We start from the raw sequence: 72089 nt of genomic DNA on the forward strand, positions 1-72089 counted from the left end.
AGCTAAGTTTTTAGCTAAGAGGGAAGAAATAGTACTTCCCAGAAGAGCAAATGGTCAGTTCTGAAAGCATACAGGCGAATGGCATTATACATACCAAGCAGGTTGTATTTAGGCACTGTGCTAATCAGGTCTTGTGTGTTTACTATGCTCTGTCACTGGTTAGTCGCTGGTTATATACCAGTCTTAAAAAAATGGCTTAGTTTAACAACTGATGCATATCATATTATTCCATATCTAGAGACTTAATATTAATCACTGTGCTATGTATGTATATGTGTATATATGTATATACATACATGTATGCATGCACTAACAATTAATGAAAAAGAGGCCATGAATTAAAGACACCAAGTTATGTGAGAGATGAGAGGAAATAGGATGGAGAAAGGTGGCAATTATATGATAGTCTAAAAAACAAATAAAATAATTAGTTAGGGAAAATAACTAAGCTTAATGGCACCCCAGAAGATTTCAAAATTTATGTTCCTATTTGTAATAAAAGAGAGTTTTTATGATGCCAAATACTGAGCAATGGACCATTAGACTTTTAAATTGTATTTATTTATTTATTTATTTATTTATTTATTTATTTATTTATTTATGGTGCCAAGGATGGAATTCATGCATTGTAAACAAATAGGCTGCCATTGTGCTACATCCAGCTCCTCATCCACTGGGTCTCTCATGCTGTTTTAAATTAATATTCCTTTGCAAAATATTGAATTTGAACATCTTATATGTCATAGGGCTAGTTAGATATCTCTTTGTGTAAATTAGATATTCAAATTATTATCTTGTTTTGCTGCATTTTTCTTAATTTTCCATTAATTTGAAATGTATTTATATATTCCAATTTGATTTCTGGGGTAGATGATAGACAGACACATAGGCAGATAGATAGGTATATCTAGATGATTTCTAGATGGATAGATAGAATTTTTTGTGAGATGCCTTTTTACTATCTGTATAGTTAGATAAATAATAATTCTTATGGTTTTATTATTCCAGTTTTGGGTTTTCTGTAGGTTGTCTGCACACACTAAAAAACTTTTTTCCATCTATCTATCTATCTATCTATCTATCTATCTATCTATCTATCTATCTATCATCTATTCATTTATTTTACATCCTGATCACATCTCACTCCCCATCCCTCCTCATACACTCCTTCCACTATCCCTCAGCTCCTTCTCTTCTGAGAAGGATGAAGCCCCTGACTATTAGCCAACTGTTGCACATCAAGTCACTGCAGGACTAGGTGCAGCCTCTCCCACAAAACCCAGACAAGGTAGCCCAGTTAGATCCACAGTCAGGCAACAGATTCAGGGACATTCCCTGCTCTAGATGTTGGGGGACCCATGTGAAGACCAAGATGCACATATATGCAGGAGACCTGGGTCCAGTCCATACTTGCTCTTTGGTTGATGGTTCAGTCTCTGGGATCCCCCTAAGGATTCCCATTAGTACTCTGTTGGTCTTTTTGTGGAGTCTCTATTCCCTCCAGGTTCCTAACTTTTCCATAAGACTCCCCGAGCTTTGTTTGATGTTTGGCTGAGTCTTTCTGCATTTGTCGATTGGCTGCTTGGTGGAGCCTCTTAAGGACAGTTATTTCAGGCTCCTGTCTGTAAGCATACCAGAGTATCATTAATAGTGTTATTGATTTGTTCTTGCCCACATGGGTCTTAAGTTGGGCCAGTCATTGGTTGGTCATTCTCTCCAGCTCTGCTCCATATTTGTCCCTGAATATCTTGTAAGCAGAACACATTTGGGGTTGAAAGTTTTGTTGTAGTTTGCTGTCCTTATCCCTCCGCTGGGAGTACTGCCTGGGAGTACAGAAGGTGGACACTTCAAGATCCCTATCCTCGACTTCTAGTAGTCTCAGCTAGAGACACCCCATAGATTCCCCCGTCATAGGTGTCTGGTACATTCTAGAGATGCTCCCTTCACCTGCTGTCAATTTCCATTCTCTTTCCCCATTCTCCGTACTCCTGATCATTTACCCTGTTCCCCTCTCCATCCCCTCTTCTACCCAGTTTCTTCACTTCATACCATCCAATGTCTATTTTATTTTCCCTTCTACGTAAGATTCAAGCATCCCATCTTGGGCCCTCCTTGTTATTTGCAGCTTCATTTGTAATAGCCAGAAACTGATAACAATCCAGATGTCCCTCAGCTGCAGAATGGATAAAGAAAATGTGGTTTATTTACACAATGGAGTATTACTCAGCCATTAAAAACAAAAACATCATGAAACATGCAGGCAAATAGATAGAACTAGAATATATTATCCTGAGTGAAATAACTCAGACATAAAAGGACACACATAGTATGCACTTACTTATAAGTAGATATTAGCCATATAATACAGGATAATCATGCCATAATGAACAGACTCAAAGAAGTCAAGTAACAATAACAACAACAAAAAAACCCATTTTATAGCATCTTATACAATACAAAACAAAACAAAACAGAATCCAAGCCAGCCCATATAAGACTGTCTCAAACCAGCCCATATAAAACTGGTTCAAACCAGACAAAATCCCAGCATGGAGAAGACAGAGTACACACAAAGTTCCAGCCCTAACCAAGAAACTATTTGCAACTAATATGTGTTAAAAAGGGAAAAATCATTTTTTTTTGAAGTGGAGTATCACTGCATTTAACAACTGTACTCCAGGGCAGGTTCCAGTTAGTCAAAATAACACAAACTCTTTCCCTTTTTTTTTTTTTTTTAGTTTGTTTTGTTAGTTTATTTTGAGCTTTCTGTGTTGGTTTTAGCTTTTTAGTTTATATTTAATTTTTTAATTTTTATTTCTGAGAGAAAAAAGGAGCATGAAGTTGAGTAGGTAGGGAGTTGTGAAAGATCTGGAAGGAGTCAGGGGAGGGGAAAGACTATATTCTAAATATATCACATACAAGAGAAGAGAAAGGAAAGGAAAGGTCTGTCTAGAAAAATGTGGACATGTTTCTCCTACATTTTCTTCTGGAATTTTTATATCTTCCATTTGTGTTGTTGATCCATTTGAACATTTTTTTAAATGAAAGATAAGTATATAGTTTTTTTCCTTCTGCTTATGAATATCCAAGCTTTTACTTGACAACTTTTCCTAATATATGCTTCTTCTCTGTTTGTTGAGATGAATTACCAGTTACACAATGGAGTATTACTCAGCCATTAAAAACAAGAACATCATGAAATATGCATCCTAGACTGTCCTGAGACTCACAATCTTCCTGTGTCAGCCTCCTGGCTCTTGAGATTATAGATGTGTGTTATCATGCCTGGCACATTATGAAATAGAAAAACCTATTCACTATGAGTACATACCTTTAATCCTAACTTCTCTATTAAGTGGATCAGAAGGTCAAGTGTAAGATACATAATTATAGAACTCATAGAAGATGAAAGCAGTGCTGGGGATGTGGTAGAGGAGTAATAGGACAATGTGACATGAATGTGAAAAGGAGACTCTGAGGGCTGGTAGAATATGAGGGGAAGCAGGGTTTGGAGAATCAACAAATTTTGTTTATTGATTAGCATAATGAAACCTAATATTCTATGAGCTAATTAAAATATTCTTTAATTTGTAAATGCTAACAAGAAAATAAAAACATAAGGCAAAGACTGAGGGGATATTTATATAATATTGTTATATAGGACTATTATCCAAAATATATAAAGAATTCTTAAACTCAGCAATAAGAAAATAAACCCAAATGAAAACTGAGCCAAACATCTTGGCAGATGTTTTCACCAATGAAGATATACAAATAGTAAAAATATAAAAAGATGGTCTAGTTCAGATGTCATCAGAAATATGCATATTAGAGAAATAAATCACACAACTGTTAAAACAACTAAACAGAAAGTTGATCTAGGAGAAGGGGTACAGTGATCAAAATACATTGTAGAATATTCTCAAAGGATTAATAAAAAAGAAGTAAATCTCTAAACATAAAATAGCCACTCACATACATTTATATCATTAATTATCATTGTTTGGAGGTGTGGCCTTGGAATACTGAAATCAAGTTGAAATATTCTGAGATTAGTCTCAACATCTGAAGGAAGTCTCAGGGGTTCCCTGTCCCCTTGGAGTCAGCTCTTCCAATTAAGAGTCAAATTCTTTTTATGCTAGAGCAATCATAGAACAAATATCCCTGAGAGGCAATCACACTGCAGCTGTTACCCTAAGAAGGATTCTAGAACCAGATTTAGCAAAGATATGAAAAGGACTTCTACAATCAAGAGCCCTTGCCTCTGGAGTCAGGGCATCTCTGTATTTTGATATGAGAGCTGAGAAAGTAGCATTATACTGGGACCCAGAGGTTAGCAGGAAAGCAGGGTGTTGAGGTCAGAGAAGAGAGATACATTACCCCTTTGAGCAGCTTGTTAATCCTGTCTTCATTCTCTGTTCCTTTTCTAGCTAACCAGCCACAGTCAGGGAAAGAGAGTGAACCTGAATACTGGTAGAGAGGCTGACTTGGAGATAATTTGCAGATGTGAAGAATGTCAACTTCTGGAGAAAGCTAGAAGAAAAGACTTTGGGTATGAAGGTGAGCTAGAAGAATCATCCAGAGAAAGCTAGAAGCAAAGATTTTACATATGGAGGTGAGCTGGAAGAATTTGCCTATTCACTTGGCCACTTCAGAGACTCTTGCACTTCTTTATTTTCTCTTATAATTTTAAATATTTCTTTAATTAGAAACTCCCAAAATCCATCTGGAACCTGAATCTGACTTTTGGTTTTAGGACCATCTACTTTGACCTTGCAGTCATCGACAACACAGGTTTTGGAGAGAGCAAAATCCCCAGCATTACGAAAAGAACCATTGTATTCTCATCATCATACCCCAGAAATAAGGACTAAAGCCTTGCTGGAGTCTCATGATTTGAATTATTGAACTAGAATGTATTAAGTAACAAAGCTTCTTGTATATAACTGGATCCAAATCAATGGAAGGAGTTAACCAAACCAAATTTGTCTCTGAGTTCATACTCCTGGGACTGTCCCCTCGGCCTGAGGACCAAAAACCACTATTTATCCTCTTCCTCACAATTTACCTGGTTACTCTAGCAGGGAACTTGCTCATCATTCTGGTCATCCGTTCTGACTCTCATCTCCATACTCCCATGTATTTTTTCTTGAGTTTTCTGTCTTTAACTGACATTTGTTTCACTACAACTATTGTCCCCAAGATGCTAGTGAATTTTCTGTCAGAAAAAAAGACCATCTCCTATGCAGGGTGTCTGACACAAATGTATTTTCTCTATGCCTTGGGTAACAGTGATAGCTGTCTTCTGGCAGTAATGGCCTTTGACCGGTATGTAGCCATCTGCAACCCCTTCCACTATGTCACTATCATGAACCATAATCGATGTGCCCTACTGGTGACCTTCTCTTGCTCCTTTCCCCACTTCCATTCACTTTTGCACACACTTTTACTTAATCTTTTGACCTTTTGTGACTCAAATGTTATTCACCACTTTCTCTGTGACCTCAGTCCTCTGATAAAATTATCCTGCTCCTCCACATTTGTCAATGAGATTGTGATAGTGACAGAAGGAGCTCTTGTTTTAGTGACACCCTTCCTATGCATTGCTTTCTCCTACATCAGAATCCTTGTTACAGTTCTCAAGATCCCTTCTGCTGCTGGGAAACGCAAAGCCTTTTCCACTTGTGGTTCACACCTCACGGTGGTAACCCTCTTTTATGGAAGCATCTTCTATGTGTATTTACAGCCTGTGTCTACTTATACTGTCAAAGACCATATAGCAACAATTGTTTACACAGTTTTGTCATCTATGCTAAACCCTTTCATCTACAGCTTGAGAAACAAAGACCTGAAGCAGGGTCTGAGAAAGCTCATGAGCAGAAGAAGCATCTAAGTAGCATCTCTTGACAAACTCACAAGTCTGCCCCACTTAGGCCTGGCTTGTTTCTGCTGTTCTTAGTTAACAGTGTCAGAGGTTCGCATTTGTAATGAATGCATGAAAAGGCTGTGGGCAACATTTATATCCAATAAGGTAATCCATGATGGCTATCAGCTATTCATGTATGTCTGTAAGTAGGATGTCCTTATTCTCTATTTCTCCCCCTTTCACTACCTGTATTCACACCTTCCAAAAACTGTTTCAATTAATCATTTTATTTTCAAATATTTTCTGAGTCAAATTCTCACTGTTTATTAAACTAGTCCTCCAAAATTTCACATAATTCAAAATATCACTTAAAAATTACATAATTTGTAGCAGTTGAATACATTTGAAACTGAACATAAGGACCAGGAAAGAACAGGATTGGATGAAGAGAATAACTATTACATTTTGGCTACTTTTTTTTTTTTTGCATTGGGGAAATTTTGTATTATTTCTCACTAAAATGCTTCTTGCTTAAATTTGATTATTCTGTCTGTAATTTCTTTTTATTTTCTCAAAATTATATTATTTAGATATGTTACTAGGTATTTTCTTCATTTACATTTCCAGTGCTATCCCAAAAGTTCCCTATACCCTACCCCCCACTACCCCCCCGCCACTCCCACTTCTTGGCCCTGGGCATTCCCCTGTATTGAGGCATATAAAGTTTGCATGACCAATGGGCCTCTCTTCCCACTGATGGCCGACTAGGCCATCTTCTAATACATATGCAGCTAGAGACATGAGCTACAGGGGGTACTGGTTAGTTCATATTGTTGTTCCACCCATAGGGTTGCAGATCCCTTTAGCTCCTTGGGTACTTTCTCTAGCTCCTTCATTGGGAGCCCTGTGATCCATCCAATAGGTAACTGTGAGCATCCACTTCTGTATTTGCTAGGCCCCAGCATAGTCTCACAAGAGACAGCTATATCAGAGTCCTTTCAGCAAAATCTTGCTAGTGAATGCAATGGTGTCAGTGTTTGGAAGCTGATTATGGGATGGATCCCCAGATATGGCAGTCTCTAGATGGTCCAGCCTTTCTTCTCAGGTCCAAACTTTGTCTCTGTAACTCCTTCAATGGGGGTTTTGTTCCCAATTCTAAGAAGGGGCAAAGTGTCCACACTTTGGTCTTCGTTCTTGAGTTTCATGTGTTTCGCAAATTGTATCTTATATCTTCTTTATTATAAGTTTCTGGGCTAATATCCACTTATCAGTGAGTACATATCATTTGAGTTCTTTTGTGATTGGCTTACCTCACTCAGGATGATGCAATCCAGGCCCATCCATTTGCTTAGGAATTTCATAAATTCATTCTTTTTAATAGCTGAGTAGTACTCCATTGTGTAAATGTACCACATTGTCTGTATCCATTCCTCTGTTGAGGGGCATCTGGGTTCTTTCCAGCTTCTGGCTATTATAAATAAGGCTGCTATGAACATAGTGAAGAATGTGTCCTTCTTACCGGTTGGGACATCTTCTGGATATATGCCTATGAGAGGTATTGTAGGATACTCAGGTAGTACTATGTCCAATTTTCTGAGGAACTGCCAGACTGATTTCCAGAGTGGTTGTACAAGCTTGCCATCCTACCAACAATGTAGGAGTGTTCCTCTTTCTCCACATCCTCGCCAGCATATGCTGTCACCTGAATTTTTGATTTTAGCCATTCTGACTGGTATGAGGTGGCATCTCAGGGTTATTTTGATTTGCATTTCACTGATGATTAAGGGTGCTGAATATTTTTTCAGGTGCTTCTCAGCCATTCAGTCTTCCTAAGGTGAGAATTCTTTGTTTAGCTCTGAGCCCCATTTTTAATGGGGTTATTTGATTTTCTGGAGTCCACCTTCCTGAGTTCTTTACATATATTGGATAATAGTCCACTAACTGATTTAGGATAGGTAAAGATCCTTTCCCAATCTGTTGGTGACCTTTTTGTCTTATTGACGGTGTCTTTTGCCTTACAGAAGCTTTGCAATTTTATGAGGTCCCATTTGTTGATTCTCTATCTTACAGCACAAGCGATAGCTCTTTTATTCAGGAATTTTCCCACTTTGCCTATATCTCCTTGGCTTTTCCCCACTTTCATCTCTATAAGTTTCACTGTCTCTGGTTTTATGTGGAGTTCCTTAATCCACTTAGATTTGACATTTATACGAGAGATAGGAATGGATCAATTAGCATTCTTCTACATGTTAACTGCCAGTTGTGCCAGCACCATTTGTTGAAAATGCTGTCTTTTTTCCACTGGATGGTTTTAGCTCCCTTGTCATAGATCAAGTGACCGTAGGTGTGTCAGCTTATTTCTGGGTCTTCAATTCTATTCCATTGTTCTACTTGTCTGTCGTTATACCAGTACCATGCAGTTTTTATCACTATTGCTCTGCAGTATAGCTTTAGGTCAGGCATGGTGATTCCACGAGAGGTTCTTTTATCCTTGAGAAGAGTTTTTGCTTTCCTAGGTTTTTTTGTTATTCCAGATGAATTTGCAGATTGCTCTTTCTAATTCGTTGAAGAATTGAGTTGGAATTTTGATGGGGATTGCATTGAATCTGTAGATTGCTTTTGGAAAGATAGCCATTTTTACTATATTGATCCTGCCAATCCATGAGCACGGGAGATCTTTCCATCTTCTGAGATCTTCTTTAATTTCTTTCTTCAGAGACTTGAAGTTCTTATCATACAGATCTTTCACTTCCTTAGTTAGAGTCATGCCAAGGTATTTTATATTATTTGTGATTATTGAGGAGGGTGTTGTTTCCCTAATTTCTTTCTCAGCCTGTTTATCCTTTGTGTAGAGAAAGGTCATTGACTTGTTTGAGTTAATTTTATATCCAGCTACTTCACTGAAGCTGTTTATCAGGTTTAGGTGGAATTTTGGGGGTCACTTATATATACTATATCATCTGTAAAAAGTGATATTGTGACTTCTTCCTTTCCAATTTGTATCCCCCTGATCTCCTTTTGTTGTTGAATTGCTCTGGCTAGGACTTCAAATAAAATGTTGAATAGATAGAAAGAAAATGGGTAACCTTGTCTAGTTCCTTATTTTAGTGGAAATGCTTCCAGCATTCGCCATTTACTTTGATGTTGGCTACTTGTTTGTTGTAGATTGCTTTTATCATGTTTAGGTATGGGCCTTGAATTCCTGATCTTTCCAAGACTTTTATCACGAATAGGTGTTGGATTTTGTCAAATGCTTTTTCTGTATCTAATTAGATGATCATGTGGCTTTTCTCTTTGAGTTTGTTTATATAGAAGATTATGTTGATGGATTTCCATATATTAAACCATCCCTGCATCCCCCGAATGAAACCGACTTAGTCAGGATGGATGATTGTTTTGATGTGTTCTTGGATTCGGTTATTGAGAATTTTATTGATTATTTTTGCATCGATATTCATAAGGAAAATGGTCTGAAGTTCTCTATCTTTGTTGCATCTTTCTGTGATTTAGGTATCAGAGTAATTTGGCTTCATCAAATGAATTGGGTAGAGTACCTTCTGCTTCTATTTTGTGGAATAGTTTGTGAAGAACTGGAATTAAATCTTCTTTGAACGTCTGATAATACTCTGCACTAAATCCATCTGGTTGTGGGCTTTTTTGATTGGGAGACTGTTAATGACTATTTCCATTTCTTTATGGGATATAGGACTGTTTAGATCATTAACTGAATACTGATTTAACTTTGGTACCTGGTATCTGTCTAGAAATTTGTCCATTTCATCCAGGTTTTCCAGTTTTGTTGAGTATAGCCTTTTGTAGAAGGATCTGATGGTATTTTAGATTTCTTCAGGATCTGTTGTTATGTGTAAGTGGTTTTGTTTTTTTTGAGACAGGATTTCTCTGTGTAGTCCTGGCTGTGCTGGCACTCACTCTGTAGACTAGGCTGGCCTTGAACTCAGAAATCCGCATGCCTCTGCTTCCCAGGTGCTGGGATTAAAGGCGTGTGCCACCACACCCAGTTGTCTAAGTTTTCATTTCTGATGTTGTAAACTAGGATGCTGTCCCTTTGCCCTCTAGTGAGTCTGGCTAAGGGTTTATCTATCTTGTTGATTTTCTCAAAGAACCAACTCCTGGTTTGGTTGATTCGTTGAATAGTTCTTCTTGTTTCCACTTGGTTTACTTCACCTATGAGTTTGATTATTTCCTGCTGTCTACTCCCCTTGGGTGAATTTGCTTCCTTTTGTTGTAGAGCTTTTAGGTGTGTTATCAAGCTGCTAGTGTGTGTTCTCTCTAGTTTCTTTTTGGAGGCACTCAGAGCTATGAGTTTCCCTCTTAGAAATGCTTTCATTGTGTCCCATAAGTTTGGGTATGTTGTGGCTTCATTTTCATTAAACTCTAAAAAGTCTTTAATTTCTTTCTTTATTCCTTCCTTGACTAAGGTGTCATTGAGTAGAGTGTTGTTCAGTTTTTACGTGAATGTTGGCTTTCTATTTTATATGTTGTTATTGAAGATCAGCCTTAGTCCATGGTGATCTGATAGGATGCATGGGACAATTTCAATATTTTTGTATCTGTTGAGGTCTGTTTTGTGACCAATTATACGGTCAATTTTAGAGAAGGTACCATGAGGTGCTGAGAAGAAGGTATATCCTTTTGTTTTAGGATAAAATGTTCTGTAGATATCTGTTAAATCCATTTGTTTCATAACTTCTGTTAGTTTCAATGTGTCCCTGATTGGTTTCTGTTTCCACGATCTGTCCATTGATGAAAGTGGTGTGTTGAAGTCTCCCACTATTATTGTGTGAGGTGCAATGTGTGCTTTGAGCTCTACTAAAGTTTCTTTAATGAATGATGCTGCCCTTTCATTTGGAGCACAGATATTCAGAATTGAGAGTTCCTCTTGGAGGATTTTATCTTTGATGAGTATGAGGTGTCTCTCCTTGTCTTTTTGATAACTTTGGGTTGGAAGTCGATCTTATTCAATATTAGAATGGCTGCTCCAGCTTGTTTCTTTGGACCATTTGCTTGGAAAATTGTTTTCCAGCCTTTCATTCTGAGGTCGTGTCTTTTTTCCTGAGATGGGTTTTCTGTCAGCAGCAAAATGTTGGGTCCTGTTTGTGTAGCCAGTCTGTTAGTCTATGTCTTTTTATTGGGGAGTTGAGTCCATTGATATTAAGAGATATTAAGGAAAAGTAATTGTTGCTTCCTATTAATTTTTTTAAGAGTTGGCATTCTGTTCTTGTGGCTGTCTTCTTTTAGGTTTGTTGAAGGATTACTCTTTCTTGCTTTTTCTAGGGCATTGTTTCCCTCCTTGTATTTTTTTTTTTCTGTTATTATCCTTTGAAGGGCTGGATTCATGGAAAGATAATGTGTGAATTAGGTTTTGTAGTGGAATATTTTTGTTTCTCCATCTATGGTAATTGAAAGTTTGGCTGGGTACAGTAGCGTGGGCTAGCATTTGTGTTCTCTTGGGGTCTGTATTACATCTGTCCAGGATCTTCTGGCTTTCATAATCTCTGGTGAAAAGTCTAGTGTAATTCTGATAGGCCTGCCTTTATCTGTTACTTGACCTTTTTCTCTTACTGCTTTTAATATTCTATCTTTATTTAGTGTATTTGTTGTTCTGATTATTATGTGTCGGAAGGAATTTCTTTTCAGGTCCAGTCTGTTTGGAGTTCTGTAGGCTTCTTGTATGTTCATGGGCATCTCTTTCTTTAGGTCTGGGAAGTTTTCTTCTATAATTTTGTTGAAGATATTTGCTGGCCCTTTAAGTTCAAAATCTTCATTCTCATCTACTCCTATTATCTGTAGGTTTGGTCTTCTCATTGTGTCCTGGATTTCCTGGATGTTTTGAGTTTGGACCTTTTTGCATTTTGCATATTCTTTGATTGTTATGCTGATGTTCTCTATGGAATCTTCTGCACCTGAGATTCTCTTTTCCATCTCTTGTATTCAGTTGTTGATGCTGGCATCTATGTTTCCAGATTTCTTTCCTAGGGTTTCTATCTCCAGTGTTGCCTCAGTTTGGGTTTCCTTCATTGTGTCTACTTCCCTTTTTACGTCTACTATGGTTCTATTCATTTTCATCACTGGTTTTGGTGTGTTTTCCTGTTTTTCTTTAAGGACTTCTACCTGTTTGGTTGTGTTTTCCTGGTTTTCTTTAAGAACTTGTAGTTCTTTAGCAATGCTCTCCTATATTCCTTTAAGTGAGTTATTAAAGTCCTTCTTGATGTCCTCTACCATCATCATGAGATATGCTTTTAAATCCGGGTCTAGGTTTTTGAGTGTTTTGGGGTTCCCAGGACTGGGTGAAGTGGGAGTGCTGCATTCTGATGATGGTGAGTGGTCTTGGTTTCTGTTAGTTAGATTCTTACATTTGCCTTTCGCCATCTGGTAATCTCTGGAGTTAGTTGTTATAGTTGTCTCTGGTTAGAGCTTGTTCCTCCCATGATTCTGTTAGCCTCTATCAGCATACCTGGGAGACTAGCTCTCTTGAGCTTCAGTGGTCAGAGCACTCTCTGCAGGCAAGCTCTCCTCTTGCAGGGATAGGTGCACAGATATCTGGTGTTTGGACCTGCCTCATGGCAGAAGATGAAGACCTGAAACAGGGCCTGACCCAGAAACTGTTAGCTTCTGTAATCCACATTCTCATCTGCTCAGACTAATCTTGGAGGGATCCCGGAACCAAGATGGCTTCTCCAGGTACTCCAGCAAAGCCCTTCCGGGTGGGAGGACACCTGTCCTCTGGCATGGAAGGTGCCCAGATGTCTGGAGCCCGAAACTGAGTCTGCCTCAGAAGCTGTCCTCTAGGGACCTTGGGGGTGTCCTCTGACTCCTCACCCAGGTGACCTGGTGCTGAAGCCGACCAGAAGGGACTTGTGACTCTGGTCAGATTGGGTTTTCTGCTTCCCTAATGCTGGTTTCACGCGATTGGAATGGAACAGAAGTTGAATTCCACTCATCGGTGGTCCTAAGATCACGTGGAGAGTCCTGTAGGGACCTTGAGGGAGTAGGTGTCCACCGACTCCTCGATCAAGGTGAGCTGGTGCTGGTGCCGAGCAGAAGGGACTTGTGACCCTGATCAGGCAGGTTTTTTGGTTCCCTAATGCTGGTCCCGTGTGATTGGAATGGAACAGAAGTTGAGTTCCACTCACTGGTGGTCCTAAGCTTTTATCATTATCAGTTGGCTCTGATATTATTGTATTGGCATCTTGTAAATTGTGATATTATTGATACATAAATCTGATTGGTTAATTAAGTATTGGGAGTCATGATTCTGCTGGGGTACTGTGTTGGAGATCATACCGTAAGAAAGTAGGCCTTTCACAGCTTCCCACCCTAATAAGCCAAATGGCCTTGTGTTAAGGAGCTGGTCACCCCCTCCCCCCTATTCCCTTCCTGGCACCTGAGGCCATAAAAAGCTGAATTATAGTCTCCTCTTCCTTATCTCTTCCTGGCTCCCAGGACTTCTAAGAACATGAGTTATGTACTTAGCCCAGCCTGACACCCGGGACTGTTAAGGAGGGAGCTACATTCAGGAGATAAGACTCAGAGTGCCTCTCACCTGAAGTCTGAATTTGGCGTTCATGTCCCCAGATGCCCACTTCTTTGTTCTTTGTTAATTCCCCCTCAACCCCTCCCTATTTCCCTTTGCTGTGTGCTTATAACCTGGCGTTTCAGCCTAATAAACTGAAACCTTAACAACTCTGCTTGGTCTCTTTCTCGCTCATTTCTCTTTCAGGTTTGTGGTCCCCCTCGCACCCACCAATAACTGGGTCCTGTTGAACAGGATGGTACTGGGTGATGTGAGATGCAACTGCGAAGTAGGTGGTTCTGTTTATTAACTGGAGTGTGGGACCACCAGTTACAGGGGATTATAGCAGAACGGGACCTAGTGACTCGCAGAACAAATGAGCCAGGTGCTGCAGGGCTGGCTGCCTGGAGCATGGAAGCCTGGTCTGACACTGTAGAGAACTGGGGGGTTCCTTTTTTAATATTTCCCGCAAGAGATGTATACTCTAGATACTAGTCCTTTGTCAAATATGTGGTCACAAATATTTTGGGGTTTGTGGAAGGTGTCAGTTCTTTCCTTCCACCTTGTAGATTGTGGATATCCAACTAAAATGTTAAGCGTGGTGACAAGAGTTACCCAATGTGTTACCTCAAGAAATAACTTTTGGGTATTTTAAGTATACCTGTATCATCCTACTGCATAAGACAAGAAGGATGAGTCATTATACTCTATGTTAATTTGTAATGGTCTGTTCTATCTTTGTCCCAAATATGGATTTGTTTACATTGCCTAGGCCTTGGGAGGCAGGTCCCAACTCTGTTTTACTTTACGCCTGAGTTGGAAGACTAGTTATTGCTCTTGACTGTGCCCTTTTACGTGAGTGGCAACGTTTAATTAAGGGTCAGTAATACACTAGAGAAACAATTTTTAGATGTATCAGCAAAAGAAAATTGAGTGATCTAGAAAATGAAACTCTGATAAATTGAACTTCATCAAAAAAAAAAGTTTTAAATGTTTTCTGTAGAGGATTCTGCTAAAAGGACAAAAAGGGAACTAAACAGTGTGGGAAAATATTGTCAGATCACATATATAACAAATGGTTTGCATGTAAAGGTCACACAGATTGCTTAGCAATGAATATTGAAATGATTCAGTGAGAACACAAGCAAAAGGCATGAAGAGATATTTCACCTAAGGTGTGGATGCAGATGAGACCCCCAAAAGATAAATACTATTAGCCATCTGGGAAATACAAATGAAAACAGTGAAGTTTGACTGCATACCCACAAGAATGTCCACAATTTTTTTTAAAAAGTGACAATAACAAGTGCTTATGAGGATTCAGAGACACAGGCTACTCCTGGTTTCCTTGAAGGAATGACAAAGTAACAAACCACACTGAAAACCTCAAAAGCCAAGCATGCAATTACTCTACAGTTCACAAATTACATTTATCGGGCCGGGCGTGGTGGCGCACGCCTTTAATCCCAGCACTTGGGAGGCAGAGGCAGGCGGATTTCTGAGCTCGAGGCCAGCCTGGTCTACAGAGTGAGTTCCAGGACAGCCACGACTACACAGAGAAACCCTGTCTCGAAAAACCAAAAAAAAAAAGAAAAAAAATTACATTTATCACAACAGAATTTAAATTATATTTTCATATAAATATACATTTTTTGCCTAAATTTTTCTGGGATAAAACCTAGGGCCTTGTGTTTGCTAGACAAGTGTTCTACCACAGAGTTAAGGTCCTAACTCAAAATATGCATATTTTCATTCAATATATATATATATATATATATATATATATATATATATATATATATATATATATATATATATATGAGACTAGGATATATAGATACTCTCTGACAGCTTAGAGAGAAGTTTGAGAAACCAAGAGTCCAGTATATTTACATTTAAATGTCCTGGACAAGTATATTAGCTTCTTCTTTTGCTGATAGTATTAGTTCAATATTTGAATAGTATTTCAATAAAAGTGGATCCTCAAATGTTTGAAAGCATTATTCTCTATACAGTTCACTTTTTTTGTTTGTTTGTTTTTTTGTTTTTCGAGGCAGGGTTTCTCTGTATAGTCCTGCCTGTCCTGGAACTCACTTTGTAGACCAGGCTGGCCTCGAACTCAGAAAGCCTCCTGCCTCTGCCTCCTGAGTGCTGGGATTAAAGGCGTGCGCCACCATACCTGGCCTACAGTTCACTTTAAATGAAAGGTTTTCAGAACCATCACTTTCTTTGGTAAGAAATTAAGATATCACCCATACATACATGAAAGGCAAAATAAATGAAAAAAAAATACAATCCTTAATTCATAACACAGATGTCTTGTGTATTTTAACGGGGAGGGGAGGGGATAGGGGGTTTTCAGAGGGGAAACAGGACAGGGAACAACATTTGAAATGTAAATAAAGTAAATATCTAATTAAAAAAACAAATAGGGGTCTCTGAAACGAATGAGGAAGTAAACATCTAGGAAGTCCACTGTGGGGGAAGTGAACTGTGTCCTCAGACAGAAACTGGTAAGGCTGAGTGAACCCCAACTCTGTGAAACTCAAAATTTAATATGGTAGGCATGGGGCCGGTTCCCTGCCAAACTATGTGTTGTGGAACACATAACCTTGACATTCCACTGAGGGAACCATGGCAACCAGTCACATAGCATATGGAGTTTTCCATACTAAGGAGGTATGTAAATAGGCCCTGAGTGTTCAGCAACCTAAAGAGCAGGAGAAGGCCTTTTCTCTTCCAGCACCCCATGCTCTCAGCACTCACTTGGAACCAAACCAGATTCTACCTGTCCCGAACTCTGCCTTCTTCCCCTTCTTGCTTGGTGTGTGGGCACCTTGCCTGAAACTGTGGACTGAGGATCCTGGTTCCTGACTCCCAGCAGTACTTGGGAACACAGGAGACTGGGAACCACATCTTCCCAAACTCTTCTGTTTTCCACTCTAGGAAACACAGACTGAGGACCCCCATTATGAACTGTGTTCTGACTACCCTGAGCAGCATTTGCGCATTCCTGACACCTTAGCATTTGAGGCAGACACACATCCCAGCAGATCACTTTTTAGAGTTCACTAGAGGACATGCTCAGATATTCATTTTTCTTCATTGATAATTTTGCACACATATAGACTGAAATATAATAATATACACTCAATTATCAATTATATCTCTCCACTAATAACATTTAAAAAATTATGTCTATAAATATTTGGCTTGCATGTATGTTTCTGCACCACATGCATGCCTGGAAACCAAGAGACTAGGAGAAAATATTCAATAGCATGGAACTGGAGTTACAGAGGGTTGTAAGCACCAGGTAGGTGCTGATAATTGAACCTGGGTCTTCTGAAAAGAGCAGAAAATACTCATAACCACCAAGCTCTTAATATGTTCAAAGCTTTAAATGTATATATATATATATATATATATATATATATATATATATATATATATATATATATGTGTGTGTGTGTGTGTGTGTGTGTGTGTGTGTGAGTGTCAGCAAAAGAAAATTGCGTGATCTAGAAAATGAAACTCTGATAAATTGGACTTTATCAAAAAAAGTTTTAAGTGTTTTCTGTAGAAGATTCTACTAAAAGGACAAAAAGGGAACTACACAGTATGGGAAAATATTGTGTGTGTGTGTGTGTGTGTATAATATATATATATAATACTGTATATATTGTGTGTATATATATATATACTACATATATACACAATATTGTATATATTGTATATATATATAAAATATATATGTGCAATATTGTATACACACATATAAATATACATACATACATACATACACACACACACACACACACACACACACATATATATATATATATATATATATATATATATATATATATATATATATATGCACATACACAAATTAAACTGTTGGGTGAACTGCTGATGCAAATAACATAGCCAAATCTCTAGAGAATGACAGTAAGTGGAAAAAGTCATCTCTCTAAAGTGTTCACACTATATGATTTCATTTATAGCACATTCTTGAAATTAGAAGTTTACATAAGTGTGTGTGGGGTGTTTCAGTGACAAGGGTTGAAGAAGAGGGTTGAGGGTGAAAGCAGGAAAGAAATGGATGTGGATATTAAGTGGGCAATGTAAGAGAACTGAAAGGCTGCATAATCTGTGTCTTGATTGTGTAAATGTTAGATAAATAGTTGTGATAATTATTTTGAAAGGTTATCTTTCGAGTGAAACACCCTAATCACTAAATGATATCTCTCTATATTTTTCTTACAATTGCACTTATATGCAAATATATGTAAATTTTTATTAATTAAGCTTTCTGCCACCAGCATTTCAGTTTTCTCTCCCTGACCTTATCATTACTTGAATCTTTCCACTCTCAGTATCCTCCATGTCTAGTTTCATTTTATCTGATTTTTGTTTACTGTTTCCTAAAGGCATCAACCAGCAGGGATCCATTTATAGTTTTCCAGCTTTCACATATAGTACAGGCTATACATACAGAATAAAAATTCAAAGCTAGAATCTTCTCGTGAGAAAAAACATACATAGTGTATATCTTTCTGAGCCTGGGTGACCTCACTCAGCTAATTTTTTCTGGTTCTTCCCATTTACTTGTAGATTTTAATTTTAATATTTATAGCTAAGTAATATTACATTGTGTATATGTAGCAAATTTCCTTATCCATTCATTAGTTGATGGCTATTTTGGTTGATTGCACTTCCAAATTATTAATTGAGCTTCAATGAACTTGGATCTCTATAGTATTTATATAAAATCTCTTTTTTATATGCCCAAGAATGACACAGCCAAATCAAAGGAAATTTCTACTTTTAGTTTTTTTGAGAAACATCCAGAGTGATTTCCTCAGTGGCTTCACTAGTCTACATTCCAACCAGCAGTGTATGAATCCCTCCTTTTTTCACATGTATGCCAGCATTTACGGTCATATGTATTCCTCATTTTGGTCTCTCTGATTGGGATGATATGGATGCATAAAATGACAAGTGGAAACTTATGGTTTTCCAAGCCAAGAAAAATTCTATTAGAGGGCACTATAGAACAGAGGTGACAGGAAAAAAAGAAGGATGCTATACTTGTTATTGAAGGTTTAATTGGGAATAGGGAGCTTGAGAAGAGAAGAGAGTAGGAGGATTACAGAAAGCAAGAATGTGCAAAGAAGCCTTATAAAAACTCCACTGGTTTATAAACCAATTAAAAGTATACACACACACACACACACACACACATCTTAAGGAAAATGTGAATAAAAGTAACCCACATGAATGGACAATTAAAACATTAGTTATTAAATGAAAATCTCAGGTATAAAATATCTTCCTATGAATTACTGATCAAGGAGCTTGGAGGCACACCAAAGCAGCACAGGCTATTGTAATTACTCTCAGTAAAGCACTTTAACTGGATGGTAAGCTTCTGTTGTTAAAGACAATTCTCAGTTTATTTGTAAAGATATAAATTCACCAGCCTCAACTGATCAGGAAACTCTGTTTTTGCTTGCTAGTTCACATTATGCCCAAAGGTGATATGCAAGCTGTAAGAGGAGAAAAAGCACCAATGGTCTTTTATAGCTTTGAATCCTCTATACAACAGTGACATGCTGGTAAGAGTTACCCACTGATACAATAGTGGCGTGGTGATTATGGGGGAAACCAACAACTTTCTGATCGGGTATAAGGCCTGCTCCACAGAAAGAGTTTCATGAGTGGTAGTGCAATCCTGGCCAAAAGCCTAAAGGTGGGGAGATCACAGGCCTTGGGTAGGGATTGGAGTTACTGTTTTGCTAAATGATCATAAGTTAAACTTCCTTATCAATATTTATGTTTATGCTTATAGATTTGTGCTGCTTTCAACTTTAGTCATAGAAGTTTCTTGTAATCAGTAGTTTTGTAATAGTTAAATGCATCTAATCAATGCAGATGTATAAGTGGTTAAAGTAGTGAATATAAATAACTCTGAGTGCTCATATATATTTGGGTCAACTTAATCAACCTCCCACTATAAGAAGCTCAGGGAACTTCATGGACAAGGACACAGAAAAAAAAGTGGAGAGTCAGTGAATGAAAGAAAAGCAATAAAATATTGATCTCTTGACATGACAGAGCTGTTACATGCATCAAGTTGCAGCATCCATGCTTAGTTGCACATGATCAAGCCAGTTAATATTCCAGTGCAGATGAAGGAGACCACAAGCCCCTTGGTCCCTAAAGGAGATACGTTTGGTAGCTAGCAGAAGTTGAAGAAAGAAATATTGCTCTTTATGAACACTGGTAAGCTGCTCATTCATTCCACAGTGGATATCCAAACAGTAAGTGAAACTGGCAATATTAATTGGACTATTGGATTTTCTAGTAACAAAAAGTGAAAAGGACATGAACTTGGGAGTGATATGGGAACAGGTACTAGGAGAGATTGGTGAGAGGTAATGATGGGTGGATGTGCCAACATACATTGTATGAATTCATGGAATTTTCAAATCATAGAGTATCACATTTTTCATTAATATTGTACTCATATTTTCTCAATAAAATATCACTAATGGTTATAAAATGTACATTAAGTTTTTAATAGCTGAACAGTATTCCATTGTGTAGATACATCACATTTGGTTGAAGGATATCTAGGTTGTTTCTGTTTCTGGTTATTATGAATAAAGCTGCTATGAACATAGTTGAGCAAATGTCTTTGTGGAATGTTGGAGCATCTTTTGGGGATATGTCCAGGAGTTGTGCTATCTAGGTCTTAAGGTAGGAATAGTCCCAGTTTTCTGAGAAACCACCAAATTTTCACAGTGGTTTTATAAGTTTGCTCTCCCAACAGCAATGAAGAAGTGTTCCCCTTGCTTCACATCCTCTCCTGCACATGCTATCTCTTGAGTTTTTGATCTTAGCTATTGTGATGGGTGTAAGACGGAACCTCAAAGTTGTTATGATTTGCATTACCCCGATGATTAATGACTTTGAACATTTCTTTACATGCTTGGATATTAGATATTCCTCTGTTGAAAACTCTCTGTTTAGCTCTGTACCCCACTTTAAAATTTGGTTATTTGGGTTGTTGGTGTCTGACTTCTTGAGTTCTTTGTGAATTTTGGATACTAGCCTCTGTCAGATTCATGAAGATCCTTTCCTAATCCATAAACTGCTGTTTTGTCCTATTGATAGTATCCTTTGCCTTACTAAAGCTTTGTAGTTTCATGAGGCCTTATTAATTGTTGATCTTAGAGCCTGAGCCATTAGTGTTCTGTTCAGGAAATTGTCTCCTGAACCAATGTGTTCAAGATTATTTCCCAAGAGATTTAGTGTATCTGGTTTTATGTTGAGGCCATTGACCCAAAACAAAGACATTATGAATTTTGCAGGCCAATGGATGGAATGTGAGAATATCATTGTGAATGAGATATCCTAGTGCCAAAAGGATATGCATAGTATGTTTTCACCTATAAACAGATATTAGCCATAAAATAAATGTACCATGCTACACTCCACAGACCCAAAGGAGCTAAACAAGAAGGAAAGCCCAAATAAGGAAGCTTGGATTTCACTTACAAAGGGGAATAAAATAGTAATAAGAGGCAGATGGAGGGAACAGGAAAGGGATGGGAAGGCAAATGGGGTGGGGGTTCAGGATGAGGTCTGGGGAAGGACAGGAGAGATGGCTAAATGGCCATGAAAATGAGTAGAAATCTGTAATTGATGGGGATGAAGAGGTGGGGGGCATCTCCAGGATGAGACAGACCTGGAATAGGGGAGGCCCCCAAGAATCAATGTGGGTAACCTTAGCTGTGACTCACAACATTGGGGATATGGCACCTGAAAAGGCCACCTCCTCTCACCAGGTAGGAACTCCAGTGGAGCAATAGAGACAGCAACTTGCTCACAAAATGTTAAACTCAAATTTTAGCCCAAAATTTATCCTGTCTACAAGAAATGCAGGCATGAGGAATAGAGCAGAGTCTGGGGAATGGATAACTAATAACTGGCCCAACTTGAGAACTATCCCTAGGGTAAGTACCAGTCCCTGACACTATTAATGATACTCTGTTATGCTTGCAGACAGGAGCATATCCTTTAAGAGGCTCCACCAAGCATCTGACTCAGGCAGATACAAATGTCCACAGCCAAACAATGGATGGAGCTTGAGGACTCTTATAGAAGAATAGGAGGAAGAATTGTGGGTCCAAAGGGGATAAAAACTCCACAGGAAGTCCAACAGAGTCAACTAACTGGGACCCTTGGGGCTCTCAGAGTCACAACTACCAACCAAAGAATATAAGATTCCCTGTTCATATGTAGCACATCTTCAGCTTGGTTTTCATGTGGGTCTCAAACAACTAGAGTGAGAGCTATTCCAAAAGCTGTAGCCTGTATGTGGGATATGTTCTTCTAACTAGGCTGCCTTGTCTGGCCTCACTGAGAGAGGAAATGCCTAACCTGACAGAGACTTGACCCCCAGGGAGTCTCCCACCTGCTCAGAGAAGAAGGGAGAGGTGGAATGAGGGAAAAATTGTGTGTGTGTGTGTGGGGGGGGTAACTGGGATGGGGCAGTGAGTAGGATGTTTGGTGAATAAGTAAAAAGAAAAATTAAAAATATGTGCACTAAGGGGAAAACTTAAATGGAGAGAGAAAGGAACAAAGGAAGAAAAAGGAAAATAAAGGTCAAGCATGCCATGTGGGCAGAAAGACATGAAAAGGATAAAATCAATGATTGGTACACACCACGAATACAAAAGTCTTTAAAATTACACTAGAGAGACATGCTTATACAATACAGATTTGCTGAACTGAATCCAGACAATTGGACTAGTTTTCTGAATGAGGATAAATAAAATATTGGAATGAAATACTTTACAAATACTCTTGAGAGAAGTGTAATAACTAAATAACGAGTGATCATAAATACAGTGGAAAGTGTGAAATCTAAACCCAAGTCCAGATTTTGATGTTACTCTAGCCAGTAAGGTAGTTTTTAAATCTTGAAAATTGAGCCTTTGGTTTCTTAAGTAAAAACTCCAACTCCATCCAGATGAGTTAGAAAGAAGCACCTTTTGATTTTAAGCATACATTGAAAAATGTAAGTTCACTACACCAAGCTTTTACCTAAGAAGACTGGAGAAAAGGGAAAATCAAATCTAGTGGAAGAGAGTAGCAGTAGTTAGAGCAGACATCTATTAGACTGGAAAAAGACATCATAAGAGGTTCAATGACACCAAGAGCTAATGCATGGCAAAGGTCAGCAAAGCCACATTGTTTGAAGGGAATGTTTTGTTATGCAAGATAGGCTGCTTTTAAACTCAGGATTCTGCAGCTTCTATGGGATGGAATTTTAGTTATGTACCACTACAACTCAATCCAAAAATCAATAAAACAGTGTTTAGTAGAAGAGATAAACATAGAGAAGACAGATGAAAAAGAGAAGCAGGAAGAGAAAGACCTAAGGGAAGATAGACAGAAACTGAAATAAGAAGTGATTAAGAGGCCTGCAGTACAGAACAGCGAATAATGAAACATGACAAAGTAATATTAAAGAAAACCCTATGCCTACAAGTTTGCTAGCTTAAATGAACTAGACAAATTTCTTGCAGTCACAATCTGCTTAAACCCACACAAGAAGGAATTAACAAAATCAATAGATACATACCTATTATTAAAATTAACAATTAATCACTTTCCCAAACAGGAGGCACCAGACCACAACAATTTCACTGATATATACCAGTTCTCTATAATCTCTTCTAATAAATAGAAGCAGAGGGAGTGTGAAGTTACCATCACAACAATACAATTTACTTGAAAAAGATGGTATAAGGTAGGAAAACTGCTAACCAATATCTCTCATTAAATTTTGTGCAAAATCCTCCATAAAATAGTGAAAAAATTAAATACAAGACTGAAACAGAATTATACATCATGACAAAGTGGTATTCTATCTCAGCTATTAAAGCTACTTAAAATTAGAAGAACAATTATTGGAAATTATCACATCAGCAAGGTAAAGAAGAAAAAGTCACACAATATATATGAAAAGTATTAGATACAATTCAACTCTCATTTATATGTCATCAATAAAAACTCAACAAATTGGAAACAGAGAGTAACTCCCTACATTGAATAAACAATATCTCTGTCAACCTTAAGAAAACATCATGTTTAATGGCCAGCAACTAGCTGCATTTCCATTAATACTAGAAACAGGCATAAAGGGTGTTTTGTTTTGTTTTGTTTTGTTTTGTTTTGTTTTGTTTTGTTTTGTTTTGTTTTGTTTTGTTTTTACCACTATTGTTCAACACTATTCTGGAAACTTTAGCTAATGGAATATGAGAGAAGGAATGTAAAACATGTCCAGATTGGGAAGGAAAACACAAACTGTCTTTGTTTGCAGGTAACATGATAGTGCAGAAAACTTAAGAAACTGCTGAAGAAACCCTCATGGAACCAGTAAGAAATCACAACAAGATTTATAAAAGGCAAGATACAGAAGTTAAGTTTTTCTTTTACTATTTTTTTTAACTAGGCAAAGAATTTTATTAACCCTTTCCAAACTTTATTCCCAGGCTTCTTCAGCTTAACATTCTGTAAAGAATGAATTAGGTACAAACAAAAAATGAAAACAGCTGCAGTATCCAGGGGGATTGGGCTTAAAAATACTAGAGATCTAGATTTTATCAGATCTATAAACAAAAGAACTTAAGAGGCAGTCATGATGTAAAACAGCAGCTCTTGAAAGTTCTGCAAGTGTAACCTTTTCAGAAGTTGCCTCCATTCAGTGTGCCACATTCTTAGAAGCCTCATCAAAATTCTCCCCATATCTGGAACTTTATCTTCATCTTCATCTCCAGAAACAAGTGGTGCTTTCCATCCACAGATTGTTTGGGCAGAGTATCAGCCAGACTCTTTAAACTAGTCAGATTGTCTTACATCAAGCTGGTTTAGGATGCTGGGAAGCATTTCTGTCAGCTGCTTTGTCTCAGTGTGGCCTGTAATGGTAAAGGTGTTTGCTGCCAGAGATGCCTGAACTTTAGGGTCATTAAAATGGGTCACTGTTCTCTGGTTTGTAAACATATTCACCTCTTCAATACCAGAGACATTGTTTACCCCTAACTTCTTTAAGGAGAACTGCAATTTTTTATGGTCTGCTGTGGTTGTTCTGTGAAATACAAGAGGTTACTTTTCTTTCTACAAGAGCTTACTTCCCCACCAATGTGCACTTGTGCCTGTAGTTTGACAGGTTTTTTCCTGGTTCGTGATCATTTTTTTCATCTTGTCAGAGTGGAAATGGGGCCATGCAGGGGACTAGGATTAATGCTCAGGGGTTCTCGGGCAGACCAGCTGAGATAAGGCACATATATGCAGGGACACAAGATGGCAGCTAGAGGCTCTTTTACTATTTTTTGACATTGTCTTTCCATGTATCTCAGGCTAGCTTTGAACTCAAGATGTAGCTCATGCTGATTCTCCTTCCTCAGATTCCTGAGTGCTAGGAAAACAAGCAAGTACTACGTTACCCAAATCATTAATTTCTTTCTTATATACCAGTTATTTTCATAAATACCAAATGTTTTTCAAAATTAAAAACATTTGAATTTACACTATCCCGAACCCAAAATGATACATGTGTACATGTAACAAAATATATAAAAGTCCTTTATGAAAGTTTCACAATTGATAAATAAAATGCAAACATTGTTAACCTTTGTGACTTTTTATGATCTTAACTTCCACCAAACTGATTTTGGTATAATTATGGTCCTCAAAACTTCTAACACACTTGATTTTCTTCTAATATTAAGAAACATGTAATATAAAATTCCATAGATGAATCATGTTTTTCTAAATACATGATTGGCACATTGTAGGCACTTAAAAATGTTGTTTTGTTTGAGAATATCCATTACAATTAGAAAAGATAAAGAAATGAACAAAAGGACATGCCATAACATATACCTTACTTTGAAATTTGTCTCTTATGGTCATAGCTCAATAGTATGCGTGTTCTTTTGAGATCTTCCTTTTTATTGTAAGCACAGTGTGACAAAATAGAAGTCATAGGCCCTGGACTCAAATCACCTTAAGTTTTGGCAAAACTTACTTACTTCCTAGGATATAGCTTCACACTTCTCTTTCAAAAGATTTGATGTTTTGAACAATGAGTGACAGTGTGGATAGCCAGCAAATGGTGGTATCCTTGTCCCTTCATCTCATTGCATTGCTGCCTCAATGGCTCCGGGATGGACAACATGAAACTCAGGTAATCCTGGTTGATATGATAAGGACCAGGGATGATATTCTGTTGTCAACAATGGAAGTCAGCCTTAGGTCAAGAAGGATGGAGGTATAAGATCTCATTTCACATCACAACCTGGAGGAGGTAAATGCCCATTTTGTTTTGTTTTAACTTAGAATCACTGGAGAATCACAGTTTGATAACATCACTAGGATTAAGCATTAGAATTACAATAAGAAAACTGTTTTTCCACCACCAAAAAGTTTACCCATAGCTTCTTTCATGTCTCTGTTCCTCAAGCTGTAGATGAATGGGTTCAGCATGGGAATTACAATCATGTAGAGAACAGCAGCTCTACTTTCCCTCTCTGTAGAGTGAGTTGATGGGGGAAGTAAATACACACCCATCAGAGATCCGTAGAAGAGAAGAACAACTGTAAGATGGGAGCCACAGGTAGAAAAGGCTTTCCATCGCCCTCCAGGAGAAGGGATGCCCAACACAGCCCAGGAAATGCAGACATAGGAGAAGACAATCAACATAAGAGGAACAGCTAGAAACACCAAGCCCATGGTAATGATCATCAGCTCGTTAATGTGGGTGTCAGAACAGGCAAGTTTCAGCAGAGCACTGGGATCACAGTAGAAATGGGGAATGGCTGTGTGGGCACAGAAAGCCACACGGGTCAGCAGCAGTGTGTGCATAAGGGCAGGACAGTTGGTCAGCACCCAGCATGTACACAGCATTAATGCACAAAGTTGGGGACTCAAAGCTGTGCTGTAATGGAGTGGCTGGCAGATGGCTACATAGCGGTCATATGCCATAACAGCCAGAAGGCAGTTGTCGAGGCCGCCAAACATCAGGAGAAAATACAACTGAGTAAGGCACCCAGAATAGGAGATGGTTTGACTCTGGGTATAAATGTTGGCAAGCATTTTGGGTACTGATGCAGAAGTGAAACAGGCATCAGTTAAGGAGAGATTTGCTAAGAAGAAGTACATAGGAGTATGTAGGTGTGCGTCAGAACTGATGACAAGGATGATGAGTAGGTTCCCCACCATAGTGACCAGGTACATGCCCAGGAAGATGCCAAATAGAAGAGGCTGCTCCCCTGGCTGTTCAGAGAGTCCCAGAAGAAGGAAGTCTGAAGCAACAGAGTGGTTCACTCTACTTGTTTTTCCCATGCTGTGTAGCTCTTGTTGTCTGTGCAAATAAAAATTCTGTATGTGCCTAAATTTAACCATTAGATCAGCTCATATATATGAATTTGTATTGCCAGAACTATGTGGAATTGAAAGGAAAAATTTTGTGATCCTTGCCCAGGAACATGCCTGAGTATCACTGGAAATAAAATACTCATGAAGATATTTTATAGAACAGTTAAAATAATAAGCAAATGCAAATGTTCCTTTTGTGATGCAACAGGGTCTACACAAAAGAGATCAATTTGATTAGAGAAGTTAGCACAGGTTATTTGAAGGATGTGGGAATTAAGCATTGTTGGGAATATTTGAAAAGTACTTTAGGTTGGTGCTTTAGAAAGGATGTGTAAATCATCATTTCTCTTACATCTTCTCCCAATGCATGCACACATACCCAAACATATGCATATACATCTCTATGTTTCTGTATGAACACTGAAAATGACTTTGAAGGAAAAAATGAACAGCTTCCTAATCTTAAGAACTTAGCCTCATCCCTTCAAACAGTTCTGAAATTTCCCCTAACTGGGAACACTAGACACGTGGGCTGAAGGCAGCAATATACCACCATCTTAGCCACTGTTAGCGTGTCTTCAAAGAGGCTCTCCTTTATCTGTTTTCTTTCCCTCATTTTTCTATTTTCCCTGTGGCAACTGGGGCTTGGAATTTAAGACACTCTTTACTGCTGTGACTTTACTTACTCTCCCTATTACTTGGTTTTCAGCAGAGGGGAGGAAAATAAAGGCTTTCAGTTCTTTGTTCTCATTTCTGCAAATAGATTTGTCTACAGTCCTTGGATTCAGAGTAGACTGGCATTACATGGACTTTGTAAGGGCCATGGCCTTAGAAGATTCACGACCACTTAGTTCTCTGTTTGCTCTTTGGTTTACAGAGAAACTTCTAATTTTAAGACCAGACTCAGACTTCATACCCCTTTAGGGTATGGCTACCTGTTTGGGGGGCAAGGCGTGTGTGTGTGTGTGTGTGTGTGTGTGTGTGTGTGTATCCAAGCATGAATGAAGGCAAAGATGATCCTTTCCAGTCCTCACCTGTCACAGTGTGCGTCAAACTCAAGCATCTTCAAATTCTCAAGTTTTCTCCTCTAGCTGGGAACATTTCAGTGAAGACCAGACAGAGATCTTTTCTGACTTGGTCAGTAAAGCAGACATCCACTGAGTCTAGTGCTCTTTGAGAACACTTAGGGTACATGACTCAATTTCTGCTTTCTTGGACCAAAACATGACAGGGATTTCTTAGAACTATAAAGGCTCCTGTAAGATCATCTCCCAAAGCACTTGTTAAAGCCAATCCCAGTGTCATTGCAGAGCTTGTTCTCCAGCCAGCTCTTTCTGGGTCCTAGGGGACCTGGGGGCATTCCTCTCTTCAAGAGCTAAGCTACCTACCAGGTGCAGGTCTCAGGAGTGCTATTCTGCATCACTTGCTGGCATGTTCTTTAGCTAGACTTGCTAGCCTGTTGGGACATGTTAGCAACCCATGTTTTAGACAACTCACTTCCTATATTTTGCCTTCACTAAAATGAGATGGAAAAAGAAATTCAGAGTATAAGTGATATCATGGCCATCTTTGATTTCCCTAAGCAGAAACATGTGAATATGAGACACTCCTTCAAAGCATCTGAAAGTTTTAAGTGAGGTAGCCTATATGAAGCATATCAGCCATATCATTTCACATACAGCAACTACTAGAAAAGCTGGTCCTGTCCTCAATACTTCAGTTAAGAAGTCAACTCTTCCTGATTATATGATCACTATATGATCACAAATAAGAAAATAAACTACAGTATTACCCTTGTAGATGGGAAAATAGGTGCCCGGTAAGAATAATGATCTGTGTAGAATTCCTCCTACTGTCTATTCATATCTAGATACCATCCTCTTAAGTCATAACACTGTACTACTGTTGGGCATTTAGGATTATGTTGGGATCATTAACAACTTCACAAATACAAAAACCCCCAAAATATCTAAATTTATATGTATCTCCTGTTACTAGTAACATTAAACATTTCACTTCAATTTCTTTTGTAATGCTAGGAAACAAACCTCGGCTTTCATATATGCTAGGTAAGCAGTCTTCCTTTGAAATATACCCACACCTTGTTTCTCTTGATTTTTATATAAATAATTATTTCTATTAATTTTCCTGTTACTATTTGTCCTTTTTTTGAAATGAAGATTGTATATCTTTAAAAATGGATATTAGTAATAATAAGATGAAATAAGATACTTTATCTCCTAATCCTAATTTTACATATAGACTTTTTTCCACAATTATCTTTATATTAAAAAATCTTGTCCCAATGACTGAATGGGGTATTTCTACTTAATTATTTCTTCTAAATTTTATTATTTTATTTTTGATCATTATTGATGAATATAGGTGTTTTGTTTTCATGTAGGTCTGTGTGTCAACATGCATGCATGGTAGCTGCAGAATACAGATGAAGACACCAGATCCCATGTTGCCGATGGTTGTGAGCTGTCATGTGGGTGTTAAGAACTGAACCCAGGTCCTCTGAAAGAGTATCCAGTGCTCTTAACCACCAAGCCATCTCTTCAGCTCTCTTATTTATTTATTTATTTATTGATTGATTGATTGATTGATTGATTGATTGATTGATTGATTGATTGGTTGGTTGGTTGAGTGATTGATTCTTCTTTCATACAATACTTCCCAACCACAGCCTCCTTTCCCTCCACTCCTCATAGTCTCCTCCTTCTGTCTCCTCTAGATCCACTGCTCCTCCATTTCACTTTAGAAAAAAATCAGGCCTCCCAGAGATATCAACCTAACACAGCATAAAAAGATGCAAATAAGGCTAGACACTAACTCATATTAAAGCTGGACAAGGCAACTGTATAGGAGGAAATGGTCCTAAGACCAGGCAAATGAATCAGAGTCACTCCCACTCCCACTGTTAGGAGTCCCACAGAAACCTAAACAACCACAGCATATATACAGAGGACCTAGTAATTGGTTTCTGTAGCCCATATGGGCCCTGCTTAACTGATCTGTGAGTTTGTTCTCTTGGTGTTCTCAACTACTCTGGCTCCTACAATCCTTTCTCCCATTCTTCTCTTACTTAGCTTCTCTCTAGCATGATTATCCTTTACTTAACAGCTAATATGTACTAAGTGAGTAAATATCATTTGTCTTTCTGGGTCTGAATTAACTTGCTATGGATGACTTTTTTCTAGTTGCCTGCAGAATTTCACAATGTCATTTTTAAACTGCTGAGTAATACTCCCAACGAATAATTATTCATTCTTTGGTTGAGAGACATCTAGATTGTTTCCAGTTTCTAGATATGAATAAGACACTCTGAACACAACTGAGCAAATGTCATTGTGGTAGGATGACATATCTTTTGGGTATATATCCAAGAGTGCTATACCTGGGTCTTGAGGTAGATTGATTCCCAATTTTCTAACAAACTGTGATATTGATTTTCATAGTGGCTGGGCAAGTTTCCACCCCCACCAGCAATAGAGGAGTGTTCTCCTTGCTCCACATCCTCACCAGCATGAACTGTCACTGTGTTATTGATTTTAGCCATTCTGACAGGTGTAAGAAGGAATTTCAGAGTAGTTTGATTTACATTTCTTTGATGGCTAAGGATGTTGGACATTTCTTTTTTTATTATATATTCTCTTTATTTACATTTCAAATGTTATCCCCTTTCTTGGTTTCCCCTCCATAAACCCCCTATCCCATCGCTCCTCCCCCTGCTCACCAACCCAACCACTCTTTCTTCCCTGTCCTGACATTCCTCTATGCTGGGGCATCAAGCCTTCTCAGAACCAAGGGTCTCTCCTCCTATTGATGTCCAATATAGCCATCCTCTACTACATATGCAGCTAGAGCCATGGGTCCCTCAATGTATACTCTTTGGTTTAGTCCCTGAGAGATCTGGGGGTACTGGTTGGTTCATATTGTTGTTCCTCTTAAGGGACTGCAAGCTTCTTCAGCTCCTTCAATCCTTTCTCTATCTCCTCCATTGGGGACCTTGTGCTGAGAGCATCCACCACTGTATTTGTCAGGCACTGGCAGATTCTCTCAGATGACAGCAATATCAGGCTCCTATCAGCAAGCACTTGTTGGCATCCACAATAGTGTCTGGGTTTGATGACTGTATATGAGATGGATCCCCAGGTGGGACAGTATCTGGATGGTCTTTTCTTCAGTCTCTGCTCCACACTTTGTCTCTGTATCTCCTTCCATGGGTATTTTGTTCCTCCTTCTAAGAACTGAGGTATCCATACTTTGGTCTTTGTTCTTGAGATTCATCTGGTCTGTGAATTGTATCTCGGGTGTTTCAAGCTTCTGGGCTAATATAAACTTATCAGTGAATGTATACCATGCGTGTTCTTTTGTGAATTGTGTTACCTCACTCAGGATGATATTTTATAGTACCATCCATTTGCCTAAAAAATTCATGAAATCATTGTTTTTAATAGCTGAGTAGTATTCCATTGTGTAAATGTACCACATTTTCTGTATCCAGTCCTCTGTTGAAGGACATCTGGGTTCTTTCTAGATACTGGCTATTATAAATAAGGCTATGAATATAGTGGAGCATGTGTCCTTATTACATGTTGGAGCATCTTCTGGTTATGTTTCTCAACGTGTGGGGCAATGGGATGTGCACAGACAGTCAGGTCCCCAGTCAAGCAAATGTCTGGAACCCCCAGTGACCCAATGGGTGGTTACTTCTACCTGCATGGGATGACAGGCCACATGTCCTGAGTCCCTGACTCCTGTCACATAGCTTCAGCCTCCCACAGCCCCCCTGCAGAGAGATATGTGACCATCAATCAAATAGGAGCAGCACCAAGCCCTCCCACATACAAATAAGATTTCCCCAAAGCTCTCAGACCAAACCAATGAGAAGTACCTGTTGTCAGACCCTTTCACATCCTAAAACTGTATATAAGAATCCTATCCAGAAGATTAGAGGTGCCAGAACTACTCCATCATCCGAGACTTCATCCTAAGAGTTGTAACACTTGGGAAAAGATCTGATCTCCTGCAGCACTGCCTGAGGCTCTGCCACACTCCTCATTGGCTAGTTGGCTTCTCATAGGCCCAGTCTGACCTGAGTCAGTGCACGGAATTATGGAAAGGCATGGCAGAGATGGAGGTAGAGCTGACCACTGCAGTGGAAGCAGGGAAGCAACTTCCCCTCCCTGCCAGCACTTGCTTCCCTTTGTAGGAACCCTCACACCAGGCCTGGCCAGATATCTCTGTGGAAGACCTCTGGTACTCAGGCCCATACCCAAGAGTGGAATAGCTGAGTCCTCTAGTAGTACTATGTCCAATTTCTAAGTACCCACCAAACTTATTTCCAGACTGGTTGTACCAGCTTGCAATCCCACCAGCAATGGAGGAGTGTTCTTCTATCTTGACATCCTCACCAGCATCTGATGTCACCTGAGATTTTGATCTTAGCCATAATGACTGGTGTGAGGTGGAATCTCAGGGTTGTTTTGATTTTCATTTCCCTGATGACTAAGGATGGTAAACATTTCTTTAGATGCTTCTCAGCCATTTGGTATTCCTCAGTTAAGAATTCTTTGTTTAGTAGGGTTATTTGGTTCTCTGGGGTTTAACTTCTTGAGTTCTTTGCATATATTGAATATTAGCCTTCTATTGGATGTAGGGTTGGTAAAGATTTTTCCTCAATTTGTTGGTTGCAGTAAGGAGCTAAAACCATCCTGTGGAAAAAAGGCAACATTTTCAACAAATGGTAGTGGTTCAACTGACTGTTAGCCTGCAAAAGAATGCAAATCGATCCATTCTTATCTCCTTGTATAAAGTTCAAGTCCAAGTGGATCAAGGACCTTCACATAAATCCAGATACACTGAAACTTATAGAGGGCAAAGTGGGTATGATTTTCAAACACTTGCGTACAAGGGACAATTCCCTTAACAGAACACCAATAGCTTATGCTCTAAGATTAAGAATTGACACATGAGACCTCATAAAATTAAGAAGCTTCTATAAGGCAAAGGACACTGTCAATAGAACATTTCTTTAAGTGTTTCCAGGCATTTGGTGTTCCTCTGTTGAGAATTCGGTTTAGATCGGTACTCAGTTTTAATTGCATTATTTTGTTGGTTGATGTCTAGTTTCATGAATTTTTTATATATGTTGAATATCAACCTTCAGTCAGATATTGGGTTTATAAAGATATTTTCCCATTTTATATGCTGCCATTTTGTCTTACTGATGGTATCCTCTGCCTTAGAGAAGCTTTTCAGTTTCATGACGTTTCACTTCTTAATTGTTGATCTTAGAGCTGTCAATTGGTATTCTGTCTAAGAAGTTGTCTTCTTGTCTCCTCATATCCACCCATCACTCTTGCAACTTCCCCATCAAAATAAAAAAATTCATAAAGACAAAACAAAGCAAATTTAATGAAGTCATTTTAAAAAAAAAGATTTATTTATTATTATATATAAGTACACTGTAGATGACTTCATATGCACCAGAAGAGGGCATCAGATCTCATTACAGGTGGTTGTGAGCCACCATGTGATTGCTGGGATTTGAACTCAGGACCTTCAGAAAGTAGTAAGTGTTCTTAGCCACTGAGTCATCTCACCAGCCTAAAGTCATTATTTTTAATAGCTGAGTAGCACTTCATTGTGTAAATGTGCCACATTTTCTATATCATTTATTCTGTTGAGGGACATCTAGATTGTGTCCAGCTTCTGGCTATTGTAAATAAGACTGCTATAAACATAATGGAATATGTGTCCTTGCTATATATTGGAGCATCTTTTGGGTATATTTATCCAAACTACCAGGGTGAGCTTTTCAATACTGCTTCAGCTAGGCCACCCTATTCCACCATCGGCAAGAGTCAGGGTCATTTCTCCAGCTCCCATGCCCCCAGGCCAGCTCATCCTTACTTTCACCCAGTAGTGGTATAGCTGAGTCTTCAAGTAGAATTATTTCTAATTTTCTGAAGAACCACCAGCAATGGAGGAGTGTTCCTCTTTCTCCACATTCTTGCTAGCATCTGCTGTTATCTGCGTTTTTGATCTTAGCCATTCTGATTGGTGTGGGGTGGAATCTCAGGGACGTTTTGATTTGTATTTCTCTTATGACAAAGAATGTTGAACATTTCTTTAAGTGCTTTTCAGCCATTTGAGATTCCTTATTTGTTAAATTTTTTAGCTACTACTGTACCCCATTTTTTCTAATTTTTTATTAGATATTTTCTGCATTTACATTTCAAATACACCATCAATGTTAGATTCCCTCTGGGATTCCTTCCAGTTACACATTTGCTGCCCTGAGAAACACGTAGACCCTGTAGCTTTGAACCAGCAGGACTGGCCCTTTTATTCTTCTCAACTGTTTGAAGATGATATAGATTTTGGTGTGGTCCAACTCAGAGCTCTGAATCTTGTCCTGGGTGGCAGCCTTCAGTGCACTGGCTCTCCCTTATCCAAACTACCAGGGTGAGCTTTTCAGTACTCCTTCAGCTAGATCACCTCAGGCCAGCTCATCCTTACTTTCACCATCAGGGCCAGCTCCACTATGCTGCTCAGGTGAGGTGCAAAGCCTGCTCTCCCCTGAGTGCTACCGCCAGTGATGTGGCAGAGCCAGTTCTCTTGCTCTCATGCCCTCAGGGCCAGCTCCATGACTAATAGAGGTAACAAGAGGTGAAGGAGGAAAGGGCATCACTGCTGTACCTATGACACCTCATGTCAGAGGAGTGGCAGGGCCAACTCTCTGATGGTCTTTCCCTTGGAATTGGCTCACCCCACCCCCTTGACCAGGGCCAGCCCTACTCTGCTACCCAGACAAGGTGCAGGATCTGCTTTTCCAAGTTCTGTAGCTGGTGAGGGTCAGGACTAGCTCTCCTACACACATGGCCCTGTGTGCAGCTTTCCCAACTGCCAGAGGTGGCAAGGGGTAGGGGTGGGATGACATCATCTATGTACCCATGCCACCCCACAGCGGATGAGTGGCAGAGTCAGCTTTTCCACACACATGCCCTCTGACCCAGCTCACCCACACCCCTGCCAGCAGGGCCAGCTCTAGCTGCCCAGACAATGTGCAAGGACTGCTCTCCAGAGTGCTGCCACAAATGAAAGATGGGGCTAGCTCTCCAGAGTGTGTCAGCTAGTGAGGGGTGGGGCCAGATCTTCACAGACCCTTGACATCCACATGGTTACCAGAGGCTACTCTGACCAGGAACATCCCATTTTCTCTAGTGGTATTATGAAGCTCAGACAACTACACCAACCCCTGCTGCTGCTGCATAGCCACAGACTCAAATATGATTCTCAGCCTCAGTTCAGATTGAGACCTCACCATGGCTTCAGGTGGTGTGGTTGGCCACTTAAAAGAAGATACTCCTCTCCACTCTCAAGTCTACAGTTCCATCTCTCTTCATAATGCGCAAGCTGCTTTACCTCCCTTTTTTCCATCTGACCACCACATTCTTGCACATTATGGTGGCTCCCACTGCAGGCTGTCCATGAGGATGGCAGACCCCTGGGTGACATTCTCCATCTGTGCTATGTGGCATGGCAGCAAGTGGGTGTGTATGGCCTTCCTGTGCCATGTGCTGAGAGGCAGGCATGTAGGTAGCATGGAGGCCTGAAGGTTTCTCTCTATCTCATCCTCCAATACTGCAGGTAGGCAGGGCTCTATGTGTCTATGGGCCACCCTTGACAGGTGGCATGGAGGAAGTCCATAGGTATTTTTCTTTGCTATCATTTCAGCAGGAGTGGTATGGCTGAACACAGATCTCTGTCTTCCTCTACTTGTGCTGAGATACCTGGATTTTATTTTATTTTTGTGTATTCTAAGCATAAAACAGCTTTGGTCACCAAGCCTGGCATCAAGCTGAGATGAACAAAGGACTGTGAACTGCTCTGCTTCTGACTGTTATGAGAGCACTAATACCAGGAAGGTGTCCCTTTGTCCATTGCCAAGGGGATTTGTCTATCACCTTTCATTAATTTTAGTTTGAAATATATTTTCTTATATATTAAAATGGCTACTTAAGCTTGCTTCTTAGGTGCATTTGCTCAGAAAATCTTTTCCAACCCTTTACTCTGAGGTAATGTCAACCTTTGATGCTAAGGTGTCTTTCTTTCTTTCTTTCTTTCTTTCTTTCTTTCTTTCTTTCTTTCTTTCTTTCTTTCTTTCTTTCTTTCTCTCTCTCTCTCTCTCTCTCTCTCTCTCTCTCTCTCTCCCTCCCTCTTTCTTTCTTTCTTTCTTTCTTTCTTTCTTTCTTTCTTTCTTTCTTTCTTTCTTTCTTTCTTTCTTTCTTCCTTCCTTCCTCCTTCCTTCCTTCCTTCCTTCCTTCCTTCCTTCCTTCCTTCCTTCCTTCCTTCCTTCCTTCCTTCCTTCCTTCCTTCCTTTCTTTCTTTCTTTCTTTCTTTCTTTCTTTCTTTCTTTCTTTCTTTCTTTCTTTCTTTCTTTCTCTCTTTCTTTTTCTTTCTTGCAAACAATGCTCATACATGTTTCATTTGTTAATTTTTTTCACAAGTCACATTTTCCTTATTCACTCATTCGTCGATAGATCCCTAGCTGGTTCCATTTCCTAGCTATTGTAAATAGTGAAGTCATGAGTATGGATCTACAATAGTAGTAGTTATTAAGGTATATTTCTTGCAGGCAGAAGGAGGATATATCCTGTCTTTCCATCCATTCTCTTAGCCTGTATATTTATTGGGGGAATTGAGTCCATTGGCACTGAGAATATCAATAACTATTGATTGTTAATTCCTGTTATTTTGTATTTTGTTGTTGTGGTTGTTGTTGTTGGTAGTGTGTGTATGTGTGTGTGTGTGGTATGTGTATGTATGTGTATACTTCATTTTTATTGGTTTTGCCCATGTGAAATTATTTCCCGTGTTTTCATGGGTATAATTAACTTGCTTGAGTGGGAGTTTTATTTCTAGTAGCTTTTGTAAGGTTGGATTTATTAATGGATATTGTTTAAATTTGACTTTACCATGAAATATCTTGCTTTCTCCTTCTATGGTAACTAAAAGTTTAATGGGTATGGTAATGTGATCTGGTTTCTATGGTCTCTTAGAGTCTTCAGAACAAGGTGCCCAGGCCCGTCTGGCTTTTATAGTTTCTGTTGAGAAGTCAGGTGTAGTTTTAATAAGTTTCCCTTTATATGTTACTTGCCTTTTTCCAGTAAAGCTTTTAATATTCTTTCTTTGTTCTGTATGTTTAATGCTTTGATTATCGTGTGGTTAGGTGACTTTCTTTTCTGATCCATCTATTTGGTGTTCTGTATGTTTCTTGTACCTTTATAGGCATCTTATTCTTTAGGTTGGGATAATTTTCTATGATTGTGATGAAAATAATTTCTGTGCCTTTGAGCTGGAAATCTTTTCTTTCTACTGTTCCTATTATTCTGAGGTTTGTTCTTTTCATAGTGTCCTAGATTTACTGGATATTTTGTAGTGAACATTTTAAATTTAACAGTGTCTTTGATTGATGTATCTATTTCTTCTATTATATCTTCATCCAAGATTATCACTTTTATCTCTTGTATTCTGTTGTTGATGCTTGTATTTGCTTGCTCTTTGTTTACATAGATTTCTCTTTTCCAGAATTGCCTCATTTTGTGTTTTCTTTATTGCTTTATTTTTATTTCAGGTCTTGATCAATTTTATTCATTTCTTTCAACTCTTTGCCTTTTTCTAGATTTTCTTTAGAGGATTTATTAATATCCTTCATTTTCAGCCTATCTTTTCCTTTAAGCAATTTATTTGCTTCTTATTTAAGCATCTCTAACCTCTTTATAAATTTGGATTTAAGGTCTTTTTATTGTGCCTCAGTTCTATTGAAATATTTTGGGTTTATTGTAGTAGAATAGATGTACTCTGGGGTGGACCTATTTCCACCACTGTGGTTGATTGTGTGTGTGTGGTTTTTTGTTTCTTTGCTTGTTTGTTTTGTTTTTGTTTTTGTTTTTTTGATACAGGGTTTCTCTGTATAGCCATGACTGTCCTGGAATTCACTTTGTAGACCAGGCTGGCCTCGAACTCAGAAATCTGCCTGCCTCTGGCTCCCTAGTGCTGGGATTAAAGGCATCCACCACCATGCCCGGTGGTTGATTGTGTTCTTATGTTGACATTTCAGAATCCAGGTTTGGGGTGATTATAGGTCTAGGCGACAGTTTCTATATTTGTCTTTGTTGGGTTTTTGCTTCTCCTGTTCTGGTCTTATAGTCTGTGAGGTCTGTGGTTGAGTAGGGAGTCTCCACCAGACTTGGGGGCTAGACTTCTGGTGCTAGACATGGTTTATTGTTGAGCATGAGGTCTCCATCCACATTGTGGCCTAGGATCAGAGAAAAGGAAGGAGGAAGATTTGTGGATAGTGTCAAGGAGAGTGGACGCTGATATATAGAGAGAAGGAGGTCCTTGGGAGGAAATTATATTTGATATTTTGGCAGGCATGACATATGTTTGAACAAGGGGTGGCTTTCTTAGAGAACAGAAAGAGTGGGAAAGTTATACAGGTTCCTGGCCTACTCCTTATTCTTGCAGGTGTGGCATGTTGTCCTTAAATTTTTAAAGACTACATTTAAATATTTAGTTTTAAGTGTTAAACCTGAAAGTCAGTTGTGAGAGAGTGGGAGGAAAAATATCTACCTGTACAAATAAGATATTTGCATTGACACATTTCACTAATTCATGCACTCTATATTTGTTAGATTTGAACATCAGTTGCTGGTGTTACTACAACCCTGAGGCAGTTAAGAGTTGGACATCAGGGCTCTGAAACCATATAGCTTGGGAGAGAATATTCTAAAAGGCATGTTGGAAGCTCAATGATTTTTTTAAGTCTCAAATCATAGCTTATATAAATCTAAGAATTATGCTTTCACTGCCTTTTTTGGTGAAGTGGGAACATAATTTATAGTTATGATATTTGAAAAGTAAATGTAAACAGAAAGCAGTTGAGGATCCTAAATTTGGAGATCTCTCCAAAACTCAGTCAAATTGAGGGCTACATCCAGGCTCATATTTTTTTTTAAAATCTGAATTCCAACTTCCAAATTTTGGTTATTATTATTTACTGTCATTGTTTCTCTTGTCTTTATGGCCTTTATGCTTTTGAAAAGATCTTCTCCTATAGGAATTATGATTGGAGTCAGATGCATGAGCTTAGTATAACACCTTTAACTATAAGCATGAAATTCTTCAAGAAATGTATGCCCTATTAAACTGTTTGCAGATGTAGACACTGGTAGATTTGGTATTGCTTTGGTAAGAGTTTAGGAAGAGGAACCTTGTTCCACAGATATAGATTTTTTGTCCTACAAAGAACACTTTTACATGAACTGCCTTTATAATTCAATGTAAATAGAAAAATTCTTTAATATTACTATGAAGGGAAAGAAATAGACCACCACTGTTAGTGACACCAGTGCTATACTAATTTGGTCAGTTACACAAACAGAGGTGAGATATAAGATAATTATGAGTGCTTACATGAACAAGGCTCATGGGAACTCTGTCCCTTGACTCCTTCTTTGTATGTGTAGATGTCCAATGTGGAGTCTGCTCAGGCTCTTCTAGGAATCATTCTGATGAACTAACATCTCTCTTTATAAGTTTAGGTTTGAAGCTAAAATACACATTGTTTTAACATTTCTGAATATCTGGTTCAGATGGGATCTGGGCACCATGGGTTCATGGTCATCTCCAGGGCTCAGCTTGTACCCTCTCTCTTCTCTTGCTCTCTTACAGCCAGTGAATGTGGCTAGGACTGCTTCAGACTTCCATTCAGATGTGACCTTTACTTGTCTTTGCACTCCTTTACCAACCCCTTGACTTCTTATCTGAAACCTTAAAATACCTTGCTCCTACCATATGTTATAAAAATATAATTAAATTATATTTTATTCTGAGTTTAGCTATGTTATTTCTGGTCACTTGCTATTTGTTTTTATTAGTCATGATTCTGACCCCCTAATTCCAATTAATATCTCAAAAAGTTTACCAGGAAGAATCTGAGCTTTCTCCTTGGAGTTAAGGGAACATTTGCATTGATTTCTTTTCATTGACCAGTGTAGAAGTGACCAAAGGAGCTGGAATGAAATAGTTCACTCTAGTGCTACTCTGTCTATCATCCTTGAGCCAACTCTTATCTATTTTGATTAACATAGTAAAAGAAGAAACTGTGGTGGTAAGTAAAATTACTTAACCTTGGATATCAGAGAGTCTTCTCCAAGTCTCTGGAAGCATCTCATTGGTGTTTTAGAAATCTATATATTTTTTCTGAGGGCACAAATAGTTAAATGACAATAAGCATGTCCAGAGGAAGAATGAAACAAAGGATACTAGTTACAAATGTTTGAATAGAATAACAAAAAAGAGAAAGTAGAAGTTGAGACTTAGGTATTAAAGAATGTGAGGGGTGAGTGCTTTCTACACTATTTCTTATCATAGACTACAGCATCACTGTATAGCAATAAGCTCATGAATGCATTGCATGCTGGAACAGCTAAAACAAGACTTATTATTCATTTCTAAAATGACTTAATATTTATTTTTAAAGTCTCAATGGAAGTTAATGGACCTTCCAGTTAAACAAAAGATATTTGGCAGCTTATGTCCCATCATCTTGATGAGGTTGCAATCCATTGGGTCTTAAGATAGTCTTTCTCATTTTGGTGTATGATTATGTGTTAAATATAAGATTTCAGTCTTTATGTGACATGTTATTCCTCATCATGAGATCTTGTAGGGAAAGAAACAGTTTTCAACTCTTTCTGGTCTCTCAAGAAGGTTGTTTATTTCTGAAACATTACCAAATTCAGTTATTATAGGATGCAGAAGAAGGGAGATTGTTTTCAGCTATCCCTCTTGCTAACACAGGAAATACTGGCTTCAAAAATGAGTACTACTTAAATATATCTCTATTAATTTGTAGGAAGTTTTCCTTTTAAGTCTAGTCTTACTAAGAGAAAATGGAAGCAATTGTGACTTAATAGGACACCAATTGGAGAGTCTAATTCAACAATACAATATAATACAATACATACTTAGTCCATATAGTCTTCTAATGCATAATTAAAAATTTTCAATCAATAACCTTACATTTTGGCCCAAACTTACTTATCCATAACTAAGACACTTGTGTTGAACTAGGTAAATATAATTTAACATAGTTGAAAACCAGGAAGGAACTTTAGGATGACTTAGTTTTCAAGGACAGTACAGTTTTGCAAACTGTATCTTAGAGAGTATAAATTAATAGTTCTCAAAGGAGGTCAAATTTTTATTTTAACAAACTCTTAATGTGGTTTTGATAAACTAGTATACTGCTAAAGACTGCAAATATCTTTGTCAGCTGATCTTTAAGGTTTTACTCAGTTCTTGAACTTCATCTTTGTTCTACTCAATCAGGGGGACAAAATAGCAAGGACCAGTGGCACATATGTTGTTAAGCTAGAAATCATGATAGATTTAATATAATTGTGGTCATGAAAAGGGTTTGTGAAAGTTTTCAGAAGGACACCAATATGAAAAAAAGTAGTGTCATGTTGGAAATAAAGTAAATTTACATAGAGATGTAGGTGCTCAGAAGCCAGTGCCTGCATCTTGAGAATCAACTCTGCATTCTGACTATCTTTTCTGACCTACAGATGCTCTAGACTCATGGAAAACCAGTCCAGTGTCTCTGAATTTTTTCTACGAGGAATATCAGGGTTCCCAGAGCAACAGCAGCTACTCTATGGACTTTTTCTGTGTATGTATCTTGTCACCTTGACTGGGAATGTGCTCATCATCCTGGCCATTGGCTCTGACCCACACCTTCACACCCCTATGTACTTCTTTTTGGCCAACTTGTCCTTTGCTGACATGGGTTTAATATCATCTGCAGTGACCAAGATGTTGTTTAATGTTCAGACTCAGCGCCATACCATCTCCTATACTGGTTGCCTCACACAGATGTACTTATTCATGATGTTTGGTGATCTGGACAGCTTCTTCCTGGCTGTGATGGCCTATGACCGCTATGTGGCCATCTGTCACCCTCTCCACTATTCCACAATCATGAGTGTCCGAGTCTGTGCCCTGATGCTTGCCCTGTGCTGGGTTCTTACCAACATAGTTGCCCTGACTCACACTCTCCTCATGGCTCGACTGTCCTTCTGTGTTGTTGGGGAAATAGCTCACTTTTTCTGTGACATTACTTCTGTCATGAAGCTTTCATGCTCAGACACTCATGTCAATGAGTTAGTGCTTTCTGGCTTTGGAGGTACAGTGCTCATGGTCCCCTTTGTAAGCATTGTCATCTCTTATGTCCACATAGTATTTGCTGTCCTTAAGGTCCAGACTTCTGGTGGGAGTTCAAAGGCCTTTTCTACTTGTAGTTCCCACCTCTGTGTGGTCTGTGTTTTCTATGGAACACTCTTCAGTGTCTATCTATTCCCTTCCTCTGGAGAGACCACAGAGAAGGATGTTGTAGCAGCTGCAATGTATACAGTGGTGACTCCTATGTTGAACCCCTTCATCTATAGTCTAAGGAACAAGGACATGAAAGGAGCCCTAAAGAGGCTTCTTTGTCATAGGAGAAATTTATCTTCTTAGAATAGTAAGAGCAATGTTTAATAAAAAGACAGGGGATGAGTTAGGTAAGTAGTGTTCAGTTTGGGAATGATTGCTTGCTAACCAAGAGATTATTGTCCTGTTAACCTTTAACTTTAATCTTTTCACACATAAAATTAAGACTATAAAAATACAGAGATTATTTATGAGTTGTATTTTTTGTTTGTTTTTGTATACTATGTAGTTCACAGTAGTCTGAAACTCAGAATTTTTTGGATTTCTAAGTTTTGAGATTACAGACATGTAGTACTACAGCTAACTCAATATTTTCCATTTAATGAGTTGCAGAGTCAAGTAAAACACATTGTGAAAGGTAGTTATTAGTAATAGAGTTACAAATATGAAATAGTGGATATTCAAAACCAATGATGTTGCTGTTGTCACTCCTAATGTCTCTCTCAACTCAGAAATAATAATTTCTCTTAAATTCATTTGTACTGCAAGTATTCACAGAGTAGTTTCTATGTGCCTGGAGCTAAGCTATGGCTCTCAGATAGAACTGAATAGGTAAAATCCATGCTTTCTTGTCATTTTAGGTTATTTTAGGTTATTAATCCATGGGTATATGTAATTTATGAAGTACCCATCATGTGCATAGGAGTAAGTGCAGGTTATAAGAGAAGTAGAGGATGCATTCTAGGAGATGCAGAATAGATGAAGGATTGCTTTCAATATTTAATCTTTTTATATTTAATGATGGGAAGCTGGACAACCAGTGCAGTATTTAAATTTCTACACTGGTTGTCCAGCTTCCCGTGATTTGCACAGGATTCAGCAAGGATGACATTGGAGCATTTCCACTGCTAAACAAACTGTTCAATGCTACAGCTTCCTCTGACCACCGGGTAAGAATACTGAAAGGACATTTCTATGTTTGTTTAGGGATTTGACTCTATATGTAGAATGTATTCCAGTAGGTTAAAATAATTTACAAATAGAAAATATGTTAAATTTAAAGATATGTGATATTTTTGTCTCCGAGTATCTCAGAAATTCTAAGTTTTAGAAAAACACACCATATAATTTTCAGTGTTACACTTGGTGTGACCAATATTCCCTCTATACCAATGCATACCTTCTTATCGCAGTATCTAAGTTTAAATTTGTATCTTTAAGTGAAGAGCTTTGGATCAGCAGATGCTAAATTGGTTTAGTTACTCTTTTATTCTACATGGAGAATTTTATAACAATATTGTTATATACAACATGGTTATCCCCTTTCACGGCATTCTCCTGGGCTTTAATACAACTCAGGAAATAAAGAACTAGCTGTGTTATTTAGCAATCCTTTCTCTATAGGCACTTAGGTAAATTTTCTTTTTATCTTTAGGAGTCTACTGAAAGTAAAGAGTGCAAAATACTCCACTTAAATTAGGAGATTTATTTAAGGGCTTAGTCTTTGGCTGGGGTGTAAAATGTTACAGCAACTCTGAAGCTTTAGGTGTCCTTTGAGAGATTAAGACAACTCAGGGATTTGCCACCACTGCAGTTGATTCTGAGTACATTCATTTCAAAGAAAAGACAATGCCAGGATGGCCTTTGTTGGAAATTATGATGAAATTTCTCTGAATGTGTTATTACTTTGCTCAACACTGACCAACCTGTATTTACATACTGGCTTCTGAAATGAAAAGTGAAAAACAAATCTCAAACTTTAGCATTCTTGGAGAGCTTTCTTTATACTGAGTCCTGACACTTATAGTCACAGACTCTGAATCTGTGGTCGAGTCCCAACTCTTCAGATCTCCCAAAGTGCCCCAGGACCCTGAAGAATGCTGATGCTGAAAAAGAGTGCTCTCTTTCTCCAGGCTGACTCTTAGCCCACCAATGGTGTAATACACATCTTAAATCATTTGTGATTGAACTTATTTCCCATAAACTCCAAACCAGTAAGGAGGGCTAAAAGAGAACTTTCATTCTGTCCAATATAACTGTGGCAGTAAGGGGCTGTTGCAGTTCAGAACATATAGAGGACCACCAAGGGATGCTACTGACCATCACTATTCATTAATCTAACTCTTTAAATCCACCTTAGTCAAAATAACTATCACTGAATTTGGAGTTCTAAGTCCCCTCTTTGATACTGTAGAAAAGACAATCCTACCCAAAGCAACCAACATATTCAGTGTATTGTTACAAATGTTAAAGTATAACAATGGAAGAGGAAGTCTTAAATGGGGTGGGGATAGCAAGGCTGGGGTAGAGGAGGGGATACACTGAGGAATAACTAACATTAAAATGGTTCAAAAAATCAAATGAAAACTATTATGGAAACTTACAAAATACAAACATATTCATATATAAGAATAATTTAAATGGAGTTACTCTATAACTATGTAATAATACCTTCCAAGACACTGCAGTATTATAGATAAAAAGTTCAGTGCCAGGAATAGATTGCCTATTTTTGTATTGTTCAATGAGGTTTCATGGACCTCTAAAAATTATAGGCTGTAACCAATGCTCTTGTTTGCTCTGTAGAACTTCACAATAGGATTTTATTGCTAAAGATATTAAATACTCAAAGTCATGAAAAAATAATGACAATGTTCACTTGGAAGCTTCATTTCCACTGGCTCACTTTCATAGTGCTGGGAGGTTCTGTGCATACCACCAGAAGACAAAAATAAACCTTAATATTATATAGCTATGAACATTGTGAGCTACAACAATTAGTGATCTGGCAAGACATGTCCATTGCTGCTACAGTGACAGGAATGTCACAGGAGTAACCAATTACTTTTTAAAATTGGGTTTATATTCTGTTCCACAAATTGAAATCCATCATACCTGACACTATTATCATGGCCAAGTCTCTGGGGGAAAACCTACTTATTATTAGTCTGCTAAATGGGCACAGTATTAAATGTACCCCTAATGACTTAATGAGTTATTATTTATACCAAGAAATTAATGCATCTCTAAGTTCTTGTCAGTGAATCTTATTTTTGAAGTAGTTGATGATAAACACAGAGACCCACAGTTGGTCAAGGTACAAAAAGTGAGAAAATATAGAATGCTTAGCCAAAATATAAGATGTATGGATCACTCACATTCCCAAAGAGAGCACTGTAGAAGAGGTAGTGGAAAGACTATAAGAGCCAGGAAAAATTCAAATATGAATGCACAGTGATTGTGACGGCATGCACAAGACTTTCACAAGATCAGTTCAGATCAAACCCCAGCTTTGAGGTGGGAGTTGGTCATGATGTTCTACTCCGAGCTAAGGAGCTATTGGTATTGGTTGCTAGACAGGAAGAGCTAGTTTTCTTTCACGATGTGGGCCATGAAAGAATACAAATGATCTAGTAGGTAGTCTCATATTCATGTCGATATTGGCAGCAGAAAAGGGACTCAGTAGGTTTAGGGGGAAATGAACACATGAAACTAGGAGAAAAATTTTTGGGTAAGATAAACAAGATGTTTCAGGGGATAGAATAGATAGAATAAAGTGTAGATTTGTTGAAAACCTATTACACATGCATAAAATACTCAAAATATTAAAAAGCTATTGGTTTTTAGAAAGCAAAAAGAAATTTATTTTAAAAAATCTTTATTACACATACTATTTTAACATTTATTAAATACAAAATGAAATTTACAGGCTAATGAGATATATATGTTTTCTGGTATAACACAAAACAATACATAAACACTAATTTGATACATGTTGAAGTATTATGATAGGAAAGTATTAACTCTTTGTTTTATGCAATTAGACTATTACAATTCTTTTTTTTTTCAGATTAGAATTTTTTCCTTTTTTTTATTACGTATTTTCCTCAATTACATTTCCAATGCTATCCCAAAAGTCCCCCATACCCCCCCACACTTCCCTACCCACCCATTCCCATTCTTTTGGCCCTGACATTCCCCTATATTGGGGCATATAAAGTTTGCAAGTCCAATGGGCCTCTCTTTCCAGTGATGGCCGAATAGGCCATCTTTCGATACATATGCCGCTAGAGACAAGAGCTCCGGGGTACTGGTTAGTTCATCATGTTGTTCCAACTATAGGGTTGCAGATCCCTTTAGCTCCTTGGGTACTTTCTCTAGCTTCTCCATTGGGAGCCCTGTGATACATCCAATAGCTGACTGTGAGCATCCACTTCTGTGTTTGCTAGGCCCCTGCATAGTCTCACAAGAGACAGCTATATCAGGGTCCTTTCAGCAAAATCTTGCTAGTGTATGCAATGGTGTCAGTGTTTGGAGGCTGATTATGGGATGGATCCCCGGATATGGCAGTCTCTAGATGGTCCGTCCTTTCGTCTCAGCTCCAAACTTTGTCTCTGTAACTCCTTCCATGGGTGTTTTGTTCCCAATTCTAAGAAGAGGCAAAGTGTCCACACTTTGGTCTTTGTTCTTCTTGAGTTTCATGAGTTTCACAAATTGTATCTTATATCTTGGGTATCCTAAGTATCTGGGCTAATATCCACTTATCAGTGAGTACATATCATGTGAGTTCATTTGTGATTGGGTTACCTCACTCAGGATGATGGCCTCCAGGTCCATCCATTTGCCTAGGAATTTCATAAATTCATTGTTTTTAATAGCTGAGTAGTACTCCATTGTGTAAATGTACCATATTTTCTGTATCCATTCCTCTGTTGAGGGGCATCTGGGTTCTTTCCAGCTTCTGGCTATTATAAATAAGGTTGTTATGAACATAGTGGAGCATGTGTCCTTCTTACTGGTTGGGACATCTTCTGGATATATGCCCAGGAGAGGTATTGTGGATCCTCCGGTAGTACTATGTCCAATTTTCTGAGGAACCGCCAGACTGATTTCCAGAGTGGTTGTACAAGCTTGCAATCCCACCAACAATGGAGGAGTGTTTCTCTTTCTCCACATCCTTGCCAGCATCTGCTGTCACCTGAATTTTTGATCTTAGCCATTCTGACTGGTGTGAGGTGGAATCTCAGGGTTGTTTTTTTTTTTTTCCTTTTTTTTAATTGGATATTTTCTTCATTTACATTTCAAATGCTATCCCAAAAGTCCCCTATACCCTCCCCCCCTGCCCTGCTTCCCTACCCATCCACTCCCACTTCTTGGCCCTGGCTTTCCCCTGTACTGGGTAATATAAAGTTTGCTAGACCAAGGGTTCTCTCTTCCCACTGATGGCTAACTAGGCCATCCTCTGCTACATATGCAGCTAGAGACATGAGTTCTAGGGGTACTGATTAGTTCATACTGTTGTTCCACCTATAGGGTTGCAGACTCCTTCAGCTCCTTGGGTACTTTCTCTAGATCCTCCATTGGGGGCCCTGTGTTCCATCCTATAGATGACTGTGAGCATCCACTTCTGTATTTGAAAGGCAGTGGTAAAGCCTTACAGGAAACAGCTATATCAGGGTCCTTTCAGCAAAATCTTGCTGGTGTATGTAATAGTGTCTGCGTTTGGTGGCTGATTATCGGATGGATCCCTGGGTGGGGCAGTCTCTGGATGGCCCATTCTTTCATCTTAGCTCTAAATTTTGTCTCTGCAACTCCTTCCATGGATATTTTATTCCCTATTCTAGAGGGGAATGAAGTATCCAGGAGTTGGTCTTTCTTCTTGATTTTCTTGTGTTTTGGAAGTTGTATTTTGGGTATTCTAGGTTTCTGGGCTAATATCCACTTATCAGTGTGTATATATCAAGTGACTTCTTTTGTGATTGGCTTAACTCACTCAGGATGATATCCACCAGATAATCCATTTGCCCAAGAATTTCATAAATTCATTGTTTTTAATAGCTGAGTAGTATTCCATTGTGTAAATGTACCACATTTTCTGTATCCATTCCTTGTTGGGGGACATCTGGGTTCTTTCCAGCTTCTGGCTATTATAAATAAGGCTGCTATGAACATAGTGGAGCATGTGTCCTTATTACCAGTTGGAATATCTTCTGGGTATATGCCCAGGAGAGGTATTGCTGGATCCTCCGGTAGTACTATGTCCAGTTTTCTGAGGAACCACCAGACTGATTTCAGAGTGGTTGTACAAGCTTGCAATCCCACCAACAATGGAGGAGTGTTCCTCTTTCTCCACATCCTCGCCAGCATCTGCTGTCACCTGAATTTTTGATCCTAGCCATCCTGACTGGTGTGAGGTAGAATCTCAGGGTTGTTTTGCTTTGCATTTACCTGATGACCATTACAATTTTATGAAAATAGAAAACCATATATAGCAATTTATGATCCGACTTATAACATATAGTATTCTTGAATATGAGCTAAATTGTTTCAGACAATGTTTGCTTGGACATGTGGCATGGTTGCATGCACTCCACAAAGAATTCACATATGGTGTATTCAACACCAATGTTGCAATGTAGCTATGCAATGCAGAGTGAGTAAGACACTGACAGAACTCCTGAGAACTATTGCTCATTTAGTTTTAAATTAATTTTTGGTTATTGCACATCCAGAGATGTCTACTGTCACCCAAATTTCCATCACCCTATCAGTTTTGTGATGTCCCAAAGTTAAAGAAACTATGCTTGAAATCATATTGCAGAATCATAGTGCAGACCGTAAGATTTTTTAAATCAATACCTGTATAATATTCTTTCAAGGATAATAAATGTTTAAAGTACTATATAAACTGGATTTTATTGACTGCTATTATTCTAGTAGTATCCTATTATTCTAACTCCTGATGCCATGGCATAGTTTTGTATCATTTGGTATTAATTAAGTGAAGGGACATTTATTTTATACTAGAGAGTCAAGTGAGTTTTAATTTTCAAAGAAGTAATCTTTTTTCTTATTATGAACAATGTCTTATAAACTGAAGTTGTTAGTCACAAGTTGTGTGTGTAATTTACATGGTATCATCTATGATGAAAAGACATTCATTTGGTCTGTGAATTGTATCTTGGGAATTCTGACCCTCTGGGCTAATATCCACTTATCAGGGAGTGTATACCATATGTGTTCTTTTGTGATTGGGTTACCTTACTCAGGATGATATTTTCTAGTTCCATCCACCCATAGGCTGCCTGTCAGGCCTGGGGCACAGCCATCAGAAGTGAGCTGCATGCTGCCATTTCCCCAAGCTTCAAGACCTCTCCCAAAGAGGCTTGCTGAGCCCCAGGAAAACCCAGGACTGTGGGGTCCCAGGAACACCCATTTTAAGACCATGCCCCAACTATTCCCTGCCAGTTAGGTCCACTTGGGCCACAGCCACAGAGTTGTACTGCACTCTGTCTCCAAGCAACCATCATCAGGCCCATAGCTTCCTTCCCTAGGAGGTCTTCAGGACCCCAGCAACATCCAGTTCCATTGGGGAAACAGGCAGTAAAAGTGATCCATGTGCTGTTTCATGAAACTTATTGTTAGACTTCTTCTCTGCCTGCCTTCCCAAGAGGTTGTGTTGGCATGCAGAATATCCAGCCAACACCAGAGACAACCAGATGGCTAAAGGTCAGATTCAGAACACAATCAAGAAGATCTAGGGCAATATAGTACCAATATAGCCCAGCTTTCTTAGTATAGACAGCCCTTGATATGCTGACACAGTTGGACTACAAGGAGTTGACCTTAAATTCAGTCTTATGAGGGCGATAAAGACCCTTAAAGAGGAAATGAATGAATGCCTTAAAGAGATAAAGAAAAATATAATCAAACAGGTGAAGGAAATGAATAAAACAGTTCAAGATCTGAAAACGGCAACAGAAGCAAGCAAGAAAAGACAAACTAAGTGATTCCTGTAGATGCAAAACCTAGGAAAGAGAATAAGAACTACAGACTCAAGCATCAACAATAGAATATAAGAGATGGAAGAATTAATGTCAGGCATGGAAGATTTGGTTGCAGAAATCAATCCATAAGCCAAAGACAATGTTAAATCTAAAAATTTTTCTGATACAAAATATCCATGAAAAGACAAAACCTAAGACTAATAGGTATATAATAGGAAGGGCCCACAGCTACATGGCCCAGAAAATATTTCCATCAAAATCATAGAAGAAAATTTCCACAATCCAGAACCAAAAAACAAAACAAAACAAGACAAAACAAAACAAAAGAAAAGATGCCTATAAATGTACAAAGAAACTTACAGAACACAAAATACCTTAAAACATAAAATAAAATTCTTCTGCCACATACACTATATGTTCAGAAAAAAGAAAAAGATAGTAAAAGCTGTACTGGGAAAGGACAAGAAACCTAAGAAGGTAGAGTCTAAGGCTGGACCAGCAGGAGTGCACAGGACACAGAAGTGGTGGAGCAGCTGGAAGAGGGTCCTTCCTGCCTCCATCTGTACTCAGTAGCTGGGTCTGTACCACAGCCCTTTATGCATGGGTCCTGCCAGAAGAGAGCTGGTCTCCAGGGAGTGCTCTGACTCCCAGAATCAGAGGTGATGTCACTATTTTCTCTCCCATGACAGTCTAAGGCAGGACCAGCCTGGAGCATGTAGACTGCAGGAGTGGTGGAGGAGCTGTTACAGGGTCCTTCCAACTGCCATCTGCACCCAGGAGCTAGGGCTGTTCCATAGCCCTCTGTGCACTGGTCCTGCAAGCGGAGAGCTAATCTCCCAGGAGTGCTGACACAGGCTTACAGGCCTATAGGAGGGACAAGCTCAAGCCAGAGATATCGAGACTAACACCAGAGATAACCAGATGGTGAAAGGCAAGCACAAGAACCTTACCAACAGAAACCAAGACTCCATGACATCATCAGAATCCAGTTCTCCCACGACAGCATGTCCTGGATGACCTAACACAATAGAAAAGCAAAATTTGTCCACACTTTGGTCTTCGTTCTTCTTGAATTTCATGCGTTTAGCAAATTGTATCTTATATTTTGGGTATCCTAAGTTTCTGGGCTAATATGCACTTATCAGTGAGTACATATTGTGCGAGTTCCTTTGTGATTGGGTTACCTCACTCAGGATGATGCCCTCCAGGTCCATCCATTTGCCTAGGAATTTCATAAATTCATTTTTTTAATAGCTGAGTAGTACTCCATTGTGTAAATGTACCACATTTTCTGTATCCATTCCTCTGTTGAGGGGCATCTGGGTTCTTTCCAGCTTCTGGCTATTATAAATAAGGCTGCTATGAACATAGTGGAGCATGTGTCCTTCTTACCGGTTGGGACATCTTCTGGATATATGCCTAGGAGAGGTATTGCTGGATCCTCCGGTAGTACTATGTCCAATTTTCTGAGGAACCGCTAGACTGATTTCCAGAGTGGTTGTACAAGCTTGCAATCCCACCAACAATCGAGGAGTGTTCCTCTTTCTCCACATCCTCGCCAGCATCTGCTGTCACCTGAATTTTTGATCTTAGCCATTCTGACTGGAGTGAAGTGGAATCTCAGGGTTGTTTTGATTGCATTTCCCTGATGATTAAGGATGTTGAACATTTTTTCAGGTGCTTCTCAGCCATTCGGTATTCCTCAGGTGAGAATTCTTTGTTCAGCTCTGAGCCCCATTTTTTAATGGGGTTAATTGATTTTCTGGAGTCCACCTTCTTGAGTTCTTTATATATATTGGATATTAGTCCCCTATCCGATTTGGGATAGGTAAGATCCTTTTCCAATCTGTTGGTGGCCTTTTTGTCTTATTGACGGTGTCTTTTGCTTTGCAGAAGCTTTGCAATTTTATGAGGTCCCATTTATCGATTCTCGATCTTACAGCACAAGCCATTGCTGTTCTATTCAGGAATTTTTCCCCTGTATCCATATCTTTGAGGCTTTTCCCTACTTTTCCCATTGGACTTGCAAACTTTATATGCCCCAGTACATGGGGAACTCCAGGGCCAAAAAGGGGGAGTGGGTGGGTAGGGGATGAGGGGATGGGTATGGGGGACTTTTGGGATAGCATTGAAAATGTAAACGAGGAAAATACCTAATAAAAAAGAAAAAACAAAACAAAACAAAACAAAAAAAAAAAAACAAAAGCAGACTTCCAAATGTTTACAAGATGGAATGCTGAGCTGTCTTCACAGTAATAAATTTTAAGCAGAATAATAAAGGTCACATGCAAGGAAACGGAAAAAAAAAAAGAAAAGAAAAGCAAAATTTTGATTTAAAATCACATCTTATGATGCTGATAAAGACTTTAAGAAGGACATAAATAACTCCTTTAAAGAAATACTGGAAAACACAAGTAAACAGTTAGAAGCCCTTAAGAGGAAATGCAAAAATCCTAACCAAAGATGTGAAGGAATTGAACAAAACCACCCAGAATATAAAAATGGAAGTAGAAATAATAAAGAAATCACAAATGGAGACTACTCTGGAGATAGAAACCCTAGGAAAAAAGTCAGGAGTTATAGGTCATCATCACCAACAGAATACAAGAGATAGAAGAGAGAATCTCAGGTGCAGAAGATACTATAGAAAACATGGACACAACAATCAAAGAAAATGCAAAATAAAAAAGCTCCTAAACCAAACCATCCAGGACAAAATGTGAAGACCAAACCTAAGGATAATAGGTATAGAAGAGAGTGAAATTTCCCAACTTAAAGAGCTAGTAAACATCTTCAATAAAATTAAAGAAGAAAACTTCTCTAACATAAAGAAAGTGATGGCCATGAATATACAAGAAACGAATAGAACTCCAAATAGATTGGACCAGAAAAGAAATTCCTCTGGTCACATAATAATCAAAACACCAAATGCACAAAACAAAGAAAGAATATTAAAAAGCAGTAAGGGAAAAGGGTCAAGTATCATATAAAGACAGACTTGGCAGAATTACACCAGATTATTAGCCAGAGACTATTAAAGCCAGAAGATCCTAGGCAGATATCATACAGACCCTAAGAGAACACAATTGCCAGCCCAGGCTACTATACCCAGCAAAACTCACAATTACCATAGATGCAGACACCAAGGTATTCCATGACAAAAACAAATTTACTCAATATATTTCCACAAAGTCAGCAGTTCAAAGGATAATAAATGGAAAAGTCCAACACAAGGAGGGAAACTACACCATAGAAATAGCAAGAAAATAATCTTCTTTTAACAAACCAAAAAGAAGATAGCCACATAAACATAATTCCACTTCTAACAACAAAAATAACAGGAAGCAATACTCACTTTTCCTTAATATCTCTTAATATTAACGGACTCAATTCCCCAATAAAAATTACATAGAATAAAATATTGGATTTGTAAACAGGACACAACATTTGCTATATACAGCAAACTCAGAGGCAAAGACAGACTTTCCCTCAGAGTAAAAGGCTGGAAAACAATTTTCCAAGCAAATGGTCCCAAGAAACAAGCTGGAGAAGCCATTCTAATGTCGAATAAAATTGACTTTCAACATAAAGTAATCGAAAATGATAAGGAGGGGCACTTCATACTCATCGAAGGTAAAATCTACCAAGATGAACTCTCAATTATAACCATCTATGCTCCAAATGCAAGGGCATCCACATTCCTAAGAGAAACTTTGCTAAGGCTCAAAATAGACATTGCACCTCACACAGTAATAGTGGGAGACTACAACACTTCACTCTCATCAATGGACAGTTTATGGAAACAGAAACTAAACAGAGACAACTGAAACTAACAGAAATTATTAACCAAATGGATTTAACACATCTACAGGACACTTTAAACTAAAATAAAAGAATATACCTTCTTCTCAGCACCTCGTGGTACCTTCTCCAAAACTGACCATTAAATTGATCACAAAACAGGCCTCAAAAGACAGAAAAAGATTGAAATAATCCCATGCACCATAGATCATCACTGACTAAGGCTGTTCTTCAATAACAACAAAAGTAATAGAAAGCACACATATACTTAGAAGCTGAAGAACACTCTACTCAGTGATAACTTGGTCAAGGAAGAAATAAAGAAAGAAATTAAAGATTTTTTAGAGTTTAATGAAAATGAAGCCACAACATACCCAAACTTAGACACAATGAAAGCAGTGCTAAGAGGAAAACTCATAGCTCTGAGTGCCTCCAAAAAGAAACTGGAGAGAACATACACTACCAACTTGACAGCACACCTGAAAGCTTTAGAACAAAATGAAGCGAATTCATCTAAAAGGAGTACAAGGCAGTAAATAATCAAACTCAGGGCTGAAATCAACTGAGTAAAAACAAAAAGAACTATAAAGAGAATCAACCAAAGTGGAAATTGGTTCTTTGATAAAATCAACAAGATAGATAAACCATTAGCTAAACTATCCAGAGGGCACAAATCCAGTATCCATGTCAACACTATCAGAAATGAAAAGGGAGACATAACAACGGAAACTGAGGAAATCTAAAAAAAATCAGATCCTACTATAAAACCCTATACTCAACAAAACTGGAAAACCTGGATGAAATGAACAATTTTCTAGATAGATACCAGTTAACAAAGTTAAATCAGGATTATATTAATAAACACTCCCATATCCCCTAATGAAAAAGAAAGAGTCATTAATATCCTATCATCCAAAAAAAAAAAAAAATTCCAGGACCAGATGGGTTTAGTGCAGAGTTCTATCAGACCCTCAAAGAAAATCTAATACCAATACTCTTTAAATTATTCTATAAAATAGAAACAGAGTATACTCTCCCCAGTTCATTCTATGAAGCCATAATTACTCTGATATCTAAACCACACAAAGACCCAAGAAAGAAATAGAACTTCAGATCAATTTCCCTTATGAATAGTGATGCAAAAATACTCAATAAAATTCTTGTAAACTGAATCCAAGAACACATCAAAATGATCATCCACCAGGGGGAAGTAGGATTCATCCCAGGGATGCAGGGATGGTTCAATATATGGAAATCGATAAACATAATCCACTATATAAACAAACTTAAAGAAAAACAACCCACATGATCATTTCATTAGACCCTGAGAAACATTTGAAAAATTCAACATCCCTTCATGATAAAAGTCTTAGAAAGATCAGGAATTCAAGGCTCATACCTAAACATAGTAAAAGCAACATACAGAAAACCTTTAGCCAATATCAAACTAAATGGTGAGAAACTTGAAGCAATCATTCTTAATTCAGGGACTAGACAAGGTTGTCCACTCTCTCCCTACCTATTCAATATAGTACTCAAAATCCTAGCCAGAGCAATTAGACAACAAAAGGCAATCAAAGGGATACAAATTGGAAAGAAAGAAGTCAAAATATCACTATTTGCAGATTATCTGATAGTATACTTAAGTGATCCTAAAAATTTCACCAGAGAACTCCTACAGCTGATAAACAACTTCAGCAAAGTTGCTGGATTTAAAATTAACTAAAAAATAAATCAGTGGCCTTTCTCTACTCAAATGATAAACAGGTTGAGAAAGAAATTCAGGAAACAACACCTTTCACAATAGTCCCAAATAATATAAAATATCTTTGTGTCACTCTAACTAAGGAAGTGAAAGATCTGTGCCGCAGATGAACCTCATTTGTGTCTTCGATCCACGGGCAAAACTCGGGTTCAGTTACAGGTGGGCAAAGAGTAGATGAAAGTGGGTTGACAAACAGACTCAACACAAGGGAGTGTGGATCTGAATGTAATTTGTCAAATCGAGTATCAAACTTTTTTTACAACTCAATTCTTCATGGAGTTAAAAAGAGTAACTTCCAATTTCATCTGGAATAACAAAAAACCCAGGAGAGTGAAAACTATTCTCAACAATAAAAGAACTTCTGGGGGAATCACCATCCTCAAGTTATACTGCAAGTTATGACCTCAAGTTATACTGCAGAGCAATTGTGATTAAAAAAAAAACTGCATGATATTGTACAGTGACAGGTAGGTAGATCAATGAAATAGAATTGAAGACCCAGAAATGAACCATCACACCTATAGTCACACTTGACCTTTGACAAAAGAGCTAAAACCATTCAGTGGGAGAAAAAGACAACATTTTCAACAAATGGTGCTGGTTCAACTGACTGTTAGCATGTAGAGGAATGTAAATTGATCCATTCTTATCTTGTGTACAAAGCTCAAGTCCAAGTGGATCAAGGACCTCCACATAAAACCAGATATACTGAAACTAGTACAAAAGAAAGTGGGGAAGAGCCTTGAGGATATGGGTATAGGAACAAATTTCCTGAAATGAACAACACTAGCTTACACTCTAAGATCAAGATTTGTCAAATGGGACCTCAGAAAATTGTAAAGCTTCTGTAAGGCTAATGAAACTGTCAATAGGACAAAACACCAACCAACAGATTGAGAAAAGATCTTTACCAACCCTACATCTGATAGAGGGCTAATATCCAATGTACACAAAGAACTCAGAAGTTAGACTCCAGAGAACCAAATGACCCTATTAAAACTGGGGTACAGAGATATACAAAAGATTCTCAACTGAGGAATATTGAATGGCAGAGAAGCACCTAAAGAAATGTTCAACATCATTAGTCATCAGGGAAATGAAAATCAAAACAACCCTGAGATTCTACCACATACCAGTCAGAATGACTAAGATCAAAACCTCAGGTGACAGCAGAAGCTGGTGAGGATGTGTAGAAAAAGGAACACTCATCAATTGAAGGTAGGATTGCAAGCTAGTACAACCACTCTGGAAATCAGTTTGGCAGTTCTTCAGATAACTGGACATAGTACTACCTGAGGATCCACCTATACTACTCCTATCCAGAATATGCTCCAACATGTAATAAGTACACATGCTCTACTATGTTCAAAGCAGCCTTCTTTATAATAGTCGGAAGCTGGAAAGAACCCAGATGCCCTTCAACAGAGGAATGGCTCCAGAAAATGTGGTACAATTACACAATGGATTACTACTCAGCTATTAAAAACAATGAATTCATGAAGTCTTTAGGCAAATGGATGGTACTAGAATTATCATCCTGAGTGAGGTAACACAATCACAAAAGAACACACATGGTATGCACTCATTGATACGTGGATATTAGCTCAGAAGCTTGGAATACCCAAGATACAATTCACAGACCACATGAAACTCAAGAGGAAGGAATAACCCAGGATGGAAACGTCAGTCTTTCTTAGAAGGGGGATCAAAATACCCATGGGAGGAGATACAGAGACAAAGTTTCAAGCAGAATCTGAAGGCAAGGCCATCCAGTGACTGTCCCACCTGGGGATCTGTTCCATAGACAGTTACCAAACCTAGATACTATTGTGGATACCAACAAGTGCTTGCTGACAGGCTCTGCCAGTACCTGACAAATACAGAAGTGGATGCTCACAGCCATCTATTGGACTGAGCAGAGGGTCCCCAGTGGAGGAGCTAGAGAAAGGACCTAAGGAGCTGAAGGGGTTTGCAACCCCATAGGATGAACAACATACCGACCAGTACCACCAAAGCTCCTAGGGACTAAACTACTAACCAAAGAGTACACATGGAGGGACTCAAGGCTCCAGCCCCATATGTAGCATAGGATGGTCTTGTGGGACATCAATGAGAGGAGAGGGCCTTCATCTTGTGAAGGCTTGATGTCTCAGTATAGGGAAATGCCAGGACAGAGCAGTGGGAGTGAGTGGGTTAGTGAGCAGGGGAAGGGTTATGGAATGGGGAGTTTTTGGAGGGGAAATGCGGATAAAGGATAAAATTTGAAATGTAAATAAAGAAAATATCAAATAAAAAACATAAGAAGGTAGATTTATCACAATTACACTCTATTTTTCAGTGGAGACTCTAATAGCCAGCAGAGGCTTGGCAGATAGTTTGGAGATCTTAATAGACCAGATACCATTCAAGAGGACTATACCCTGCAAAACTTTCAATCACCATAGAAGGAGAAAAAATATATTGCAAGAAAAACCTAAATTTAAACATTATCTATCCACAAATCCAGCCCTATACTAGATACTAGAAAGAAAACTCCAACCCAATGAGGTTGACTACACTCAACCAAACACAAGAAATAAATGATTAAAAATCATTAGAACAAGAAGAAACTTCCTCTCTCTTCCCTCTTTCTTCCAACACCACTACTAAAATGACCAGAATTAACAATCTCTGATCATTAATATCTCTTAATATTAGTGCACTCAATTCTCCAATAAAAAGACACAGGCTAACAGAATTATGTGAAAATAAGATCCATCACCTGCATACAAGAAACACTCCCCAGAGACAAAGATGGACATTACATCAGTGAAGGACTAGAGAAGCATTTTCTTAGCAACGAAACCCAATAAGCAAGCTGAAGTAGCTATTCTAATATCTACTAAAATAGACTTCCAACCAAAATTATTCAAAAGAGATGGGGGAAAGACACTTCAACAACAAAAACCAACAGAAAGCCTACAAACTTGGGGAAACTGAACAACTCTTTACTCAATGACAACTAAGTCAAGAAAGAAATAACGAAATTAAAGTCTTCCTAGAATTCAATGAAAATGATGGGACAATATACACAAAATTACAGGACACAGTGAAAGAAGTTCTAAGAGGAAAGTTCATAGTATAACTTGCCTTTATAAAGAAATTGGAGAGATCTCATACTAGGAATTTTAAAAGCACACCTAAAAGCTCTAGAATAAAAAGAAGTAATCACACTCAAGAGGAGCAGATCTCAAGAAATATTCAAACTCAGGGCTGAAATCAATAAATGAGAAACAAAGAAAGAGAACAATACAAAGAATAAATGAAGCTAAGAGCTGGTTCTTTGAGGAAATCAACAAGATAGAGTTAGCTAAACTAACTAGAAATACTAGTAACAGTATTTAAATTAATGAAATCATAAATGAAAAGGGGGACATAACAACAGACACTGAGGAAATCCAAAGAATCACTAGGTCTTCCTTCAAAAGCCTGTAATCAACAAAATTGGAAAATCTAAATAAAATGAGTGATTTTCTTATGAAAATAGAAGTCCAATTTAAAAATTAGATACAAAGCTAAACAGAATTCTCATCAGAGAAATTGCTAATGGCTGAGAAGTATTTTGAAAAATGTTCAATGTCCTTAATCATCAGAGAAATGCAAATCAAAATGACAATGAGATTCCATCTTAAACAACTCAGAATATCTAATATTAAGAACACAAATGAAAGCACATGCTAAAAAAGATGTAGAGGAAGGAGAATACTCCTTTGCTGCTGTATGTGCATATGTGTACAATCTCTTTGGAAATGTATTTGGCAGTTTCTCAGAAAATTGGGAATAGTTCTATCATAGTACCCAGCTATTACATTCCTGGGCATATACCCAGAATTTCCCCATTCCACCACAATAGCTATTCCTCCATTATGTTCATAGTAGATTTTTTCATAATAGTCAGAAGCTGGAAACAACCTAGATGTTCCTCAACTGAAGAACAGACAAGAAAATGTGGCACATTTACACAATGGAATACTACTTAGCTATTAAAAACAAGCACATCTTAAAATTTGCAGGCAAATAGATAGAACTAGAAAATATCATACTGAGTGAAGTAACCCTAATCCAGAAAGACATGAATGGTATAAACTCACTTTTCAGTAGATATTAACCATAAGTACAGGATAACCATGCTACCATCCACAGATACCAAGATACTAAGTAATGAGGAATCCCCAAGAGAGAGTGCATGAATCTCACCCAGAAGGGGAAATAAAATAGACATTGGAAGTGGATGGATAGAGGGAACTGTTTGGGAGAGGAGAAAGGGAGGGGAAGAGGAATGGAGGTGGAATGAGAAGGCTGGGAGAGAGCAGGGAAATCAGTGGGAGTGCATATCTGAGACAAGATGGGGACTTGGGATGGAGGAGGCTCCTTGGAGAATATGGGCATGACCCTCACTGAGACCTCTAGTAGCTGAGGATATGGAGCCTGAACAGCCACCTCCTGCCACCAAGCAGGACTTCTATTGAGGGAGGGGAACATCAACCTGGCCAAAAACCTTCAACCCCAAATTTGTCCTGCTTGCAAGATATGTATAGATAAAGGTGGAGCAAACTTTGAAGAAATGACCAACCAATGACTAGCCCAACTTGAGACCTACCCCATGGGACAGAGATAACCACTGAGATAACTAAACTATTAATTATATTCTTCTATGTTTGTAGACATAAGACTAGTATATTGTGAGAGAACTGAGAAAAAAAGACAACAGCATTACAAAAGGCCATGGCCATGTATGTCATAGAAATAGATTCTGTAGCAAGAAGTGTTGTAATGGGGGATACTCAGGGCCAGTTATAGTCTCACTATGGCTTTCATTACATGGTAATTCAGGAGTCTGGAATAACTTTCTCCAAAGAAGCATATAATTTAATCCTATCCATAGAATAGATCAATGTTTCTTTGAAGTTCTAATAATAGCCAGGCAAGGTTACACAATCCTGCAATCCCAATACTTGGGAGACTGAGTTAGGAGGATTGTCTCAAGTTCAAAGCTAGCTACATAGTAAGAAGCAGGTTTTCCATGGTTAACAGCATGGCCTAACTCTAAAAATATAAAATAAACAAAATATTTATCAGGAAATAACATCCACTTCTTACCAGACCATGACACTTACATAATGTTCTATTGTTAGAAGATATTATATTGCAGGTGCATCCTGAGGCCATCTGACTTCATGCCATGTTGGGTGAGAGCCAGCCATCTCTAACAGTGACAGAATTGGAATTCAGAGAGCTTTACTCACTAGCTATGAAATAGGAAGAAATAACATGGGCTGAATGCTTTCCTTTATTAATCAGCAGGGAAATTTAAAGTAAAATCACAATGAGATACAATTTGTGGTTCATTTCACTTGCAAATCCATAAGTTCTTTATAAAGTTCTATGTAACAGAGAGAATAATACACATGAACATATATTGAGAAGCTTAAATTAGACTGTGAATATCTCATCAAAAGTCATAAACTGTGTTTTTAGAACAGTTTTAGACTAATTAAAAATATCGAGCAGAAAGTGTGCATACATGCCTTTCGGTATACACCCACGGCCAGCATTGTAAGTTTTATTAGCTTTTGATCATTCAAGTCTAGGTGTTGTTACATGAATATACTACTCAGTCATAGAATTTAAAGGCTGGTCACCAGTTACAAATATAAATGTACAAATAGTGGGACAATCTAATACCAACCATAAATGCATATACTTTGCTGCATTGCTACGCTTATTATTTTCTTTCTAGATTATTTCTTATAAAGATTAAACTAAAATTTTTGTTAAAATGATTGAAAATATTCATAAACTGAGATTTAACTTTAGACACACAGTGGTTTGAATTCCACTCTTACCACATATTGCTAGCATAGTAGGATGGGGCTAGTTAGAAACCTCTCAGTTTTACTATCTTATACTACAGAAGCTTCTAGAACTAGATAAAATAATAGACATGGGGAAGTCTTTCACTGAACTTTCTAACAGCAGTGATTTTAAGAAACTTTTCTTCTGTAGAGGTATTTTCTAAAAAGCTTGTGACAATTTCTTTTTTACTATTTTTGATGGAAATAAGCAACTACATTATGGCTAAGCATAGAAGTACATTTACTTTACTGCATCATAAAATATAGTTTAGAGTAAACTGCACCCAAGTCCTGCTTAAATTATTTCCAGGTTGTCTAGGCTCCTGCATCCTGCTCAGCCTTATTCCATTTTCTCATTTGGAACCTTACCTTGGCCTTTTTACCAGTTCCTTTGAGACCAGGATAATTAAATTTGAGGAAGAGAAAGTTGTGCCTTTCCATAATCCTTAGACTACAGTGAAAGGATTTAGTGTAGACATTACAAATATTCATGGAATAATGTTTTCTTGTAATGAGCAAAAACAATTTGAATTACTTGGGAGAATATAAGGATAAGAATAGGAAAATTTTGATCAATGGATACTAGTCATGAAGGGACAAGTTTCCTATGTTACACTGTTTAAAAGTGTGATGAAGAGAATGATAACATACTATATATTTTAAGAGAACAGGAAAGATTTTGGATGTTTTCACCTCAATGTAGTGATAAGTATTTGAGGAACTACACTTTTCCTGGTTGAGCATCCAAAAGTGTGTGTACTTATGAAAACATCGTGGAACCCTGAAAATGGATACTGTTGTTTTATGTGTTAATAGAAATGAAAAATAAAATTCTAAAATAACAGAGGAATTAAAAAGCAAGAAAATGAGGCTAGAGATGGCTCAGCAGTTAACAGCAATGGCTCTTCTTCCAGAGAACCCAAGTTCAATTTTCAGCAACCAAATGGTAAGTCACAACCATTTGGAACACCAATTCTAGGGAATCCAATACTGCTTCTGACTACCCATGTACATACATATGCATACATACATACATACATACATACATACATACATACATACAGGCAGACAAAGCATTCATAAACATAAAATCAAATAAATGAATCTAGAAAAATAATAAAAAATAAAACTAATCTTTTGTTTCCAAGTTTATTATAAAAGTAAATAAAAAATAAAACTATTAAACTTCTAAGAATACACTGTTATCTTGAAAAGAAAAATCTTTGTTTTAAGAGGATACAAACTATTCAAGAAAAATGAGCAAAAGCCAGTATCACATGAGGATTTTAAATGTCTGTAAAACAGAGTACTAGGCAAAGGAAAAAGTGATGAACTTGTATGTTTAGAAAATTTTCCTTCAAGACTTTAAAAACTGACAACAATTATATAGGTAGAAAACTATTGTGGAAAACAGAGTCCAAAAAGAAAACCTCATCAAAAGTCCTACATGGGTGTGAGGTGAGAGGCCTTATGCCAGTCAATAAGAAAGTCCATACCCATCACTGTGAACTTGCTTTCCTGCCTAGAATATTTCTCAGTGCTCCTTTTATATCTCGATTCCTTAGACTATAGATAAAGGGATTCAGCATGGGTGTGACCATTGTGTACATCACAGCCACAATAACATCCTTGTTATTACTGTTATTAGGTGAAGGAAAAGAGTATAACCCAATAATGGCTCCATAGTACAGAGAAACCACGGAGAGGTGAGAGCCACACGTGGACAAGGCTTTGTAGATTCCCTTGGTGGAGGGAGTTCTTAGGATGGTGGCTCCAATATAGCCATAAGAAACCAAAATACATATCAATGGCACAGTTATGATCACCACTCCTACAGTAAAGATAACCAGTTTGTTGATGGTGGTGTCTGAGCTAGACAGCTTAAGCAGAGCAGAGAGGTCACAGAAGAAGTGAGGCAGAGTATTGCCCCCACTGAAAGAGAGATGGGCAAGCAGAAGGGTATGTAAAATGGCACTAGCAAAGGACAAGACCCAGGACACAATTAACAATAGGACACAGAGACTCTGACTCATGATGGTGGTATAGTGCAGAGGGTGGCAGATGGCCACATATCTGTCATAGGCCATGGAGGTCAGAAGAAAGCTGTCAAGATCTGCAAAAAATAGGAAAAAATACACCTGGGAAATGCATCCCATATATGAGATGGACTGACTGTGTGTCAGCATATTCATGAGCATCTTTGGAGCTGTGACTGATGAGAAAGAGATGTCTGTGAAGGCCAAGTGGCTGAGGAAGAAGTACATGGGGGTGTGGAGGTGAGAGTCCAGCCTGATGAGCAGGATGATGAGCAGGTTCCCCAGCACAGTTGTCAGGTACATGGCCAGGAACAGGGCAGAATACATGCCATTCAGTTCTGGATTGATAGGGAGCCCCAGGAGGATGAACTCAGATGTGATACTATGATTATTCCTTCTGATACAGCTCATTTTCTCCTTTTCTGGAAATGAACGAAATAGAAACGTGAAAAAGAAGTGCCTGTGGCTGTTATATAAGACACACCCCTCATTTTAAAATCAGTCTGTTTGTTCATTTTGCCCTGGCTCAGCAGTGTTTGGCAATACTAACAAGGTAGCGATCTTCTGGTCAAGGTGCACCAACCCTATAAATTTTGGAGAAACTAGGAAGTACTGTTTTGTGAACCCATGATGGAAACTTGAGATTAGGTAATTAGGACGTAAGGCCAAGAGAATCCCTGGTGTCTGGTGACAGTGGGCTTAGAGCACATGAAGAACAGGCCATGTGAGCCCATGTTCAACCTGGAAGGTATAAGGTGGAAGGATTACTGAGAAGCTAGATTATGAAAGCCCTTTCCAGTTTAGAACATTTCTAGTTCTAGTCTCAGAGAAGTAGAAAGTATTGGTGCACCCAAGAAAATGTTTAACAAAAGAAATAACCACATTACTAAATAACTTGCTGTCTGTTGCTGTGGAAAGCAGATTGTAGAGCAGTGTTGTCTATAAGAAACCATAGTTGCTTCAATAATTTACACATAACTGACCTGCTTATGGTTGGATTGTGCCAGCAAAAGAATAAAAACAAATAAAATTAAAGGAATGTGCAGCAAATTTGGAAAAAAAATCCACCAACATCTACTGAAAAATGAAGGTAAACAAAATGTAATATTTTCCACTCTTTTCTCAGGAAGAAAGTATTTTTCAGTAAAATTGTTATATGTACATTTCTTTTTAAGGTATCATCACAAAATTTAGATAGTTCAAGATAAATTTCCAACTGAGGTTACTGGCATACTATATTAAACATAGAAATCACAGCTAATAGCATGCTGTGGATATACATCATAACACACAGATTCTTCAAGTATTACTCAAAATACATCTCTATACCTGCTTCTATATGATCTCTTAGGTGATGAGAATAGATACCTTCAGCTAAAAATAAAATAGTGGTAAAATTCTTACATTTATTTCAAGGTGACATATAGGTTGTTAGATGGATCTCTAAGGACGTACATATCACTCTTCAGCAGGCAAAAGAATTCTAAACTAATACTAAAGCAAGATAGATATATCAATATACTTTTGGTCAGAACTGCTGAAAAATTGGCATGAGTTATAACTTTTCAAACTTCCAAGAGGACCCAAGGGGCACTATGCCCATACCCAGCTCAAATTAGAGAGAGTGAAACATAATTGCTTTATTCCTTGAGGCCCTTCTGGGAGTGGAGCTACTTGTTGCAGCAGATATAAGGATAAACCCTTGGAGAATCCATGCTGTTAATGATAAAATAAGTAGGAACTTGGTGACTCACAAAGATTTTTAATTTTCTGGTCCCCTTGAGGAAAATGTGATTCAGAATCTATAATTAACCAAACTGAATGTTAAGCGTGATAAGAAAGATCCCTTGCTTCTGAACTCTATGACATTTTGGAGGGAGTATACGTGTGCATGAGTGCATGTGTCTGTGGGTTTACATATGTGCTTGAGTAGGTGCACATGATATACACATATGTGTATGAGAGAGTTTGGCTATTTTCCCACCTTTTAAAAAAAAATCTTTTTTAATTTTTCACTTTACGTCCTACTCACCGACTCCTTCCAGGCCATTACCTCCCACAATCTTTTCCCCATCTCCCAACCCTTTCCACTTTGAGCCTGTGGGTTCCCTGAGTATACCCCCAGATTGGTGCTTCAAGTCTCTGTTAGGCTAGGCTCTTCCTCTCCCACTGAGGCCAGACAAGGAAGTCTAGCTAGAAGAACATATTCCACTTACAGTGTCTCTGATTGAAATTGGAGATAGCGGATTGTGTAGACTGGTTTGTCTGCTGGTCCAAAAGATACTCTCTCCACCTTTACCATACTGAGATTATAGGCAAACCACACCATGCTCAATAGCTTTTTTTTTTAAGGTATTAGTTCTTTGAGACTTTCATATATGGTAACTTCAGTTATCTCTCCACTTTATTCCAGGTCCACACTTCCCACTATATACTCAAACAACTTGTGTCCTCAAATTTTTATACTCATTCATTAATTTATTTACTTTGCATCCCAATCAGAGGTTCCCTTCCCTTTTTTCCTTCCTTTCATTCTCTCTTACATCTGCTTCCCTCATCTTCCCATCCCTTTCTATTCAGATTAGGGGAGGCCTCCCATACATATCAACTGCCATTGGCATATCAATCTATAGTAGGATTAGGTGTATCTTCTTTTGAAGTTATACAAGGCATCCCAGATAGGGGAAAGGTATCCAAAGACAGAAAACACAGAGACAGCCCATGCTTCTGCTGTTAGTTGTCCAACATGAAGACCAAGCTGCAGATCTGTTCAATTTGTGTAGAGGGTCTAGGTCTGTCCCATGTATGCTCTTTGGTTGGTGGCTCAGTCTCAGTGAGCCCCTATGGGTCCAGGTTACTTGATTTTTTTTTTTATGTTTTCTTGTGGTGTCCTTGATGTTTCTGGCTCTTTCAATCCTCTCTCCCCTTCTTCTAGAAGATTTCCCAAGATCTGCCTAATGTTTGGCTTTGGATCTTTGCATCTTTTTCCATCAACTGATGCCTCTCAGATGATAGTTATGCTATGCTCCTATCTTCAAGTATAACAGAATAGTATCTGGGGTGGACTCTAACTTATGGCATGAATCTCAAGATGGACCAGTCATTGGTTGGCCATTTCCTCAATTTCTGTTTCATGGTCATCCATGAATATATTTTCTTTTCTTTCTTTCTTTCTTTCTTTCTTTCTTTCTTTCTTTCTTTCTTTCTTTCTTTCTTTCTTTCTTTCTTTCTTTCTCAATTTCAGCCACCCCTCTCCTTCCAGTTCCATCTCAAATAGCCTTCTCCCAACCCTCCTTCCTATCTCCTTTGACAAGAGGGAGGCCCCCTTTGGTATCAACTCATCCTGGCACATCAAATCACTGGAGCACTAGGTACATCATCTCCCACTGAGGACAGACAAGGAAGCCTAGTTAGGGGAACAGGATTCACAGGCAGGCAACAGAGTCAAGGACAGCCCTGGTCCAGTTGTTTTTGGACTCACATGAAGACCAAGCTGAATATCTGCTACATGTGTATGTGTGTCATGGGGGGGGCGGGGCTTAGGTCAGCCCATTTAGTTGATGATTGAGTCTCTGGGAGCCATCAAGGGTCCAGGTTAGTTGACTCTGTTGCTCTTCTTGTGTAGTCCCTATCCCCCTGTATCACTCAATATTTCCCCTAACTCTTTCACAAGACTCCCAAACTCTGTCTAATGTTTGGCTATAGGTCTCTGCATCTGTTTTTGTTAGTTGCTGGGTGCAGGACTTAAAATAACAAGTATGCTAGTGTTCTGACTGCAAACATAACAGAGTATTATTTATAGTGTCAGGAATTGATTCTTGTCCATGGAGGTGGGTCTCAAGTTGTGTCAGCCATTGGAGTGTTCCATCTTTGTCCCTGCACTTCTTGTAGGCAGGACAAATTTTGTTTGAAGATTTTATGGTTGGGTTGTGTTCCCCATTCTTCCATTGGAAGTCTTGCCTGGTTATAGGAGGTGGTCATTTCAGGTTTCATATTCTCTATTTTTAGGAGTCTTGAGTGGGCTCACCCTCATAGATTCCTGGAAGTTTCCATTGTCTTAGGTTTCAAGATCATCCCAGAGATGCCCTCAAACTGATTCCAGTTCTCTTTCCCTCAGTTCCCTCAACACTTGGTCTATCCTGTTACCCTCTGAATCCCTTCCCACAACCAATTTTCTCTCTCCCTCCACCTCTAATGTCTATTTTATTTTCCTTTCTCAGTTAGACTCAAACATTCTCCCTTGGTCCCTCCTTATTACTTAGCTTCTTTGGGTGTGTGGTTATCCTGTGTTTTATGGCAACTATCTATTTATAAATGAGTACATATCATGTTGTCTTTCTGTGTCTGGATTACCTCATTCAGGATTTATCTTTAATAGTTCATTCCATTTGCTGAAAGTTTCATGATGTCTTTGTTTTTAATAGCTGAGTAATATTCTGTTGTGTATATTTTCTTTATCCATTCTTCAGCTGAGAGACATCTATATTATTTCTACTTTCTAGCTTTTACAATTAAAGCTGCTATGAACATAGTTGAGCAAGTGTCCTTATGGTATTGTTCAACATCATTTGGGTATATGCCCAGTAGAATACCTGGGTCTTGGGGTAGAACTATTCTCAATTTCCTGAGAAAGTGTGGTTCTCCCCTTTCCTTGGGGGTTATTGACCAATGGGAGCAGAGTCAAAGAACCAGGTTCTGACAACCTGTGAGTACAATTAAATGACAAATTACAGGAATCAGCTTCAACAAGGCAGCTTAAATTTCTTCCAGGGTGAGGGGAACATATAGGCAGAGGGCAGCAGCTAGGTGCTGTTAGATGCTGATAGGTACCTGATGGGTATTCACAGTATGCCTCATTTGCATTAGGCAGCACCTTCCTATCATCTATGTGGGAGCTCAGTACCCCATTATCATATGGGCAGTATGGGGAATGCTCTTTCCTGGAACTACATTGAAGGTCATGCTTAAGATAAACCCTGCAAAAATGCCTAGAGACATCTACCAAATAAGGTCAGGCAGAGAGTAGGAAGCTCCACTGGAAGAAAGGAGTCCTACATTTTATGCAGAACTCAGTGTGCTGTCCAGACATGGTGAACTTCAACCTTCTGCAGTGGGGCCCTCCAACAAGAAACCATGAAATTGTTTTCCCAAGTCATTATACAAGTTTGCTCTCTTACCATCAAAGGAAGAGTGTTTCCCTTGCTTCACATTTTCACTATCATGAACTGTTGCTTGAGATTTTAATCTTACTCATTCTGATATGGGTGAAAGATGGTAGGTATCTCAGGGTAATTTTGATTTGCATTTTCCTGATGACTAAGGAAATTAAACATTTCTTTAAGTGCTCCCCAGACTTTAGAGAGTCCTCTGTCAAGAATTTACTGTTTAGTTTTGTACCCCATTTAATAACTGGGTTTTTGGTTTATTGATATTTAATGTCTTGAGCTCTTTATATATTTTAGATATCAGCTCTCTGATGTATGTAGAGTTGGTGATGCTCAGTTAAACAATTTAAATAGACCCATAACCCCCAACGAAATAGAAGCACTCATTAAACGTCTCCCAATCCATAAATATATAAATAAATAAATAAATAAATAAATAAATAAATAAATAAGCAAACTTAGGACCAGATGGTTTTAGTGCAGAATTCTACCATATTTTCAAAGAAGAGCTAATACCAATATTCTTCAAATTATTTTACAAAATAAAAACAGAAGGAACATTGACAAAGTTATCCTTTGAGGCCACAGTCACTCTGATACCTAAACAATACAAAGACTCAATAATGAAAGACAATTTCAGTGTCTGCTTTTTAAAAGCTCATCAAGTTTTGGTGCTGCTTCTATACTCTTAGATTCTTACCATTTACTGGCATGTATTGAATATACCCCCCCAAAAAAAGTCTCCTCCTCTTTTAGAATCTATCATTACCCAACAGTTCCAAATGAGACTTCATGTCCATCCCCATCCCCAAGGCTTGGATTTTGTATAGCTTAAGTTTACATAAATCCTGTGCATTATATTTCAACCACTGTCAATTTATATGTAATTGCCCTATTGTGTTCATAAAGAACTAGAGACTATGGATGGCAGCAAACAAACTAACTTTTGTATATGTATATATACATATATATATTATACATATATACACACACACACACATACACACACACATATATATGTATACCATATATATATAGGAGCAAGTAGAGTTCAGAAGAGGGTATTGAATGACCTAGAGTCAGAGTTAGAGGAGGTTTTGAGACATCACATGGGTATTGAAAACTGAAGCTGGGTTCCCTTTAAGAGCACCAAATGTTCCTAACCACTAAGCAATCTCCCCTGTTCAGATTACATTTCTGATGTTTAAGGTTTTTCAAGTATTCTAAAGTAAACAGAGAGGAGTTCAAAAGTCTATAGTTTGGAAAAGCATCTAACATTTAGTATCAATGATGGAAATATTCTGGTTCACAGGATCATTTGGCTTTGAACTTCAAATATTTTATAATTCTTATTACTCTTCTCTTTGTGAGTTTTGTCCCTTAAAATCTCTCATAAAACATAATTGGGTGAGATAAATCAAGTGGGTACATTTGATTTTTACTCAAAAGCGTGAGAAACTTTCAAGAAAAGTGATAGGTTTTAAATTTCATTTCTGAAGGAGCTTAGAATCAAAGGAACCTTGTTGCAAAAATCCAGATGTGTCTTCCAAGAAAGCACATTTTACTATAGATCAGTGCTGCTCAACCTTCCTAATGCTGTGGTCCTTTAAGACAATTTCTCATGTTGTAGTGACTCCAGTCATAAAATTATTTTATTGTTACTTCATAACTAATTTTGCTAGTTATGAATTATAATATATATTATATGCAACAGTTTGAGAACTGCTACTATAGATTGTTATCGAGCAATAAAGTGGCAAAAGTGTTTAATACTATGTATAAAAAACAGTAAAACATTTCAACTTTAATGGCACTCAGTGTTGCACTAATTTTGTCTGTTCTAATAGAGACATGGGAATCAGATATCATAACTGTTCACTAACAAGGCTCTGGGGAACTCTGTTCCCTGACTTCTTGTATCTATAGGCATTGAAAGTAGAGTTTGTTCAGTTCTTTTCTAGGGATTATTAGCCTGATGAAACAGCAGCTCTGTGTCTGTCAGGTCAGTCTTAAAACTGAAAACATAAAATACTTCAAAATTTCTTAAAACCTTGTCCAAGTGGGCTCAGAAGTTCTGTCTCAGATCATTAAGAATTTTCAGCAAAGAAACTCATTTTCTGGATTTTCTTCATCAAGTAGATGAATGAAACCATGCCTTTTGTAGCTTCGCATTCAGCTATGACCTTAACTTGTCTTTGTGATCTTTTCTTCACATTGTGGATCCCTCTTCATCTAGAACTCTGACATTATTTTCTTCAAGCTTCTAACCCTTCTACGTAGTATTTCATCTACGTTGAATGATTTGACTTTGGTCTCTGTCTATTTGTTGTTTGTATTTAATATTCTTTCTTCAGAATCCTGCTTCCAGTCACTCCTATTTAAAATTCTTGTCAGAAAGATTTTGAGTCTTTCTTCCTCTAAAAATACTTTTGTGTGACTTTCTTCTTCTATGATCATGGAAACTTGACTTTAACTGTTAAAGGACACCAGGTCCATGTCCTGGAGTACTCTTACCATAATGGTAACCTGTCTCACACTTGTTGACTGTCACAGTAGGTGAAGAGGCAGTGGTGGTAAGTAAAGGGACTGCTTAACTTGGATGACAGGAATTAAACCAATTCATGGAAACACCACACTGATGTCTCAAAGACATGCTGAAATTTCTGAGATGAAGATTCCAAAAAGTATGACAAAGCTTTTCAAGGAAAAGTTAAACCAGGAAATAGAGCAAGTGGTGCTAATCCAAAGTATTGATCAGAATAACAAAAAGACAGAATGTAAAAAACATGACCTTATAGTGGTATAGATGGCTTGTAGGTAAGGACACCTGCTGCCAAACTTGTTAATCTGAGTTGGATTCTGAGAATCCACATGGTGGAAGGAGAGAACAGAATGCTGTAAGTTGTCCCCTGATCTACACACAGGTGCAGGCAGAAGTAGACATGTGTGCATGTGGACATATGCACATTCATACACACACACACAGACACACACACAGACACACAAACAAATACAGACACACAAACACAGACACACACAATCTTTCTTAAGTAAATAAATATTTTAAATGTCCCTTTTAAAATAGATTATTTTATCTATTTACATTTCAAATGCTGTTCCACCCCCTTCCTAGAGTCTCACACTCTTTGATGTAGTGATAAAATGATGGATGCATTTTATGTTCTTCTCTAAAAATAACAGGAAAGCCCTTTGAAATAAAGAGAAGAAAAATATTCTGTGGAAATAAAGAGAGGATCAGGAAGTCAAGGGTTCACG

General features: G+C 38.2%; 4 protein-coding genes and 1 pseudogene across 4 annotated transcripts; 2 read left to right on the top strand and 3 right to left on the bottom strand.

Annotated features, from left to right (window-relative positions):
• Positions 1–4960: 4960 nt before the first annotated feature.
• On the top strand, positions 4961–5893 carry LOC110290434 (olfactory receptor 1L8-like). The gene has a single exon (XM_021156976.1). The coding sequence runs from the start codon at positions 4961–4963 to the stop codon at positions 5891–5893; it is 933 nt and encodes a 310-aa protein (XP_021012635.1).
• Positions 5894–24180: 18287 nt separating this feature from the next.
• LOC110289521 (transcription factor BTF3 pseudogene) lies at positions 24181–24677 on the bottom strand (annotated as a pseudogene).
• Positions 24678–25868: 1191 nt separating this feature from the next.
• LOC110289519 (olfactory receptor 1N2) lies at positions 25869–26822 on the bottom strand. The gene has a single exon (XM_021155760.2). It carries the CDS (start codon positions 26820–26822, stop codon positions 25869–25871), a length of 954 nt encoding a protein of 317 aa, XP_021011419.2.
• Positions 26823–41443: 14621 nt separating this feature from the next.
• On the top strand, positions 41444–42452 carry LOC110290126 (olfactory receptor 1N1-like). Its single transcript, XM_021156609.2, has one exon. The coding sequence runs from the start codon at positions 41517–41519 to the stop codon at positions 42450–42452; it is 936 nt and encodes a 311-aa protein (XP_021012268.1). The 5' UTR covers positions 41444–41516.
• Positions 42453–63111: 20659 nt separating this feature from the next.
• On the bottom strand, positions 63112–64059 carry LOC110289903 (olfactory receptor 1J21-like). The gene has a single exon (XM_021156303.1). The coding sequence runs from the start codon at positions 64057–64059 to the stop codon at positions 63112–63114; it is 948 nt and encodes a 315-aa protein (XP_021011962.1).
• Positions 64060–72089: the final 8030 nt, after the last annotated feature.

This window comes from Mus caroli, unplaced genomic scaffold (assembly GCF_978045245.1).
Source record: "Mus caroli unplaced genomic scaffold, Mus_caroli_1 scaffold_2, whole genome shotgun sequence".
Taxonomy (NCBI): Eukaryota; Metazoa; Chordata; class Mammalia; order Rodentia; family Muridae; genus Mus; species Mus caroli.

Coding starts and splice junctions, on each gene's coding strand:
- LOC110290434 (XM_021156976.1), top strand. CDS start 4,961: ATGGAAGGAGTTAACCAAACCAAATTTGTCTCTGAGTTCATACTCCTG.
- LOC110289519 (XM_021155760.2), bottom strand. CDS start 26,822: ATGGGAAAAACAAGTAGAGTGAACCACTCTGTTGCTTCAGACTTCCTT.
- LOC110290126 (XM_021156609.2), top strand. CDS start 41,517: ATGGAAAACCAGTCCAGTGTCTCTGAATTTTTTCTACGAGGAATATCA.
- LOC110289903 (XM_021156303.1), bottom strand. CDS start 64,059: ATGAGCTGTATCAGAAGGAATAATCATAGTATCACATCTGAGTTCATC.